At 38.4% G+C, this 71,609-nt stretch overlaps 5 protein-coding genes and 1 non-coding gene across 15 annotated transcripts in view; 3 read left to right on the top strand and 3 right to left on the bottom strand.

The window, feature by feature from the left end:
• LOC104212189 (uncharacterized) overlaps positions 1–305 on the bottom strand; it is a 1,236-nt gene extending 931 nt beyond the window's left edge. Inside the window, exon 1 of the mRNA XM_009761406.1 lies at positions 212–305. Within this exon, the coding sequence (XP_009759708.1) occupies positions 212–305 (94 nt within the window). The remainder of the gene's footprint in view (positions 1–211) is intronic.
• Positions 306–28,794: 28,489 nt separating this feature from the next.
• Positions 28,795–28,901, top strand: LOC138886695 (small nucleolar RNA R71). The gene has a single exon (XR_011405738.1). It is a non-coding gene; the product is annotated as a small nucleolar RNA R71 (small nucleolar RNA).
• A 2,789-nt stretch (positions 28,902–31,690) lies between these two features.
• Positions 31,691–35,307, top strand: LOC104212186 (uncharacterized). The gene is made up of 2 exons (XM_009761403.2): positions 31,691–31,935; positions 34,804–35,307. The coding sequence occupies exons 1-2, from the start codon at positions 31,750–31,752 to the stop codon at positions 34,993–34,995; spliced, it is 378 nt and encodes a 125-aa protein (XP_009759705.1). The 5' UTR covers positions 31,691–31,749; the 3' UTR covers positions 34,996–35,307.
• An 8,775-nt stretch (positions 35,308–44,082) lies between these two features.
• Positions 44,083–45,943, top strand: LOC104212185 (small ribosomal subunit protein eS25). Its single transcript, XM_009761401.2, has 4 exons — positions 44,083–44,201; positions 44,281–44,352; positions 44,452–44,586; positions 45,657–45,943. Exons 1-4 carry the CDS (start codon positions 44,199–44,201, stop codon positions 45,768–45,770), a joined length of 324 nt encoding a protein of 107 aa, XP_009759703.1. The 5' UTR covers positions 44,083–44,198; the 3' UTR covers positions 45,771–45,943.
• Positions 45,944–48,059: 2,116 nt separating this feature from the next.
• On the bottom strand, positions 48,060–55,720 carry LOC104212184 (nuclear transcription factor Y subunit A-7). Of its 7 annotated transcripts, none has more exons than XM_070167900.1 (7): positions 55,598–55,694; positions 55,172–55,267; positions 54,760–54,823; positions 53,842–53,987; positions 51,239–51,346; positions 50,982–51,146; positions 48,060–48,687 (listed from the first exon to the last, which is right to left on the bottom strand). In XM_070167900.1, exons 3-7 carry the CDS (start codon positions 54,785–54,787, stop codon positions 48,505–48,507), a joined length of 630 nt encoding a protein of 209 aa, XP_070024001.1. In that variant the 5' UTR covers positions 54,788–54,823; positions 55,172–55,267; positions 55,598–55,694; the 3' UTR covers positions 48,060–48,504. The 7 variants fall into 7 exon arrangements, with proteins under 7 accessions (XP_070024001.1, XP_070024002.1, XP_070024004.1 ...); XM_070167901.1 differs by having other exon boundaries at positions 55,430–55,642; XM_070167903.1 differs by lacking the exon at positions 55,598–55,694 and adding an exon at positions 55,430–55,537 and having other exon boundaries at positions 51,239–51,340.
• A 425-nt stretch (positions 55,721–56,145) lies between these two features.
• On the bottom strand, positions 56,146–62,517 carry LOC104212183 (E3 ubiquitin-protein ligase DIS1-like). 4 transcript variants are annotated; one of them, XM_070167899.1, is made up of 5 exons: positions 62,189–62,471; positions 60,342–60,573; positions 59,156–59,542; positions 57,350–57,553; positions 56,146–56,501 (listed from the first exon to the last, which is right to left on the bottom strand). In XM_070167899.1, the coding sequence occupies exons 2-5, from the start codon at positions 60,549–60,551 to the stop codon at positions 56,496–56,498; spliced, it is 807 nt and encodes a 268-aa protein (XP_070024000.1). In that variant the 5' UTR covers positions 60,552–60,573; positions 62,189–62,471; the 3' UTR covers positions 56,146–56,495. The 4 variants fall into 4 exon arrangements, with proteins under 4 accessions (XP_070024000.1, XP_009759693.1, XP_009759694.1 ...); XM_009761391.2 differs by lacking the exon at positions 56,146–56,501 and having other exon boundaries at positions 56,974–57,553; positions 62,189–62,517; XM_009761392.2 differs by lacking the exons at positions 56,146–56,501; positions 62,189–62,471 and adding an exon at positions 62,086–62,182 and having other exon boundaries at positions 56,974–57,553.
• Between the last annotated feature and the right edge of the window lie 9,092 nt (positions 62,518–71,609).

Genomic DNA, 71,609 nt, shown 5'->3' with positions numbered 1-71,609 from the left:
CTCCAAGAATTTCTTATACTACTGATCTTTTTTATACTTAGCCAATCTTTGTGGGAATGGTGCTGGAGGTCGTTTCTTCCCTGTAATTTGGTTTTGTCTTGTTCAGGCACTACTTCTACTGTCGGTTCCAGTGCAACTTCAATCTCTTCCAAAACCTCTTCTTCTTTGTTGGTGTTCTCTTACGCATTCTATACTGTCACCTTAGTTAAACCCGTTGAATCATTTATCTCAATGGGTACTGGCACCGGTGTCTCAGTCGTCTGCTTTCGCGAGCCATTTCTCGCTCCAGATCTAAGCCCTACCATTTCGGAGACTCGCTGCCATCAACCACTTCGGGCCCTGCTCTTTCGGATTAATTTGGTGTCTGCAGGTAACATCCCATTAGGACAATTATTTAGGGCCATGGAAATCTGTCCTAACTAGATCTCAATATTCTTAATTACTGACTCATGTGATTCTACTTTGTCAGCTAGTTTTCCAGTGGACCCAATAACTTGTTGCATCATACCCTCAAGTTTAGCAAACCCATCATCATGTCTCACAATCTATTGTTGAGGAGTTTATTGATAATCCTGCTGCTAATTTTGCCGGTTGTACCCTTGTTGCCTTTGGTAAGTGATAACTATGGATTATGATGTATTTTACACTCCTTCTTGCTTAAGTTTTTATTAGAAATATATAAAAAATAGTCCCAAAGACTCACAAGTTGTACTTGATTGCAGGTTTGATCACCAAGGTGACATGGTGTCAAAAACCATCTCAAAAAGGAGTGAAACTTGCACAAGTACCAAGACCAAGACCAAGCTCAGTCAAACAGGGCCAATGCGGCCGCACACCATTTTGTGCGGTCCGCTAAGATGAATATCAGAGAGTATGCCTCTCAGTCAGCCAGGCAATGCGGCCGCAAAGGACTTTGTGCGGTCCATATTAATTCCATTGCGTCCGCACTCGATTTCGTACAGTCCGCAGAGCCAAAGTTCAGATATGTGACATTTTGGGGAACCTGGTCAATGCGGTCCGCGGTCCATTTTGTGTAGACCATAGTAGAAGCCACCGCGGTGCATTTTGTGCGGTCCGTGGTGGCCAAGAACCTTAGTGCCAAGAACCTTAGTGCGGCCGCACTCGATTTTGTGCGGTCCGCACTAGACGCGCAGGGGTATTTTTGTCCAAAATTTTTAGCCTAGTATAAATAGTTTTTTTCCCCATTTTTAGGTCATCAGATAGATTTTGGGACAGAGTTGCGTTCGTGACTTCTTCTCTTTTACCATTTTGAGTAATTTTAGCTTAGTTTAAACATTGAATCTTCAAGTTTTATTTAGTAATTAATTATTATGGGCTTTTCTTCATCTATTTCTTTATTTTCTTCTATAATTATGAGTAGCTAGATCCATTAGCTAGGGTTGTGGCTCAATCCTAGTGTGGGTAATTGATGGGTCTTGTGTTTTGATATTTGGATTAATTTAGGGTTTTAATGTTGAATTAGTGGTTGCAAACACTAGTTTATGCCTAGTAGACTTTGGCTCTTCTTGAGAAAGAGAGCCTAGGTCCATGAAATTAGTCCAACAAGGAATTGGGACATATTCAAGAGATTGATAGCCCCAATTAAAGGGTTAAACCTAGAGATAGTAATACCCGACTTGAACCTCAATTGCTTGTACAAATTTGCATACCCAATTGGTCTTGAGAAAGTCAATTCGGGCAAAATTACTCAAACTACCGAAAGGTATAGAGTGAGTAGAATCATGCAATGGTTATATCATACTCCCAAAATGTGAAAATCTAGCCTTAGACTCAAGAATCCGCCAATTAACCACCTAGGAGAAAGTCACTACCCTAGTGTCTTTTATCTATTTGAACAACTTGCAATAGTTTAATCTTAGCTTTACTTAGCCTAATTTAGCATCTTGGTAGTATAAAATTAGAAGTAAAATCAAAATCAACAATGTTAAGAAGTGCAATTAGGAACAATTACACAACTCCCATTTAAATATAAACTCAACTCCAATATCTAGCTCCTTGTGGAAATCGATCCCGACCTTCCTGGGTAAAAACTTCTTCGACCTCTCTTGTTGCTTCATAGTAGTACAGGGTTGGCCTCGATCACTTTTTGGTGCTGTTGTCGGGGAGCTAACAGTTTTGGCTATCTATCTAAATAGTTTTGTGTATTGCTCTTCTTTCCTTCTGTGTTACTAATTTGTGTGTGTCACACTTCAGGTACAAAATGGCAGCAAACTTAAACAATAGACCTCTTGGAGATCTTCTGTCGGGGGAGGAAGTAGATGACAATGTTGAAGATGAGGTCCCTATTGTGCCTCAAGTACAAAGTAGAGGCCGCCAGGCCAATTATAATATGTCAGATCCTCCCCCGCCACCTCCAAGAGTGGCTCCTCGAGTGCTTCCAAACCAAGGCTATGCAAGTGCAATTGTCCCGTGGGTAATTTTCAAATTACCAATGTGATGCTGACATTGCTGGAGTAGCGTGGGTATTTCACGGGCGCCGCCAATCAAAATGCTTACAAGCATCTCAAGGGGTTCGTGGATACCTGTTAGGAGAGAAAGCAAACAAATGTGTCCGAGGATGCACTTCGGTTGAGACTCTTCCCATTTTCACTTAGAGGGAAGGAATTGGATTGACTTGAGCGACTTCCCAACCATTCCATCACTACTTGGGATGAGTTGGTGGACAAGTTCATTGTAAAAAATTTCTCACCTAGGCATATGGTAGCATTGAGAGATGAGATCTTGGCTTTCAAGTAGGAGCCCATTGAACCTTTGCATGAGATTTGGGAGCGCTATAGAATAATGGTAAAGGAATGCCCCAACAATGATATGACTGAGGCGATGATCCAACAGACTTTCTACCGAGGCATTAACACAACAAACCAATGCATAGTGAACCAACTTGCTGGGGGCAACTTCATGAAGTTGTCTTATGATGCGGCTTGTGACATTCTTGACAAAATGACTAACACTTCTTCTTCTTGGCAAAGTAGAGCCAAAGTGCCCCAGGGTGACCCCATAGTTACTCATTTGCACAAGGAGTTACATGATTGTGGGTAGGCTATAGCTGAGTTGACAACTACAATGAACCAACTAGCAAAGGCACAGTTGCAACAAGTTCAAAATCTTCGCCAAGTGAATGCTATGGAGGGTGTCAACATGCTAGTCAACAAAAGAAAACAAAGCGGTTAACAGAACCAAGAGAATTCGAAGCAATTTGACAATGATTGTGGTGGATTCCAAGATGATAGTTATGATGTGCAAAATGAAGAGGTGCAATACGTGAACAATTATCAAGGCCAAATAGGCAATTCTTCCAACCAACAACAATGCAGACCCCAGGGTAATTGGGGAAATCAACAACAACAAGGCAATGGTAATTGGGGGAACAATAACCAAAACTCCAACTGGGGCAATCAGAACAATAATTAGAGCAATCAAGGTAATTGGAATGGGAACAACAACAACTGGGGTGGTAACAACAATCAAGGTGGGTGGAACACTGAAAATAAGGGAAACCGGGGGCAAGGCTTTCAAAGGCCCCCAATGTACCAACAACTGAACAATCCGCCCCTATTTCCATCCCAAGGCCCTAGTTCTTCCAATAATGACATAGGGAGAATTGAAATGATGTTCGAATAGATGATGAAAAAGACTGCGGATTTCGATGCTCAGTTATCTTCCCACAATACTTCAATTAGAAATTTGGAAGTTCAGTTAGGCCAAATCTCACAATCCTTGAATACTCACCCTAGGGGTGCTCTACCAAGTGATACGGTAGTAAACCCGAAGGGTGGGAACAATCATGTTATGGCGGTAACTACAAGGAGTGGACGAGGCGGTGATGTGAATGCCTCCAAACAAAAGTAAATTTTGAGTGATGAATTTGAGCTGCAAGAAGATGAAGTTCCTTTGGTGGTTGAAAATGTGATTGATGAGAATATGAATGAAAAAGTGAGGATTGATATTCAAGATGCCAAGGTGGAAACTCAAAATGACGTGAACCCATCTAGGGAACACGTAATAGACATGCTGGAGCCGGTTGTGCCGAAAGCCAAGGCTCCTTTGCCAAGTCCACCTACACCTTATCCTAAAAGGCTTGCGAAGTAGAAAAATGAGAATCAATTTTAAAAGTTCATTGGTATAATGAAGAGCTTATCCATTAATGTGCCTTTGGTGAAGGCTATTGAACAAATGTCGGGCTATGCTAAATTCATAAAGGACTTGGTGACAAAAAAACGATCCATGGATTGTGAAACTATAAAGATGACCCAGCAAGTTAGTGCAATAGTGCATTCAATGGCCCCGAAGCTTGAAGATCTCGGTGCTTTCACCATTCCTTGCACCATTGGGAGTGCGGACTTTGCTAAGGCTCTATGTGATTTGGGGGCAAGTATCAACTTGATGCCCTACTCAGTTTTCAAGACTTTGAATATTAGGCAACCGAGGCCGACTTCCATGAGATTGCAAATTACGGATAGAACAATGAAGAGACCATTGGGTATTATTGATGATGTCCTTGTCCGGGTGGACAAATTTATCTTGCCAGCTGACTTTGTGATCTTGGTTTATGAGGTGATTATGAAGTTCCAATAATTTTGGGGAGACCTTTCCTTGCTACTGGGAAGGCCTTAGTTGATGTGGAAGCAGGAGAACTCACCTTCCGGGTGGGTAATAAAAAGTGGTCTTTCATGTGTGCAAGTCAATGAAGCAGCCCAATAGTTTCGAGGTGTGCTCTTTTGTGGACCTTGTCATGGCAGTGATAGTTGATGATACCAGTGCAATGATCAATGTGGAGGACCCTCTAGAGGCCGTATTGTTTAACCTTGATGTCAATGATGATGAGGGCCGAGTGGAGTGTGTGAATGCTTTACATAGGATGGGCTCTTACTCTTATGAGCCTAGAAAACTATTGTTGGACCTTGAGAATCGGAAGACTCCACCAACAAAACCTTCAATTGAGGAGCCTCCAGTGTTGGAGTTGAAGCTGTTTCCTCTACACCTCATGTATGAGTTCTTAGGCCCTAGTTCTACTTTGACAATTATTCTTTTCTCTTGTCTTACTAACATGCATGTTGATGCCACGTTGGCGGTGCTTCAAAAGCGAAAAAAAAAAAGCAATTTGATGGACTTTAGCTGATATTCGGCGGATAAGCCCCACATTCTGTATGCACAAAATTATTCTAGAAAATGATGCAAAGCCCTCCTTGGAACATCAAAAGAGGTTGAATGAGGCAATGCAAGAAGTTGTGAAAAAGGAGGTGATCAAGTGGTTGGATGCCGGGGTTTTGTACCCTATCTCTGATAGCTCGTAGACTTCACCGGTGCAATGTGTACCGAAGAAGGATAGCTTGACCGTGGTTGCAAATTCACAAAATGATTTGATTCCTACCAGAACCGTCACCGGGTGGAGGGTATGCATGGACTACCGCAAGTTGAATAAAGTGACCTGCAAGGATCACTTTCCATTGCCTTTTCTTGATTAGATGTTGGACCGACTTGTTGGGCGTTCCTTCTACTGTTTCTTAGAGGGGTATTCTGGATACAACCAAATCTTGATTGCTCCGGAAGATAAGGAGAAGACCACATTCACATGTCCATATGGCACCTTTGCTTTTTCTCGGATGCCTTTTGGGTTGTGTAATGCACTGGCTATGTTTTAGCGGTGTATGATGGCCATTTTCACCGATATGGTGGAATATTTTGGAGGTGTTCATGGAAGACTATAGTGTTGTGGGTGATTCATTTAATGAGTGCTTGAAAAATCTTGATAGAGTTTTAGCCCATTGTGAAGAAACCAATCTTGTTCTTAATTGGGAGAAATGCCACTTCATGGTGGAAAAAGGGCATAGTTCTTGGCATAAAATTTCAAAGCATGGTATTGAGGTAGACAAAGCAAAAATTGATGTGATTTCAAGGCTCCCTCCCCCGACCTCTATCAAGGGATTTAGAAGTTTTCTTGGGCATACGGGATTCTACCGGAGATTTATCAAAGACTTTTCTAAGGTAGTGAACCCCTTATGCAAGCTATTGGAAAAGGATGCCAAGTTTGTGTTCGATGAGAGATGTATGCAAGACTTTGAACTTCTCAAGCATAAGTTGACCACCACTCTTATCATTACTGCACCTAATTGGATCTTGCCCTTTGAGCTTATGTGTGATGCGAGCGATGTTGCGGTTGGGGCGATTTTGGGTCAAAGAGTGAACAAAATGTTTCATCCGGTATACTATGCGATCAAGACAATGAATGATGCTCAAGTGAACTACATGGTGACCGAGAAAGAACTTTTGCTATTGTGTTAGAAATGGAGAAATTTCGACCATATCTTATGGGTGCCAAGGTCATAGTCCATACTGTTCATGCCGCACTCCAGTACTTGATGAGGAAGAAGGATTCCAAAGCTAGACTGATGTAATGGGTCTTGTTACTTCAAGAGTTTGATTTGGAGATTGTGGACCGAAGGGTAGTGAAAACCAAGTGGCGAACCACTTGTCCCGCTTGGAGGAGGACGGGAGGCCTCGTGATAGCCTAGAGATCAATGATTCATTTCCCGACGAACAACTCCTTTCTATGTCGGTGAATGGAGTGCCATGGTTTGCGGACGTTGCTAATTTCCTTTTGACTGGTATAATCCCGTGTGAGATCTCTTCTAACCAAAGGAAGAAGCTCAAACGAGATAGTTTGGATTTCTATTGGTATGAGCTGTACTTGTTCAAGATTTGCACGGATGGTGTGATCCGAAGGCGTGTCTCGGAGGAAGAGCAATTGAGTATCTTGGAGGCTTGTCATTCCTCTCCCTATGGTGGCCATCATGGAGGGGCGAGGACGGCTTCCAAAGTTCTTAGTTATGGGTTTTATTGGCCAATTTTATACAAAGATGCAAGTGAACTTGTGAATAGGTGTGACGAATGTCAAATAGCAGGTGCAATTTTGAAGAAAGATGAGATGCCTCTCAATACCATTCTTGAATTTGATATTTTTGATGTGTGGGGCATTGATTTTATGGGCCCGTTTGTTAGATCATGTGGGAACACATACATTCTTGTGGCGGTTGACTATGTTTCAAAGTGGGTTGAGGCCATGGCTTTACCCAACAATGAGGCCCGGAGTGTTGTTGCATTTCTCAAGAAGAGCATTCTTACAAGGTTTGGCACTCCTCGTGCAATCATAAGTGAGAGGGGGTCTTATTTTTGCAATAGAGCTTTTGACACTTTGCTTGCAAAGTATGGTGTCAATCACAAAGTTTCTACTCCCTATCATCCTCACAAGTGGCCAAGTTGAAGTCTCAAACCGGAAAATCAAGAGTATATTGTCAAAGACGGTCAATGCAAATAGGACCGATTGGTCAAAGAAGTTGGAAAATGCTCTATGGGCTTATAGAACTGCTTACAAGACTCCGATTGGTATGTCTCCGTATCAGTTGGTGCTTGGGAAAGCTTGCCATCTACCGATTGAGTTAGAGCACAAGGCCATGTGGGCCTTGAGGAAGTTAAATCTTGAATGGGATGTGGCAGCAAATCTTTGTGAACTTGATGAATTCTGATTCCATGCCTACTCCAGTTCATCCTTGTACAAGGACAAGATGAAGTACCTTCATGATAAATATGCTCGTGGCAAGGAGTTCAAAGTTGGTGATTTGGTTCTCTTCTTCAACTCTCGGTTACGTCAAGTCAAAATGGAGTGGACCTTTTGAAATGGTGTATGTGACCCCGTTTGGTGCACTTAACTTGAAGAAAAAAAATGGAGAAGTTTTCAGAGTGAATGGGCACAGGGTCAAGCATTACTTGGGAAAAATTGATGACAGCCACGTGGTGACACTTCTTCATCTCAAATGATATGATGGTAACCTGCGTCGTGCCGCGACGTTAAATTAGGCGATTTTTGGGAGGCAACCCTTGTGTTTTCTTCTTGTTTTTCTTTGGTTTTTATTGTAGTGTAGGATTTATTTTTGGACTGACTGGTTGTGAGATGTTGTAGGATTGTGTTGATGCAGTGCAGGAAAAAGTTGGGAAATGATCACTCTCTGAAGTTCTCAATGCGGACCGCACTCATTTTGTGCGACCGCAAAGACCTTTGTGCGGGGGCAAGAAATCAGTGCGGACCACACTGATGATTTGACAAAAGTGAGGGTTCTTTGAAGTTTACCACCGCGACCGCATTGCATTTTGTGCGGTCCGCAGTGGTCCACTGCGACTGCATTACATTTTGTGCAGTCCGCAGTGGTCAATTGGTCTTTGCCCTATGGTTTTGAACATCGCGGACCCCGGTGCCATTTTGTGCGGTCTGCGGTGGGTAGGTAAGCTGGGCCCCAGGACCTTTCTCTATAAATAGGACCTGAGGCCCTCTTTTTGAACTTTTCGATCCTTTTACTCTCAGAGCATTAAAAAATCACTGTTCATCTCTCTTTATTGCACGTAACTGACTACTAAGGCTTATTCATCATCTCAGCATCTCATTTTTGGTACTTTAATCCTTTTTCATTTGTTTAATTTTGTTATTTTCTTTTAATTTTTGTTTCTTAGTTCTTTTTCTTTCACTATTCGTTTTCTTTCAAATTTGGTAGCTTAGGTTAGTTAATTTTTTGTTTTAAATTAGGATTAGGTAGTTAAAACACTGAACCAACACTTAGGGACTCATAAATAGGTGTAAAATTGGACTAAAATTGATCAAAACATGAACCCTAGGTTGGTATTGCTGTTGGGTGTTCAATGCGGACCGTGGTGGATTTTGTGCGGTCTGCAGTGCCCTTGTGCGATTCGCAATGGTATTTGGTGTGGACCGCAATGACAAAGTCCTACAAGCTAAACATTTGAGGACCGCGGCCGCATTGGATTTTGTGCGGTCCGCGAGACCGCAATGGCATTTTGTGTGGTCCGCGGTGCATAGATTCAAAGAGTGGGTAGTCTGAACCCCACCTCTTTGTGGACCGCAATGGATTTTGTGTGGTCTGCAATGGCCTCTTTGCGGCCGCACTGCATTTTGTGTGGTTCGCACTCTGTAATTTTCATACTGTCTACAACATTTTATCTACAACTATGAACTTCATTGTTTTGCTAGATGCTAACAAAGTCTGAATGAATGGTGTTTGCAGACAATGGTGAGATCAAGAGGAAAAGGTGGTAAATAAACAGGAAAAGGAGAGTCCTCCCGGGGTGGGAAGCAAGCAATGATAAAACTAACTCCACAAGCCTGTCAAAACATAAAAAAACAAGGAAGATTATAAAAGTTGCAGACATGGCCATTGACCAGTCGGGGAGTGAGTATGAGCCCTCCCAGGAGGCATCTTTAGATTCCATTCTAGAGTTTGTTCCTGACTGGCCGGAGAGGAACCGATTGAGAGATACACCTCCAGCATCCCCCATTGCCCAAGCCTCAGTTCATATATCTTCTGAGTCGTCTAAAGGCTCAGCTGAAGGCAGTGGGGATAAGTACTCCACCTCTCCTACAGCTTCATTATCCGGAGAGGGTGTAGTAGCAGAAGAAGGGGAAGCAGACTGGCCAGTTGAAGTAGTGGATTTCCCTTGAAGTGCTTGCCCTTAGGGTTGTCATCACCTTGTAAGCTATACCACGAGAAAGGTGCCTTTGCCTTCATTTTCACGTCAAATTTGTGCTTCTCCACATTTTGGTCCTTCAGGTACATGGTCAGGAAGTTGGGGAATGGGTAAGACCTATCACCCTCATTCACTACTCGTGTAATGACCCGGGATATCAAATTCCCAACATTGATCGGTACCCCACCATGATGGATGCTACTAAGATCGCCCGGTGAATTGGGAGTGAGTTGTCATGGGTGGTAGGATCTAGCCTGCTGTACACAAATGTCTCCCATCCCTTTGCCTCGAAGTTCAATGTCCTCCTCAATATCTTCACCCCCGTAGTCAACCACTCGGGGGTGGTACCTGGGATTTCCAAGTACTCTGCCAACCACAGACGAGCTTCTTCAACCAACTTCATTTTGTCCAAGTACATGGACTCATCTTCCTCCGTGAAACCCAAATAGTCATTGATGGTCTTGCCATCAAACTTCACTTTCAGATTTTGCACTTTGGTAACCGTGGTACCATTTTTGATGTGGGCCACGTTGGTGTAGAATTCTTTCACCAAGTGCTCATTGGTGTCATCCACCTGCCCTATGAAGTAGTCCCATCCAGCTCTTTCTCTGAATTGCCAAATCACATTAGGATTGTGAGGCAAAAGATCCCTGGTGATAATTTTTCTCTTAGGTATCAACCTCTTTTTTGGCCATCACTCTCTGAATTTGTGGTAGGCAATCTCACTGCCGAACCGGTCCTCCCATGCCTCCGGGTTCCTAGACCGCTCTACCCCACCAACTTGGGGATCAGCCTATCCATTGACTGCCCATCATCTGATTTAGGCCCTCACCAACATCAACAACCGGATGCAGATAGCTACTTCTAAGTTGTCTGTATTATCTACTACCGTAGCAGCTCAGTTAGCACCTCCTCCTCCACAGGTCCCACAGTCCATTGAGGACACTCTCAAGGATCTTTTGGACAACTAGAAGAAGATCCTTGAGAAACAAAAATTGCTCACAGATGCTGTTGATTTACACGGAAAGGCTCTCAAGGAGCTTGCTAGGGAGGCTAAGAAGATAAGGAAGACTCGGGCTTCCAAAGAGTCCGTGAAGGAGTTACGGGTCGAGGTTGAGAGATTGAAGGCAGATCACCTGCCTTTAGATTTGCTACTACATGACCCTGTACCAGAAGCCCACCCCCAGCTAGAGCAGTCCGAGAGGCCTCCTAAGAGGAAGAGAGTGATCCCTCAGTCCGATGATGCAGCCATTCAGTTGGAGGACCCGCCGGGAGATTCCTCCAGCCAACCCCAGGAGCTTGTCTAGGCCCAGGTCCCTGTAGCAGAGCCACAGATCACAGGGAGCCAGTCTCAAGTTCCCGAGCATAGAGAGGACCCAGGGACCACAGAGGATCCCATGCAAACGGCCGGCCCATAGGGAGTTTTTTTCCTCTTTCATCTATTTTTGTGCTTATTTTGCTTAGTTGGTATTGAGGACAATGCCAGCTTTCATTTGAGGGGGTAGGCCCTATTTGGATTTGGATGACTGTATATATATGACAGATTTTATGATTTTTTTCTTTCCTTTTTATCTTTGGTATGTATATAATTTCATCATTTCATTATATTTTTCGTACTTCTTACTTTAGGTCTGTATATAAAAGTTATGTTTCATTGTATATATTCATCTCCCCTATTGTATATTCGATTAAATCCCCTCTTGTACATATTCATTCTACTTTCGGTATTTTTTTTTCTTTTCTTAGCTTCTTATTTTATATTCATAGCTTCTTATTTTGAGTTTTTGCAATAAACCTTTGGTTTTCTTAATTCCACGGTTCTTTCCAAAGGTAGAATTTGTGTGAACCGGGTGGCTCTTCCTGATGATGGATGGCATCACAACCTTCTTAAAGGTTTGAGTCTGTTTTTCTTTTCTTTTTTGCTTTTTAGTGGTTAGTGGTAAGGGTGCCTCAAGCAAAGTTTCACTTGGGCCTAACACATTTGCCTTTGATCATATGGTCAAAAGTAAATCGTTGTGTATAGGATGGTGAAAGTTGTGACCTTGAAACTCTTGTGTTGGCCGATAATCATCAAGTGGTTTTTCGGGACCATTGTGTGCCCAAATCTTATCTAAGGTTGTTGTAGGGCCCTGACTTTGTATCTTTAGTGATCCCATAGCTTGTGTGGTAAGAAATTGCATTGCAAGCCCAAGTCCTGAGCCATTGATCTAGAACTTGCCCTGAATGTTTGTCTAGGCAAAATCCTAAGTGTAATTTGACTTGAGACATGATTATAGGCTCTCCTTGATCCAAATGATATCTTGAACACTTCCATAGCCTACCAATGATAAAATCCCTAGTCAACCTTTTTGAGCCTTAGACCTTTTTCCTTCAAGAACAATGATACAAGTCTTTACCCGTTCTAAAGATGCCCTCTCTTGGCACCCGATCATTTCTTAGCACATGACAAAAGTATAAGTTTGGGGGGAGAGACGAGGATTGCAATAAAGTGGTAAAAAGGTACAAAATGAAGAAAAGGAAAGGCAATGAAAAGGAAAGAAAAGCAAAAAGACAAAATGAATGTTCAATGTAGAAATGAATAAATGGATTCAATAAAAGAAAAAAATGAAAGGTGTGGAAAGTTGAGAAAGGAGAAAAGATTTGAAATGAACAAAAAAAAGAGTGACAGTGTGTCTCTCTAACCCCTTAAAAAGAAGTGAAATGACTTAAAAAGTCAAGTGAATGCGTGCCTAATGAAGCAAAAGAAGTGCTGAAGGAAAGATGGAACCTACTTAGACCAAACATTTCCTACCCTGAACCAAAAACCTTCATTATGTCTCCACAAAAGCCCTATATGATCTTGAGTTGGATGAAACTTTCATTAGTGGTGACTTACATAAGGGGAAAGCATATGGTACTTAGAGCCGGACTTGCGACTTTTCCTTGAGAGAGATGAGTGTATTTCCATTAACCTCATTCTGAGTGCCACTATCCTAAAGGTGAGGTTTGCTTAGGGAGAGTTGAGGATGTGTGAGTTTAGGTTCCACAACGACCAAAGTAATAGAAAGAGATTCTTTGATGTGTTGAGTCAAGTCTCGATGCTCTTGTGTCGCATTAAATCCATGGTGTTTAAAAGAGTGAATGTTGTTAATGACTCATTTGAATTGAGGGCAATTGTTAGTCCCAATTGATGCTAGATGAGGTCACTTTAGTTTGGCTGAATTTTCTTGGATTGACTCTTAAAGGGTGGGTCTTATTTTGTTTGCTTGAGGACACGCAAAAGCTTAAGTTTGGGAGAGTTGATAACTAGGGATTATGATGCATTTTACACTCCTTCTTGCTTTAGTTTTGATTAGAATGTGTACAAAATAGTCCCAAAGGCTCACAAGTTGTACTTGATTGCAGGTTTGATCACCAAGGTGACATGGTGTTAAAAACCAGCTCAAAAAGGAGTGAAACTTGCACAAGTACCAAGACCAAGACCAAATTTAGTGTAACAGGGCCAATGCGGCCGCACACCATTTTGTGCGATCCGTTAAGATGAAGATTAGAGAGTATGCCTCTCCGTTAGCCAGGCAATGCGACCGCAAAGGACTTTGTGCGGTCCGCATTGATTCCATTGCAGCCGCACTTGATTTCGTGCGGTCCGCAGACCTAAAGTTCAGAGATGTGACATTTTGGGGAACCTGGTCAATGTGGTCCGCAATCCATTTTGTGCGGACCGCAGTAGAAGCCACCGTGGACATAGTGCATTTTGTGCGGTCCGTGGTGGTGATAACTAGGAATTATAATGCATTATACACTCCTTCATGCTCAGTTTTAATTAGAAATTTGTACAAAATAGTCCCAAAGGCTCACAAGTTGTGCTTGATTACAGGTTTGATCAACAAGGTGACAAGATGTCAAAGATCATCTCAAAAAGTAGTGAAACTTGCACAAGTACCAAGACAAGACAAAGCTCAATCAAAACAAGTCCAATGCGGCCGCACACCATACTATGTGGTCCGTATAAGTGAAGTTTAGAGAGGGTGTTATTCAGGCCAAAAGGTAATGCAGTCGCAAGGGGTTTTGTGCGGTCCGCATTAGGATCATTGCGGCCGCACTCGATTTAGTGCGGTCCGCGGAGCCAAGGTTCAGAGAGGTGGTGTTTCGGAGGTTGAAGCTCAATGCAGTCCGCGATCGTTTTTGTGCGGACCGCAATGGAAGCCACCGCGGCCGCACTCGATTTCGTGCGGTCTGTATTGCTCAAGTTCAGAGAGCTGAGTATTTAAGTTCAGAGCCTTAGTGCAGCCGCACTCGTTTTTGTGTTGTCTGCACTAGCCCCGTAGGGGTATTTTTGTCCAAGATTTTTAGCCATGTATAAATAGATTTTTTTCCCATTTTTAGGTTATCAGATAGTTTTTGTACTGAGCTGTGCTCGTGACTTTGTCTTTTCGACCTATTTTGAGTAATTTTAGCATGATTTCAACATTGAATCTTCAAGTTTAATTTAGCAATTAATTATTATGAGTTTCTCTTCATCTATTTCCTTGTTTTCTTCTCTAATTATGAGTAGCTAGACTCATAAGCTAGGGTTGTGGCTCAACCCTAGTGTGGATAATTGATGGGTCTTTTGTTTTGATGCTTGATTGTCATGGGTGTTTGATATTTGGGCTAATTTAGGGTTTTAATTGTGAATTAGTGGTTGCAAATACTAGTTTATGCCTAGTAGACTTTGGTTCTTCTTGAGAAAGAGAGTCTAAGTCCATGAAATTAGTCCAATAAGGAATTGGGGCGTATTCAAGAGATTAATAGCCCCAATTAAAGGGATAAACCTAGAGATAGTAACATCCGACTTGAATCTTGATTGCTTGTGCAAATTTGCATACCCAATTGGTCTTGAGAAAGTCAATTTGGGCAAAATCACTCGAACTACCGAGAGGTATAGAGTGAGTAAAATCGTACAATGGTTATATCATACTCCCCAAATGTGACAATCTAGCTTTATACTCAAGAATTCGTCAATTGACCACCTAGGCGAAAGTCGCTACCCTAGTGCCTTTTAATTATTTGAACAACTCGCAATAGTTTAACCTTAGCTTATTTTAGTTTAATTAAGCGTTGTAGTTTTATAAAATTGGAATCATAATCAAAACCAAAAATGTGTAGAAGTGAAATTAAGAGCAAATACACAATTCCACTTTAGATAGACACTCTACTCCAATATCTAGCTCCCTGTGAAATTGATCCCGACCTTAATCGGGTAAAAGCTGCTTCGACCTCTATCGCTACTCAATAGTAGTGCAGGGTTGGCCTCGATCAACTTTTTGGCACCGTTTCTGGGGAGCTAACGGTTTTGGCTATATATCTAAATAGTTTTGTGTATTGTTCTTTTTTCCTTCTGAGTTACTAAATTGTTTGTGTCACAACTTCGGGTACAAAATGGTAGCAAACGTAAACAATGCACCTCTTGGAGATCTTCTGCCAGGGGAGGAAGTAGATGAAAATGTTGAAGATAAGGTCCCTATTGTGCCTCAAGGACAAAGGAGAGGCCGCCAGATGAATGATAATATTCCATACCCTCCCCTGCCACCTCCAAGAGTGGCTCCTCGAGTTTATCCAAACCAAGGCTATGCAAGTGCAATTGTCCTGCCCCGGATTCGGGCGGGCAATTTTTAAATTACCAATGTGATGCTGACATTGCTGGAGTAGCGTGGGTATTTTACGGGCACTACCAATCAAAATACTTACAAACATGGATACCTGTTGGGGGAGCAAGCAAACTAATGTGTCCGAAGATGCACTTCGGTTGAGACGCACTTCGGGTGAGACTCTTCCCATTCTCACTTAGAGGGAAGGCATTCGATTAGCTTGAGCGACTTCCCAACCATTCCATCACTACTTGGGATGAGCTGGCGGACAAGTTCATTGCAAAAATTCTCACCAGGGCATATGGCAGCATTGAGAGATGAGATCTTGGCTTTCAAGTAGTAGCCCACCAAACCTTTGCATGAGATTTGGGAGCGTTATAGAACAATGGTGAAGGAATACCACAACAATGATATGACTGAGGCGATGATCCAACAGACATTCTACCGGGGCATTAACACAACAAACCAATACATAGTGAACCAACTTGCTGGGGGTAACTTTATAAAGCTGTCTTATGATGAGGCTTGTGACATTCTTGACGAGATGGCTAACACTTCTTCTGCTTGGCAAAGTAGAGCCAATGTGCCTCAAGGTGACCCCACGGTCACTCATTTGCACAAAGAGTTACATGATCATGGGCACAACTACTATGAACCAACTAGCAAAGGCACAGTTGTAACAAGTTCAAAATCCTCGCCAAGTGAATGCTATGGAGGGTGTCAACATGCTTGTCAACAAAAGAAGACAAAGAGGTCAACAAAATCAAGGGAATTCAAAGCAATTTGATAATGATTGTGGTGGATTTCAAAATGATCGTTATGATGGACAGAGTGAAGAGGTACAATACGTGAACAATTATCAAGGCCAAAGGGGCAATTCTTCCAACCTACAACAATGGATACCCCAAGGCAATTGGGGCAATCAACAACAATAAGGCAATGGTAATTGAGGGAAAAACAACCAAAACAACAATTGGGGTAATCAGAACAACAATCAAAACAATAAAGGAAATTGGAATAGTAACAATAACAATTGGGGTGGTAACAACAATCACGGTGGATGGAATAATAGAAACCAAGGAAATCGAGGGCAAGGCTTTCAATGTCCCCAATATACCAACAACCGAACAATCCACCCCCATTTCCATCCTAAGGTCCTAGTTCTTCTAGCAATGATATGGGTATAATTGAAATGATGTTCGAACAAATGATGAAAAAGAATGGAGATTCTGATGCGCAGTTGGCTTCCCACAATACCTCAATCAGAAACTTGGAGGTGCAGTTAGGTCAAATCTCACAGTCTTTGAAACTCGTCCTAAGGGGGCTCTACCTAGTGATACGGTGGTTAACTCGAAGGGTGGGAACAATCATGTTATGGCGGTAACTACAAGAAGTGGGAGAGGCGGTGATGTGAATGCCTCTAAACAAAATCAAATTTTGAGTGATGAAGTTGAGTTGCAAGAAGATGAAGTTTCTTTGATGGTTGAAAATGTGATTGATGACAATGTGAACGAAAAAGTGAGGATTGATATTCAAGATGCCGAGGTGGAAACTCAAAATGATGTGAACCTGTCTAAGGAACACGTAATAAACATGCCAGAGCCAATTGTGCCTAAAGCCAAGGTACCTTTGCCAAGGCCACCTCCGCCTTATCCTCAAAGGCTCGTGAAGCAGAAAAATGAAAATCAGTTTAAAAAGTTCATTGACACGATGAAGAGCTTATCCATTAACGTGCCTTTGGTGGAGGCTCTTGAACAAATGTTGGGCTATGCTAAATTCATGAAGGACTTGGTGACAAAGAAACGGTCCATGTATTGTGAACCTATAAAGATGACTCACCAAGTTAGTGCAATAGTGCATTCAATGGCCCCGAAGCTTAAAGATCCCGGTGCTTTCAACATTCCTTGCACCATTGGGAGTGCGAACTTTGCTAAGGCTTTATGTGATTTAGGGGCAAGTATCAATTTGATGCCCTACTCAGTTTTCAAAACTTTAGGTATTGGGCAACCTAGGCCGACTTCCATAAGATTACAAATGGCGGATAGAACGATGAAGAGACCATTGGGTATTATTGATGATGTGCTTGTCCGGGTGGACAAATTTATCTTGCCAGCTGACTTTGTGATCTTGGATTGTGAGGTAGATTATGAAGTTCCTATCCTTTTGGGGAGACCTTTCCTTGCTACGGGGAAGGCGTTAATTGATATGGAAGTAGGGGAACTCACCTTCCGGGTGGGTGATGAAAAAGTGGTCTTTCATGTTGTAAGTTAATGAAGTAGCCCAACAGTTCCGAGGTGTGCCCTTTTGTGGACCTTGTCACGACAGTGATAGTTGATGACACCAGTGCAATGATCAATGTGGAGGACCCTCTTGAGGTCGTATTGTTGAATCTTGATGTCAATGATGATGAGGGCCGAGTGGAGTGTGTGAATGCTTTACATGGAATGGGATCTTACTCTTATGAGCCTAGAAACTTTCTTTGAATCTTGAAAATAGGAAGACTCTACCAACAAAGCCTTCAATTAAGTAACCTCTGGTGTTGGAGTTAAAGTCGTTGCCTCCACACCTCAGGTATGAGTTCTTAGGCCCAAGTTTTACTTTGATAGTTATTCTTTCCTCTTGTCTTACTAACATGCAGGTTGATGCCACATTGGTGATGCTTCAAAAGAGGAAAAGGCAATTGGATGGATGCTAGCTGATATTCGGGGGATAATCCCCGCATTCCGTATGCACAAGATTATTCTAGAAGATGATGCAAAGCCCTCCTTGGAACATCAAAGGATGTTGAACGAGGCAATGCAAGAAGTTATGAAAAGGAGGTGATCAAGTGGTTAGGTGCCGGGGTTATGTACCCCATCTCTAATAGCTCTTGGACTTTGCCTGTGCAATGTGTACCGAAGAAGGGTGGCATGACCGTGGTTGCAAATTCCCAAAATGAGTTGATTCCCACCAGAACCGTCACCGGTTGGAGGGTATGCATGGACTACTGCAAGTTGAATAAAGTGAACCACAAGGATCACTTTCCTTAGTCTTTTCTTGATCAGATGTTAGACCGACTTGCTGGGTGTGCCTTCTACTGTTTCTTGGATGGATATTCTAGGTATAACCAAATCTTGATTGCTCCGAAAGATCAGGATAAGACCATATTCACTTGTCCGTATGGCACTTTTGCCTTTTTTAGGATGCCTTTTGGGTTGTGTAATGCACCAGCTACATTCCAACGGTGTATGATGGTCATTTTCATCGATATGGTGGAAGACATTTTGGAGGTGTTCATGGATGACTTTAGTGTTGTGGGTGATTCATTTGATGAGTGCTTGAAGAATCTTGATAGAGTTTTGGCCCATTGTAAAGAAACCAATCTTGTTCTCAATTAGGAAAAATGCCACTTTATGGCGGAAGAAGGCATAGTTCTTGGGCATAAAATTTCAAAGCATGGTATTGAGGTAGACAAAGCAAAAATTTATATGATTTCAAGGCTCCCTCCCCCTACCTCTGTCAAGGGAGTTAGAAGTTTTCTTAGGCAAGCGAGGTTCTACCAGAGATTTATCAAAGACTTTTCGAAGGTAGTGAACCCCTTATGCAAGCTATTAGAAAAGGATGCCAAATTTGTGTTCGATGAGAGATGTATGCAAGCCTTTGAACTTCTCAAGCATAAGTTGACCACCACTTTTATCATTACCGCACCTAATTGGAGCTTTCCCTTTGAGCTCATGTGTGATGCGAGCGATGTTGCGGTTGGGGTGGTTTTGGGTCTAAGAGTGAACGAAATATTTCATCTGGTGTACTATGCGAGCAAGACAATGAATGATGCTCAAGTGAACTACACGGTGACCGAGAAAGAACTTTTGGCTATTGTGTTCGCAATGGAGAAATTTCGGCTGTATCTTATGGATGCCAAGGTCATAGTCCATATTGATCATGTCGCACTCCGATACTTGATGATGAAGAAGGATTCCAAAGCTAGAATGATGCGATGGGTCTTATTACTTTATGAATTTGATTTGGAGATTGTGGACCGGAAGGGTAGTGAAAACCAAGTGGCAGACCACTTGTCCCGCTTGGAGGAGGACGGGAGACCTCATGATAGCCTAGAGATCAATGATTCATTTCCCGACGAATAACTCCTTTCTGTGTCGGTGAATGGAGTGCCATGGTTTGCGGACGTTGCTAATTTCCTTGTGACTGGTATAATCCTGTGTGAGCTCTCTTCTAACCAAAGGAAGAAGCTCAAACGAGATAGTTTGGATTTCTATTAGGATGAGCCGTAATTGTTCAAGATTTGCACGGATGGTGTGATCCGAAGGTTTGTCCCGGAGGAAGAGCAATTTAGTATCTTGGAGGATTGTCATTCCTCTCCCTTTGGTGGCTATCATGGCGGGGCGAGGACGACTTCCAAAGTTCTTAGTTGTGGGTTTTATTGGCCAACTTTGTACAAAGATACAAGTGAACTAGTGAATAGGTGTGATGAATGTCAAAGAGCGGGTGGAATTTCGAAGAAAGATGAGATGCCTCTCAATATCATTCTTGAGGTTGATATTTTTGATGTATGGGGCATTGATTTTATGGGCCTGTTTGTTAGCTCGTGTGGGAACACATACATTCTTGTGGCAGTGGACTATGTTTCAAAGTGGGTTGAAGCTGTGGCTTTGCCCAACAATGAAGCCCGGAGTGTTGTTGCATTTCTCAAGAAGAGCATTTTTACAAGGTTTGCTACTCCTCGTGCAATCATAAGTGATGGGGGGGTCTCATTTTTGCAATAGAGCTTTTGAAACTTTGCTTGCAAAGTATGGTGTCAATCACAAGGTTTCACCTCCCTATCATCCTCAAGCAAGTGGCCAAGTTGAAGTCTCAAACCGGAAAATCAAGAGTATATTGTCAAAGACGGTCAATGCAAATAGGACCAATTGGTCGAAGAAGTTGGATGACGATCTATGGGCTTATAGGACTGCTTACAAGACTCTGATTGGTATGTCTCCGTATCGGTTGGTGTTTGGGAAAGCTTGCCATCTACCGGTTGAGTTAGACCACAAGGCCATGTGGGCTTTGAGGAAGCTAAATCTTGAATGGGATGTTACAGCCAATCTTCGTGTAGAGCAGCTTAATGAACTTGATGAATTTCGATTCCATGCCTGCTCCAGTTCGTCCTTGTACAAGGACAAGATGAAGTACCTTCATGATAAATATGCTCGTAGCAAGGAGTTCAAAGTGGGTGATTTGGTTCTCTTTTCAACTCTCGGTTACGTCTGTTTCCAGGAAAGCTTAAGTCAAAATGGAGTGGACCTTTAAAAGTGATGTTTGTGACCCCGTTTGGTGCACTTGATTTGAATAACAAAAATGGGGAAGTTTTCAGAGTGAATGGGTATAAAGTCAAGCACTACTTGGGAAAAATTGACCACGTGGTGGCACTTCTTCATCTCAAATGAGTTGATGGTAACCTGCGTCATGTCGCGATGTTAAATCAGGCGCTTCTTGGGAGGCAACCAATGTGTTTTTCTTTTTGTTTTCCATTGATTTTCATTGTAGTGTAGGATTTATTTTGGACTGACTGATTGTGAGATGCTACAGGATTGTGTTGATGTAGTGCAAGACAAAGTGAAGAAACAATTGTTCAAGTCTCTGAAGTTTGCAATGCGGACCGCACTACATTTAGTGTTGCCGCAAAGAACTTAGTGCGGGGGCACAAAAATCAGTGCGGACCGCATTGTTGATGGATGAAAAAGCCAAACCTCTGAAGTTTTCCACCGCGGCCACATTACATTTTGTGTGGTCCGCGGTGGACTACCGCGGCCGCAAAGCATTTTGTGCGGACCGTAGTAGTTGCCTTCTCAAACTTGTATAATGTTATGTGGTGCGGACTACACTGCATTTTGTGCGGTCCGTGGTGGGTAGGTAAGATGGGCCCCAGGCCTTTTCTATAAATAGGACATGAGGCCCTCATTTTGAACTTTTCGATCTTTCAACTCTAAGAGCTTTAAAAATCACTATTCATCCCCACTTATTGCACGTAACTGATCACTAAGGCCTAATTATCATCATAATATCTTACTTCTGGTACTTTAATTTTTTTTCAATTGTTAATGTTATTATTTTAATTAAATTTTTGTTTTCTTAGCTCTTCTTCTGTTGTTTCCCGTATTTCTTTCGATTTGGTAAGATTAGGTTAGTTACTTTATTGTTTAAAGTAGGATTAGGTAGTTAAATGACTTAACTAACACTTAGGGACCCTTTAATAGGTGAAAAATTGGACTTAAATTGAACATTTCATAAACCTTAGGTTGGTGCTGTGTTTTGGTGCTCAACGCGGACCGCGGTGGAAATTGTGCGGTCCGTAGTGCCCATGTGTGGTCCGTAATGGCATTTTGTGCGGACCACATTGAAGAATGTTCTGAAACCTGATCATTGAGGATCATGGCTGCATTGCATTTTGTGCGGTCCGCGGTGCCTCAATACGGACCATATTACCATTTTGTGTTGTCCGCGATGCATTTATTCAGAGAGTGGGTAGTCTGAACCCTACCTCTGTGCGGACCGCCGTGCCATTTTGTGCAGTCCGCATTAACCTCTGTGCGGCCGCTCTACATTTTGTGCGGACCACATTCTGCAATGTTTTACTGTCTACAACTATCTTTCCTGCAACTCTAAATTACATTGATTATATTGATACTAACAAAGCATGATTGAACTTGTTTGCAGGCAATGGTGAAACAAAAAGGCAAGGGTGCTAAACAAGTAGGTAGAGGATAATCCTCCCGGGGTGGGAAACAAAAGATGATAAAGTAGATCCCCCAAGCCCGACAAAACATAAAAAACACAAGGAAACTCATCAGAGTTGTTGATACGGCTATTGATCAGTCGGGGAGTGAGTATGAGCCCTCCCGGGAGGCATCATCAGATTCAGTGCCAGAGTACATTGCTGACTGGCCAGAGAGAAACAAACTGAGAGATACTCCTCCACTTTCCCCCACTGCCCAAGCTTCAGTGCATGTATATTTTGAGTCGTCTGAGGGCTCAGCTCCCGGTAGTGGAAATGAACACTCCACCTCTCCCACAGCTTCATTATCTGGAGAGGGTGCAGAAGGAGAAGAAGAGACAGTAGGAGAAGGGGGTGAACCTCAGGTGGGAAGAGTAGCGAGAACTAGAAACCCGGAGGTATGGCAAGACTGTTTTGTGAGTGAGGTGGCCTACCATAAATTCAGAGAATGGTGGCCTATGAGGAAATTGATTTCGAAGCGAAGTTTTGTGGATAGAGACCTTTTGCCTCACAACCCCAATGTGAGAAGACAGTTTAGAGAGAGAGTGGGTTGGGAGTACTTCTTAAGCAACTGTGTGGATGCAAACGAGCACTTGGTCAAGGAATTCTACACCAATGCTGCCCACATCAAGAAGTACACCAAAGTGACCAAGGTGCAAAATTTGAAAGTGTTATTTGATGGGAAAGCAATAAATGACTACTTGGGCTTCAATGAGGAGGATGAATCACTATATCTAGAGAAGATGGCATTAGGTGAGGCGGCCCGTCCTTAGTTGACACAGTACTTGGCAATCCCAGGTACCACCCCCGATTGGTTGAATGCGGGAGTGAAGATCTTAAGGAGAAGTTTGAATTTCGAGGCTAAGGGGTGGGAGACATTCGTGTGCAGCAAACCGGACCCCACTATCCACGACAACTCACTCCCTCTTCACCGGGCGGTACTGGTAGCATCAATTATGGCGGGGTACCCAATTAATGTCGTGAATATGATGTCTCGGGTTATTATGCAGGTAATGAGTGAAGGTGACAGAAACTACCCCTTCCTCAGCTTCTTAACCATGTACTTCGGGGACCTAGAGGTAGAAAAGCGGAAATTTGATGTCGAAGTGAAAGAAAAGGCACTGTTCTCATGGTACAACATGCAGGGTGATGACAACCCTAAAGGAAAGAACTACAAGGGAATAGCCACTGCTTTAACTAGCCAGTCTGAAGAGCCAGTAGTGGTAGTGGCTCCTACTCAGCCTTCTTCCACTACAGCGGACATGCCCCCTAATCCATCCACTTCGGCAGTTCCAGACATACCCTCCACCCCAGCCTACCCAGTAAGTGCCCACCGTCTGAGCCAGGCCCTTCTCAGCGTCAATAACTGGATGCATAAAGCTTCCTCTAAGTCATCTGTCCTTACTACTATAGTGGCAGCTTAGTCGGCACCTCCGCCTCCACAGGTCTTACAGTCTATTGAGGACACCCTCAAGGATATTCTGGACAACCAGAAGAAGATCCTGGACACTCAAAAAGTCCTTACAGAGGATGTGGATTCTCATGGGAAAGCCCTTAAGGAGCTTTCTAGGGAGGCGAAGAAGATGAGAAAGACTCAGGCTTCCAAGGAGTCCGTGAAAGAGTTGTGGGTTGAGGTTGGCAGGTTGAAGGCCGATCACCTATCTTTGGATTTATTGCTAGATGACCAAGTGCCAGCAGCCCATCCCCAGCCAGTGCAGTCGGAGAGGCCTCCCAAGATGAAAAGGGTGATTCCCCGTGCAGATGATGCAGTCATACAGTTAGAGGACCCGCAGGGAAATTTCTCCAGCCAACCCCAGGAGTTAGCCCAGGCCTTGGTCCAAGTCCAGGTCCCAGCAGAGCAGCAGGTCATAGGGAGCCAGTCTCAGGTTCCCGAGCTTACAGAGGACCCAGGGACTACTCAGGATCCCATGCAGACAGATGTGTCATAGGGAGTTTCTGTATCCTCTTCCCTTTATTTTTGGTGCTTATTTTGATTAGTTGGCATTGAGGACAATGCCATCTTTCATTTAAGGGGGTAGACCCTACTTTGATTTATCGGATGATTGTATATATATGACAAATTTTATTATCTCTTTCTTTCCTTTTTCATCTTTGATATGTATATAATTTTAGCACTTCATTACATTTTTCGTACTTTTCACTTTGGGTCTGTATATAAAAGTTATGTTACATTGTATATATTCATCCCCCTTATTGTATATTCGATCAAACACCTCTTGTATATATTCGTTTTACTTTTCGCAATTTTTTCTTTCTTAGCTTATTATTTGTGTTCGTAACTTCTTGTTTTGGATTTTTGCAATAAGCCTTTGGTTTTCTTAATGCCACGGTTCTTTCCAAAGGTGGAATTTGTATGAACTGGGTGGCTCTTCCCGATGATGGAGGGCATGACTACCTTTTTAAGGGTTTGAGTCTATTTTTCCTTTCTTTTTACTTTTTAGTAGGTAGTGGTTAAGAGTGCCTCAAGCAAAGCTTCACTTGGGCCTAGCACATTTGCCTTTGATCTTATGGTCAAAAACAAATTGTTGTGTATAAGATGGTGAAAGTTGTGACCTTGAGACTCTTGTGTTGGCCGATAATCATCAAGTGGTTTTTCGGAACCATTGTGTTCTCAAGTCTTATCTAAGGTTGTTGTGGGCCCCCGACTCTGTGTCTTTAGCGATCACATAGCTTGTGTGGTGAAAAAATTTGCATTGCAAGTCCAAGTCCCGAGCCATTGGCCTAGAACTTGCTCTTAATATTTGTTGAGGCAAAATCCTAAGTGAATTTTGACTTGAAACATGATTATAGGCTCTCGTTGATCCAAATGATAGCTTGAACACTTCCATAGCCTACCAATGATAAAATCTCTAGTAAAACCTTTTGAGCATTAGACCTTTTTTCCTTCAAGAACTAGAATACAAGCCTTTACTCATTCTAAAAGATACCCTCTCTTAGCACCCGATCTTCCCTCACATGACAAAAGTATAAGTTTGGGAGGCGGAGAGATGAGGATTGCAACAAAGTGGTAAAAAGGCACAAAAGTAAGAAAAGGAAAGGCAATGAAAAAGGAAGAAAAGCAAAAAAATCAAAAAGAATGTTCAATATAGAAATGAATAAAGGGATTCAAAAAAAGCAAAGAATGAAAGGTGTGGAAAGTTGACAAAGGAGAAAAGATTTGAAATGAAAAAGAAAGAGTGACAGTATGTCTCTATAACCCTTAGAAAGAAGTGGAATGACTTAAAAAATCAAGTGAATGCGTGCCAAAATGAAACAAAAGAAGTGCTTAAGGGAAGATGGAACCTACTTAGACCAAACATTTCTTACCCTGAACCAAAAGCCTTCACTATGTCTCCACAAAAGCCCTATATGATCTTAAGTTGAATGAAGCTTACATTAGTGGTGACTCACATAAGGGGCAAGAATATGGTACTTAGAGCCAGACTTGTGACTTTTCCTTGAGAGAGATGAGTGAGTTTCCATTAACCTCATTCTGAGTGCCACTATCCTAAAGGTGAGGTTTGCTTAGGGAGAGTTGAGGGTGTGTGAGTTTGGGTTCCACAATGACCAAAGTAATAGAAAGAGTTCTTTGATATGTTGAGTCAACTCTTGATACTCTTGTGTCGCACTTAAACCATGTTGTTTAAAAGAGTAAATGTTTTTGATGATTTATTTGTATTGAGGGCAATTGTTAGTCCTAATTGATGCTAGGTGAGGTCACTTTATGACAGCTGAATTTTCTTGGATTTTCTCTTAAGGGGTGGGTCTTATTTTGTTTACTTGAGGACAAGCAAAAGCTTAAGTTTGGGGGAGTTGATAACTAGGAATTATGATGCATTTTACAGTCCTTCATGCTCAAGTTTTGATTAAAATGTGTACAAAATAGTCCCAAAGGCTTACAAGTTAAGCTTGATTGCAGGTTTTATCAACAAGGTGACAAGATGTCAAAGATCAGCTCAAAAAGGAGTGAAACTTGTACAAGTACCAAGATAAGACAAAGCTCAGTCAAAACAGGGCCAATGCGGCCGCCTCCATTCTGTGCGGTCCGCAAAAGTGAAGTTCAGAGAGGGTGTTATTCAGGCCAAAAGGCAATGCGGCCGCAAGGGGTTTTGTGCGGTCCGTATTGGTATCATTGCGGCCGCACTCAATTTAGTGCGGTCCGCGGAGCCAAGGTTCAGAGAGATGGTGTTTCGGAGGTTGAAGCTCAATGCAGTCGGCGGTCCTTTTTGTGCGAACCGCAATGGAAGCCACCACGGGCGCACTCGATTTCGTGCGGTCCGCATTGCCCAAGTTCAGAGAGCTGAGTATTCAAGTTCAAAGCCTTAGTGCGGTCTGTACTAGCCCTGCAGGGGTATTTTTGTCCAAGATTTTTAGCCTAGTATAAATAGATTCGTTTCCCATTTTTAGGTTATCAGATAGTTTTTGTACTGAGATGCGCTTGTGACTTCGTCTTTTCGGCCTATTTTGAGTAATTTTAGCGTGATTTCAACATTGAATCTTTAAGTTTAATTTAGCAATTAATTATTATGAGTTTCTCTTCATCTATTTCCTTATTTTCTTCTCTAATTATGAGTAGCTAGACCCATAAGCTAGGGTTGTGGCTTAACCCTAGTGTGGGTAATTGATAGGTCTTTTGTTTTGATGCTTGATTGTCTATGGGTGTTTGATATTTGGGCTAATTTAGGGTTTTAATTGTGAATTAGTGGTTGTAAATACTAGTTTATGCCTAGTAGACTTTGGTTCTTCTTGAGAAAGAGAGCCTAAATCCATAAAATTAGTCCAACAAGGAATTGGGGCGTATTCAAGAGATTGATAGCCCCAATTAAACGGTTAGACCTAGAGATAGTAACACCCCACTTGAACCTTGATTGCTTGTGTAAATTTGCATACCCAACTGGTTTTGAGAAAGTCAATTTGGTCAAAATCACTCGAACTACTGAGAGGTATAGAGTGAGTAGAATCGTGCAACGGTTATATCATACTCCCCAAATGTGACAATCTAGCTTTAGACTCAAGAATCCGTCAATTGACCACCTAAGCGAAAGTCGCTACCCTAGTGTCTTTTATTCATTTGAACAACTCGCAATAGTTTAACCTTAGCTTATTTTAGTTTAATTAAGCGTTGTAGTTTTATAAAATTAAAATCATAATCAAAGCCAAAAAATGTGTAGAAGTGAAATTAAGAGCAAATACACAACTCCACTTTAGATAGACACCCCACTCCAATATCTAGCTCCCTGTGGAAATCGATCCCGACCTTAATCGGGTAAAAGTTGCTTCGACCTCTCTCGCTACTCAATAGTAGTGCAGGGTTGGCCTCGATCAGGTGGCCAACTTCAGAGAGCAAAAAAGTCAAGCCAAGAGCCTTAGTGCGGCCGCACTCAATTTTGTGTGGTCCGCACTAGACCCGCCGAGGTATTTTTGTCCAGAATTTTCAGCCTAGTATAAATAGTTTCCTTTCCCATTTTTAGGTAAACATATAGATTTTGGGACAGAGCTACGCTCGTGACTTTATCTTTTTGACCTATTTTGAGTAATTTTAGCATGATTTCAACATTGAATCTTCAAGCTTAATTTAGCAATTAATTATTATGAGTTTCTCTTCATCTATTTTCTTGTTTTCTTCTCTAATTATGAGTAGCTAGACCCATAATATAGGGTTGTGGCTCAACCCTAGTGTGGGTAATTGATGGATCTTTTATTTTGATGCTTGATTGTTTATGGGTGTTTGATATTTGGGCTAATTTAGGGTTTTAATTGTGAATTAGTGGTTGCAAATACTAGTTTATGCCTAGTAGACTTTGGCTCTTCTTGAGAAAGAGAGCATTAAGTCCATGAAATTAGTCGAACAAGGAATTAGGGCTTATTCAAGAGATTGATAGCCCCAATTAAAGGGTTAAACCTAGAGATAATAATACCCGACTTGAACCTCAATTGCTTGTACAAATTTGCATACCCAATTGGTCTTGAGAAAGTCAATTCAGGCAAAATCACTCGAACTACCGAGAGTTATAGAGTGAGTAGAATCCGTGAATTAACCACCTAGGAGAAAGTCACTACTCTAGTGCCTTTTATCTAGTTGAACAACTTGCAATAGTTTAATCTTAGCTTTACTTAGCCTAATTTAGCATCGTGGTAGTATAAAATTAGAAGTAAAATTAAAACCAACAATGTTAAGAAGTGCAATTAGGAACAATTACACCACTCCCATTTAGATAGAAACTCAACTCCAATATCTAGCTCCCTGAGGAAATCGATCCCGACCTTCTCGGGTAAAAGTTGTTTCGACCTCTCTTGTTGCTTCATAGTAGTACAGGGTTGGCCTCGATCAGTAAGGCACCATTTGCCCCTGTGGTCGCATAGCCCTATGATTATTGTTTATATTGTATTGTTGTTGGGCTGGTCTGTATTGTTGATTTTGCTGACCCCAATTCTGACCACCTGGTCTCGGTCCTCCGTAGTTGGCCACATATTTCATGTTCTCCTGATATTGTTGATTATCACCTTCAGCACTCTATGAGCAGACATATGGTTGATAATACATGATGTAGAGAGACCCCCATTAGTTACATCAACTATGTGTACCTGCTGCTTCTGGCCTGATTCTTCAACCTTTTTGGTGAGGATGCTCATTTGTGTCATCAGAGTGGCCATATTTTCAGCTATGGATTTAGCCGGGTCTAGAGACATTGAGTGAACTACATGAGTGATTGGAGCGTTCCTTGTTGTTCATGCAGAGTTTTGTATCATCTTGTCAAGCAGGATCTTGCTCTCTCTAAATGTCTTGCTCAAAATGCTCCACCTGCTGAAGCATCAACATTAGCTTTCAAAGTATCTGCTAAACCCATGTAAAATCTCTGCCCCAACATCTGCTCCGGAATACCATGATGTGGACACTTAACCAGGAGATCCTTGAACCTCTCCCACGTTTCATGTAGTGTCTCAGTTGGTCTCTGTTTGAAGCTCAATATCTCATTAATTTGTTGAGCAGTCTGGTTGAGTGGATGAAATTTGCTCAAATATTGCTTGACTAATTCCTCCCAAGTAGTGATGGAGTTGATCGGCAGTGAATTAAGCCAAGTTTGGGATGCTCCTGTCACTGAGAATGGAAACAACAACAAACGTATTGCTTCTGGTGTGACATTGTGTTGTCTCTGCGTGGCACAGATTGAGAGGAGGTTCTTTAAATACTGCTGAGGATCTTCAACGTATGACCTAGAGAATAGTCCCTTGTTCTGCAACAGATGTAGCATGTTATTTGTGATCTGGAATGAGTCTGCTTGTATCTGAGGGACTACAATAGCAGTTGCTAAGTTGTTAGCTGTGGGTTGTGCCTAGTCATATAGTGTTGCTTCTGGCACAAGAGGTGTCACACCCTGATCATTTGGGTCATTTGCGGTGTTCTTGTTGTTTGGGTCATTCATGTTGTCCCTATTGTTTAGATTATCATTTTTCATGTGTGGTTCAATTCTTTCGGTTGAGTTTTGTTGTTGTTTGCCTTTCCTGTTTGCACGGTTCAATGCCTTGAACATCTTCTCAAGATCTGATAATGCTCCGGTTCTTGATGAGTTTCTAGGCATGCACCTATAACAACCACAACTACAAACATTAGAATTTCAATGATCAGTTTAAATTGAAGAAAATTGACTACACTAAAAATTTCTGCACTTCTTTTTAACTGCAATCAATAACACCGTTAATTTCCTGACAACGGTGTCAAAATTTGATCACGGCCAACTATGCCTTATAAAAAGAACAAAGTGGTCGCTGTAAATATATTTCGGTTAACAAGTCTGGAGTCGAATCCCACAGAGAATTAACCTATTAATCACAGCTATTGGACTCACAGAAATTCACGTATTCAATCTTCAAAGATACTTAAGTAACAATTTGGGGTGTTTATTAACTAAATATTATGTAATAACAATGCCGTAAACTAAGACTAGCTAAAAACTGGTTGTAAGCAAGAATGAAAATGGTCTAAGGTTATGATTTCCCCTCTTGTCGGAATCCTTTCCATTATGTTTGCTATAAATTTGTCTAAGTCTTCTCTATCGATCATGAGCACTCTGACTGTCGTAACTCTCTCCCGAGTAATTACAACAATATACTAGACATATTCTCCCGAATTACGCTAGCTGGCCTTAGTTACAGCTCACTTAGATCGCACTCAAGGTTTTGTTATCCCTAATCCCACCTTTAAACCCTTCGTATTAATCCGGCATATACGGTAGGAGTAGTTTTGTTCAACAACTACCTAAATCTATACTCTCTCCCGAGTAATGCATACTAAATAGGCACAACAGATTGAGGGCCCGTCAATCAACAGCAATAACAATATAGTTGAACAAACAGAGAAATTATTAAGGCAAATTTATATTAACATATTAGAAATTCATCCTCCACGAGCTTCCATCAAAACCCTAGATTAAATGTTTAGCTACGCATAATCATTTTCACAATCATAATAGTAGAATTCATCATTAATGATCAAAACAAGAGGAAGAAAGGTAAAACTCTATGTTGAATCTTCCGTCTTGCCTCTTGCCTCTTCTTGCCTTCAATAATCCTTCAAAAACTTTGATACCTTCTCTTTGGGCGACCTGGGCTTCTTATATGTTGAGGAGAGTTGCCCTCGAACTTACGAAATTACCCCTGAAAATAATGTTTCTCGAAGTGACGAGCGCGACCGCGCTTGGGCCGCGCATATCGCATTCTATTCTGCCTGACGAGCATGGCCGCGCTTGGCCCGCGCTCATGAAGTTCAGCTGTTTTCTATTTTTTTTTTCCTTCTTCTTTCACGCGCATTCACCTCCAATTGGCTTTCCTTGCTCCAAATTAGCTCCAAACACTGTTCAATGTCCTCATAATCAAGACTTGCTCCTGCAAAGCATAAAATTCATAATTATAGCCATTTGTTATCATTTAACCTTCATGTAGCAATAAAGCATAGCTAAGGTGGGGCGTAAATGGTCGCTAAACTACATGAATATAGCCTATTATCAGTCAGATTATGTGAAAATCCCTTTTATTAGTAGGATATGGGTCAAATTTGTTTATGAACTATGGTCTATATATATATATATATATATATATATATATATATATATATATATATATATATCTTTCGTTAATGGTTGAGGTCAATTATGCCCTTGTCATTACATAAATGATCTCTATATACCTTTATTGACCAATGAAACTCATTAAATCGATATATTGTCACGTTTTTAAATTTTAATAATGGATAACTGTCAAATTTGTCTTGCGAAATAAAAATTTATTAAAAAAAAGTTTATTATAAAATTATGACACATAGCAGCAAACCATGTTAATTGATTTTTTATTCAATAAATGTAAATATAGTCCACTTTTCTGATAGTAAAGGCATGATTGAGCTCAATTATTAACGGAAACTATATTTAGACTTCTTCGTACATAGTTTAAAGGTAACTTATGACCTTTTTTCCCTTGTATTTGTCAATATTGCCAAATTTTACATCGATTATTTGATAAAATATATTTTGAGTTAAGTTGGTGAAGTATATTCGAAATATTGTGAGATCCATTAAGCACTCAAAACGTTTTGATTATATGTCTAAGATAGGATATAGCTTCGGGAAGAAACTTGAAAAACTCGAGCTGATGTTTGTTTTGCCTCGTAAGGCACAAAGTACCAACAACTGAAGTTAGGGGGTGCAATAGTGACAAATACGTTAAATATGAGGGTGAAAACTAAAAATTGCATTTATATAACTAGAACATTTTCAGAAACCCCAAAAGGCCAACCAACAGCTTTGAGAAAGGAGTCTATAGCAATTCGCAGCGGTAAAGATGAACAAGAAGGAGGTATTGAAGCTAGCTAAAGGGTTTAGAGGAAGAGCTAAGAACTGCATACGAATAGCAAGGGAAAGAGTTGAAAAGGCGCTTCAGTATTCCTACAGAGACCGTCGCAATAAGAAGAGGGACATGCGTTCCCTTTGGATTCAACGCATCAATGCCGGAACTCGCCAACACGGAGTATGCACCATTTTCTCTTCCCCTTTTTTCTAATTATTGCAATTTCATAAATTTTGTGGCTTTTTCCTTTTATTTTTTGGAAGCTAGATCTTTGTGATGAATTGAAGAAACATTTTTGAAATGGGTAACTAATCCGGTCCTTGTATAAGTTCTTTTTATGTATCATTGAGTGGCCCAATTAGTAGCAGGTGGAAATAAAGAAAGAGTGGCTGCATTTTCTGAACTGTTGAATAATGTCAGATAGGAAACGAAAAGTGAATTATTAGACTATGGTCTTTTGCAAGAATGACATAAATTGACTATATTCTTGGCAAATATATGTGATATAGGAAAAGTTACCAGCTATGCTTTGCAAACATCCAATCTAGCTTTCCATAGAACGGATATGCAACCTAAACGAGAATATCAAAAAACTATATTAAGTCATTCCCCGACTATTTATGTTTAAGCTAATAAACAGTTTATGTTTTTTCAGCTTGTAGAGAATGTCAAAATGTCATTCTGTTCCTTACTGTCTTACACTTTTTCTGATTAAATAAGGATGCCCCGTTGATACCTAATATGTAGATCACTTTGTTCGCGGGATAGGAATGTGTTTGCAATTTGCTACCCAAGTTAAAACAGACTCTGGTAGGCGTCTTTAGGTCACATTTTAATATACTAAGAAACCCTACCTATGTAGTATTTTCTTTTTCTTAAGTTAATGGGGATCTGAAAGGTTTAAAGAATATATTACTAAGAGAAGATTACTGGCATCACATTTCTCTTATATTTTAGTTGGATATAAACTGGAAAGATACTTAAAAATTGTAAAATATGAGGATTAGCTGCAAGGATTTTGGTTAGATGGCAAAGTAGCACAACACCGGATGTGTGGTAAGAGCACATCAAGATTTTGAGTCCTAGTTGGTGAACCAGGTTTGATATTTAAAAAGAGTAGAAGGAAGGTTTTATTATCCACAAGTTTTGAAACTGGTGCAACAGATTTCTCGGTTGTTAATAGACCCAAGAAAAGCATGTAGATAATAATACATATGTGTTGATAAAAATACCTTGTATTGTATCCACAATTTCCCACTTACAGAGAGATGGATATATCAAGACAGAGAGAGAGTGCATGCGTGCGCACATGCAAGCCAGGTTTCAGTGAAGTGAATATTGGAAATCATGATGTGACAGAAGTGGGAGGGAACGGGGAGTGAGAAGAGAAGGTTAGAGGACTTAAGTCCCATAACCTAATTAAACTTGGGAGGCCTGGCATGGCAGTCAAAGAGCAAACTTGCAGGACCCTCGGTTTTCGGCTGTGAAAACAACATATGTATTAATAGGAGTTTAATAAGATATTTCTTATGGGAATACGGACATTAATATGAAATGACCGGATATGAACCATGAAATGCATTTGAAATTCAGGTGTCTTTTTTATTTTTATTTTTTTTATAAAGGAAATTCAGGAATATTTTACCAGCTGTAGGGAGGATGCACTACTTGACTTTTTGTTAGGAAAACAAAGTTTCAGTTCTCAATGCTAAAATGACTACAGAATCACAAAGTGAAGTGTGTCATGGTAGACGGATTCTCTAATAGTTTCTTATCTTAGATATTCTGCTATTTTTCATAAGCAACATGATATTTTTTGAATGGTCGATTTTCCCTGATTGCTTATATATGAGTAAGGTGACACTCTTATGCTTCATGATCCTGTTAAGCTTTCCGCTATTTGCTTTTAGAGATTTGGATGTGGAGGATTTGGAAAAACATACATTTTCTAAGCTCTACTCTACCGTTATGATATTTTGCAAATCAAGCTCTTTACCCTACAAGTTGCTTTCCAAGGTCACATCCTAGTATTTGGAATAGTACATCTGTGTAGAGCTACACTGAAATTCTCAAGTGTTTCAATATCCTTCTACTCTATATCTTTTTTTCCTTATAAAGGTGGTGTCTATGTCAACTTGAGCGCTCTTAAACTCTTTTACCGGATACCTGTTACCTTCCACTAGTCTTCCACCAGTACAAGAACCTGGTAACTCTGCTGCCGAGTCGGCTTAGGCAGATGAGAATAATCTTCTACTCTCTATCTTTTTTAGCATTGTGGAAACTCTGGAAACCTTGTTTGACTATCCAAATGCAAATGAGGCAATGAAATAAATAGCTCATAGTTGGAAGATATTGCTGTGTTTCATTGATATGATGAAAAAGAAGAGAATAAATTTTGTAGGTGCCGCTAGGTATCAATAAGTAACATGAAAAGTCCCCGAAGTGACTTCCAAACTAGCACATATATCCTTTCGTTGTTTTTGCATGCGCCACACTTGCGGCCGTCATGCTGCCATCAAGATATTAATTGTGAAATTCATTACTTTTCGGAATCATGTTGTCGGCTGCATTGGGAATTAATCTGTCTGTTCTTTTACTTTTTTAAGGTAGAAGTTAGAACAACATTGCAAATAGAGTGATGTATTAAGCCCCTTGATTAGATAACTAGGCTTTGTGATCATTTGAATCTTCTTTTCTTTGTTCTTCTGATTTTTGATGTACTCCTTTTTACTCCCTAAACTTACCAGCACCAAAAGTATATGAAACTCTCTTTTGGTTAAGCTGCTTAATTGGGAGATGATTGAGCAGGGTACTTTTTTAACTGAGTGAGCTGCTTTAATATGTTTGTGGGAAGTTTTGACAAGCATTTGGCCTTTGTTATCACTCTTTCTGTCATCTAGTCATATCTGATGTTCCTAAATGATACTACTATTTATTAGCACTTCTCACTACAAGTAAACAAGATACACTTTTTTGTTATCTACTAAATAATATTTTGATTTGAGTTCTGAATTAATTCCCTTTGTTTAACCTTCACTCAAATTCCAGGTAAATTATGGCAATTTCATGCACGGGTTGATGAAAGAGAACGTACAGCTGAACAGGAAAGTCTTGTCAGAATTGTCGATGCACGAACCATACAGCTTCAAGGCCCTTGTGGATATCTCTAGCAGTGCTTTCCCCGGAAATAAGAAGGCGATAGTACCTCCAAAGAAGGAAGGCCTAGCTATTGTTCTTTGAATTAATTTCCTATGTTCGGTTGTGTGTGCTCTTTTCTTCTAAGCATGTTGGTGGGTTATTTATCGAAGTCACAGGAAGTAGAGTATGGGCATAAATTGTGATATCATTTCTGTTAGCAAATTCCTGACAATGGTCTTGAAGTCTCCTGTTTCATGTAAGTGCTTAAATGGAAATTTTTGTAGCAACCATTCAATCAGTCAAATGTGCTTTAATCCCAAACTAGTTGGGTTGGTTATATGAACCCTAAAATTTGCGCAGTTGATGTACTGGGTTTTATCCTAAAAATAGTGCATCTCGTTCCTTTTTAAGTCACACTTTTTCAGTTTTTGATTTGGATAATGTAGGAAACTTTATTTGCTTTGTGGTCTGTGGAATCCATCAACCAGACAACACAAAACTCTTGTGTGTCCATATATAAATAACTCCATGCATCCTAATGCTCGTGGGTTATGTTATGATTCTACCACCAATGATTACAAGGTTATATTGATCTTTGGATTGTTTTATGTTGTCTGTTGTGCGAATAAGAATTTTTGGACGTTGAAAACAACTCTCCCTATATTAGAACAAAGTTTAGAAGATCATTGGTTTGAGCGTGTTAGTGAGGGTAGTAGCACCAAAGATTGTGTATATTGGTCTCTAGATCATAACAGTCATGCATACGAGGAAACAGCTCATCTGAATGGACGTCAAAAGACCAATGGCAATTTTATCAAATTCATCACCTATAGGTGAGTAATCTTGATTTTGTCTTTTTCACTTTCATAATCTATGCAATAGGCTTTTCCGGATTCATACAAGTGTAAGTTGGACTTTAGGTCGTTTGACTGGGTGTATAAGAATAATGTTGAATATGGTGTATTAGTAATGCATGGATTAGTAATACATGTGTTAGTAATGTAAACATTAGTTATGCAGAGATTATTTTTTATACATTGTTTGGTGTGATGTATTAAAAACTAAAATGCATTGCATAATTTTTTAAAAAATTAGTTGTTTACAAAAATGCCCTCTATATTTTTTAGTTTTAAGGGACTTTAAGGACAATTTGGTCTTTAGACATACTAATGCATGCATTGATAGCCTTGGTATTATTAATACCATGGTTTTGCTATGCATTAGCTATACACAGGATAATACCAAATAAGATGTATAACTAATGCTTGTATTAGTTATACATATGTTGAAAAAGTGTACCAAACAAGGTATTAGTAATACACAAAATTAATGCAAGCATTATTTTGTGTTATGCACTCTACCAAACGACTTAGACAACTTTCAAACTAATGGTGAAAAAGTGTTCTGTTATGAATTTTCGAATGCAATTTTGCCAATCCGAAAAGGGCTTGAAAAAGGAGAAGAATTAACACAAATGGCCGCCCCACTTAATCTCTTAAGTTAAAAATAACCGGTGAATATATATAATTCTGTATAATCTATGTATATCGGCTAGAAAAAGTAAACATTGAAGCTGACCGGCTATTTGTGTAACAATGAAAAGGTAATTTCAATTGTAACTTTCATGCCAGATAGATAAAGGATATTTTACCTCCTATAGCAAAGGTATACACCCTATTTATTATAAACCAAAATTATTTTAAAATATTATTTTCTATAGCTATATTTTATATTTTATAGCAAAATAGGTATTTATGGTATATACTACCATTGAGACATGAAATACGCTATTTATGTTTTTCCTTTCTCTTTCTTTCAATTAACACACGATTCTCTCTCGGAATTTTCTTCCTTCTCTCTCTTTTCGAGCAAAATAGCTGCTTCTAATCGTGAATTCTCTGGCCGAATCCTCTAGGATTACTGCAATTGAAAACACGTCTAAACTGTTGGGAGAAATAGGGGAAAGACAGACCTTTTCTTCAAAATCAAATTCCTCCATAACAAGGAGGGGCTCATCGCTCCGAGGCTAGGGCTGATGCGCGGGGAGCAAAAACGATGTTGGAATAATCCGAGTAGAGCATGGATACTGCAACATGAACGACAGATACTATATTCTATACGAATCCGACGAACTTTCTTCTCTTGTTGGCCGGAAAACGCCATCTTCGAAGAACTTTCTTCTCTTTTTTGCTATTTAGTCAGATACAATGATACAAATACCTTGTATTCTTTACAAATTCACTCAAACATTATTTTTGTATAAAATATATTTTTTTGCCTGTATTTATGTATTTCGAAGGTTTGTATTTTTTTAATACAACTAAATACACTTGTATTCATGCATACTGTACATACAGTATGCATGAATACAGGATATAAACATTGAAATACACTGAATACAAATATTGAAATGGAACAAAATATAAACAGTGAATACATTTAATTTTAAAATACACTGAATACAAATAAAATTTCCGTGAATACAACCAATAAATTATATTGAATACAACAATAATAAAATGTATTAGGAATAACTAAAATATTGTTAATACAAATACATTTGAATACACTGAATACAAAATAGCGAATACAGTAAATACAAACATTGAATCTAATTAACGCAACAGTAAAAAAATAAATATTGAAACACCCTAAATACAACAGTTCCCCAGACCCCACAATGTGGGATATTACTGAGTATATTGTTGTACTAAATACAACAGTTATATACAACTGAAAAGTCATTTATATTATATTAAAAGGAGAGTAGTAAAGCATGTGGTTAAGCCAAGTGGCAAGCTAAAATGAAGCCACTTGGCAATTTTAAGACAACATAAAAAATTTGAATTATAAATGGAAACATATTTAATGGAAGTAGTAGTCCAAGATTTTCTGTAAGTTGAATTTCATTCTCTAATTAATCAAAACCAATTATTTTAAGATTTAAACTAAAAATAAAAATATTCTCTTTTTAATGACCAAAGACGTACACAAAAAAAAAGGATGCAATTTTCATTAAGCAAACCAATATACTATAACTATATATAACTTTTAATTAAATTTGTGTATAATTCAATTATGGTATGTATCCTTTTTGAGAAAGAATCATTATATATTACACATTAATTTTAAGTTAAAATAATAATTTTTTATTTAGTACAAGCTTTGTATTTGACCTTATTTGTGAACAATATACATTACTATAGGTATCTTTAATTAAATTTTGTGTATAATTCAGTTATGTTAAGTATCTTTTTTTGAGAAAGAATTAATTAAAATTTCGTTAATTTCGTTTTGTATCTTACACATTTATTTTAAGTTGAAATAATAATTCTTTATTTAGTACAAGCTTTGTATCTGACCTTATTTTTGAACAATATACATTAATATAGGTATCACATACATTACTATATGTATCTTTAATGAAATTTTGTGTATAATTCGGTAAATATTCTTTTTTAAGAAAGAATTAATTAAATTTTGTTAATTTCGTTTTGTATCTTACACATTAATTTTAAGTTGAAATAATAATTTTTATTTAGTACAAACTTTGTATTTGACCTTATTTGTGAACAATATACATTATTATAGGTATCTTTAATTAAATTTTGTGTATAATTCAGTTATGGTAGGTATTCTTTTTTAAGAAAGAATTAATTAAATAAATATTTTGTATCTTACATCTATATTATATTAAAGGAAATGATATTATTAACAAGAGGACAAAGGAAAAATACAAGAAAAATTAAAATTTGGTGGTTAACAAAAAAAATAAACGAAGGTTGAAAATTCAAAAAACTCAAAGCTAAAAAATGAAGATCTGTATCATTTCTTGAGCACATTCACTCTTACACATTGATTTAAACATACTTTTTTTAAAAAATTAGGATTTCAGATGCCTTAAAAATTGATTTACTTCGATAGTTTTTCCTCAGAAATTTTATTTAAGCAACTTTTATTTAGGTTTGACTTCTCTACATTGCTTAGGGTTTAGCTTACGCACAAACTACTGCAAAGTATAGCTCCAAACTATAACTATATCAGTGAAATATCAACGTCCAAAATGAGTTGGAATTTGAAGGTTCGTGTTGTTAGATTATGGCACGTTCCAGACCGCGAGAAACCAGAAAATCCTAATTCAATTGAGTTAATTATTCAAGATGAAAGGTGCATACTCTTTTAGCTGTTGTTATTTTTCGAGTTGTGATGTATTTTCTTCAAGTTATGCGCCTTTACTAACTTAACTTTCTTTTTAATTCTTTTTTAGGGAGATCGAATTCATGCAACTATGGGAAGAGCTATTATTAAATGATTTATCATTTAATTATTGAGTATTGTTATTGTCTTATGATTCTTTGGTCTTATGTATCATTTTCTTTAGTTAATATTTTTAATTTGGTATAACTATGTTATGTGGCAGTTCATCAGATATGACATTTTATCTTTTTTTCCAGCGCCTCACTCCTAGAATCTTGAAGTCAATTAAGTATTTCTCTGTTTTCTTTATATATGATTTACTCTCTGTCATTATTGGTTACTGTTTGTGTATTTTATTGTCATGTTGTTGTGATTAATCTGCCACAAATTTTTATCATATTTGAGAGATACTGTCGTGTTAGAGCTTGCAGATTAGTGTGAAATGGAGAATATTAATGGATTATACTAGCAATCCTCATCTGCTGCTGGGTGGACAACAACAAGGACCAAAGAACCAGAAACTGGGAAATTCTATATTGTGGTAGTATGCAACTTTTTACTTTAATGTAAAGTTGAATAATTTATTGCAGAGAGCATAATATAAGCTAGATGAATTGAGAAAGTCTAAAAAGATGTCACATGTAGTGACATAGAACAGTGGCCTGTGACTATGTTATCTGCAGTCCAAGTGTATGAAGCTCATCTAGATTCTGATGTTGACGTGATGAGATCTATTGGCTTCCTAGAATCCAAGCTATTGATGTATTTGAATATATTTTATTCTACACTTAATCAAAATATCTGATAGTGTGCATTAATTTTAGATGACAACTAAGTTTCCTTCTAAAGATCATTCTGGCATGTCTTCTTCATTATCTCATCAATAATACAATATATGTTGTTTCTCATTTCCGTCAAAAATTGTCGCCCAAAGACCAAAAATTATTGAATTTTTACCCATGCCTTTTTGTAGTGATAAACCTCAATACAGAGGACAACTTCTGGAAAATTATGTCCACGAGCATTTGCTACAATAATGTTCCCTTAGGCACATGCTTCATATCAAGCAAATTGTATAACATTATTATTTTTCGTGGAACATTCATATCAAGCAAATTGTATGGTATCGTTATTTATTATGGAACATTTATTAGGAGATGGGATGAAAGTTTTACCAGAGCCTTAATATATTTTTAATGTTTGGTTGTAAAGATGGTATTAACACTAACATATTAAACTTTATGGTGTACATCGTTCTTTTTAATTATCCGCGCATCGCGCGGGTACTAATACTAGTTCTAATTAATTGGGTTAATAACGAGGCATGTTAGAATTGATTTTGTTGAATTATATTATGAGTGTATCACGCTAATTGATCCTATTTCCGTTATTAAACAGCTGGACATAGTTATTTTTAAGGTGATTGTCATTACTGTATTCATGAATACATGGCGCGATACATGTGAATACAATTACGTACAACTATAACCCCCTATTTTTAGGTGACTTTGCTACTATATTTATGAATACAGTAGCGTGAATACAGCGAATACACTACAGTAACTACTGAATAATAGCTATAGAAAGTAATTATGTATATGATAACTATAAAAAGTTAATAGCCACTAAACAATAGTAGTTTCTGAAAATTTCTCATAGATAAATGAACACAAAATGGCAATGATTTAAAAGATAACACTTTCAGTACGTATAAGCTGCTATCTGAACCATTCACTTAAACTAATATGATTCATAATTGGGTCTTGAATATAGAAGAGTACAATGTTATATATTATCTTCGGACCATATTCATTGTTAGAAATAAAATCAAATTAAATAAATAAAGTTGAAATAAATGACAAATAGCAGACATGTCGAGCACTTTTTATGACTCTTCTACATATTTTAACATTTTTTAATCTATATATTTATTTATTTATGTGTAAAAAACAGATGAGCATTTGAAAAGTGAGTTTAGAAGCATTAGAAGGAAATCGTGATGGCTAAAGCTATGTTTAAAAGATAGCCTAAATTAATACCATGTCCATGTTGAATCAGAGGTATTAAATTTACTTTAATACGTAAAAGGGCAAAAAAGACTGACCATGCTGGTTGGGAAAGAATTGGTTTTGCAGTCCTTTAAAAAGTTATTTTAAATTTTATGTTTTTTGTGCTGACGGTATTTAATTTTACACAAAAGATCTGAAAATAACACACACGAAATATGAAAAGGACTATTTTATTCTATTCAAAGTGTAAGCGGCCACAAGGGATCATTTCCTCCATCGGAATGTTGTGATGGCTGCCAATTGATGAATTTCATATTTGATTTGAGTAGATTTGATCAATGTGCTATGAATACATATATCAATCCGTGGTGTATGATGAAAAAGCTTGGACAATCAAATTTCAAATTATAGCACAATTTTCATATGCAAAAAGTTTCAAACTCCAACATAATGTTCCGAAGTTCAAAAGCGCTTTTGTATTTATGCATGATGTTACGGTCACAATTGAAACTATGCCCACTTTGCAAAAAAAAATATGCAAAATTATTTATTTTACGATCAACTTCATACTTATCGGATCTGAAATTAAAAAAATTAGTACGAAGTACAATGCACTTAAGGTCAATTAAGTCTAAAGTGTCATTTTCAATTTTCACACTTAAGATACACTTAGGGCCAAATAGGTCTGAAGTAGGGTTGTTCATTTGGATCAGATATCCGAGATTCGAACCGATCCATTCAATTTCGGATTTTGAATTTCGAATTGGATCGGATTTCAGATTGTATTTATTAAAATTTCGGATTTCAGATCGAATTCGGATTGGTATATTTTAATCCGATCTGATCCGAAATCCGAAATTATTAGGCAATGTATAAATACTACACTTTAATTTCGGATAATCAGTAATTTCTTTACATCTTTCTCCAAGTTATTTCCTTTACAATTGCTAGATTTAGCTATATTGGCATCATAGTACTCTCATAATTGCATAAACATGAATTTTTCTTAATGTATTGCCTCTTTTATAAAGAAAATATACATATTAGTTTGCAACTTTGAGGCATAATAATACGATCCAAAATTCGATCCGATCCACACTTTAAAATCCGATCTGATCCGATATAATTCGGATTGCATTTTTCAGAATTCGAAATTCGAAATTTGAATCCGAAATGTGCTAAATCCGATCTGATCTGATCCGTGCACAGCCCTAGTCTGAAGTGTAATAAATATTTTCATGCACTTAAGGTCAGAGAGGTCTGAAATGAAAAATTATCTTCACTTAAGGCCAAATAGGTCTAAAGTGCAACCAATGACTTGTACTTAAGGCCAAACAGTCTAAAGTGAAAAAATTGCACTTCAAATGCATTTGCGGCCAAATATGTTTGAAGTGCAACCAATTGTTTTATACACTTAAGGCCAATAAGTCTTAGGTGAAAATTTTGCACTTAAGGCCAAATAGGCATGAAGTGCAACCAATGTTTTCATGTACTTAAGGCCAAAATATGTCTGAAGTGCAAATTGCCCAAAAACATAAAGTTGCTCTTCAAATTTTAACAATTTAATATACAATTTAATATCTAAATCAACTCCAAATAAGCTCAAGTTTGAAACATAACCTCCCAATATCATTAAGAACAAAACCACAATAATAAATTTGTTAAAACAACAATAAATCCAACGAACTCATTTTGCAAAGGAAGAAGAAGAAACCCTAAACAATGGTAAAAAATAAATCGCTACAACAACTCACTACTGTAAAACATCATAAACTACCTTAAAATATATTCTCAAACACCATATAAAATCGCTGTCATCCGAAGAGGAGGAAGAAGAAGAAGAAGAAGAAGAAGAAGAAGAAGAAGAAGAAGAAGAAGAAGAAAGAGGAGAAAAAGACATGAAGTTATTTACTTTGGGTACTAGTTAAAAATATTTTAAAAAGTGAGTACAAATTAAATGGAGGTGATCAAATAAGGTGTTCCGTGTAATTTTTATAGTTTAAATAATCAAAAAAATGTGGAACAGATTTGTGTTGTGCTTATTTTTCAAATGCATTAGAAGATGCTAGACGTTTTAATAAACAAACTTAAAACTGGGTCACAAATAAGGCTGGGCATAATTTGGTAAATACCGAATTACCGTACCGAAATCGAAAATTTTAGTATTTGGTATTTGGTATAAGTTTTTTAAAAAAATTGGTATTAGGTATGGTATTTGGTATTTTAAAATAAAATACCGAAATACCGATACCATAACGAAATATATATTATATTACACAAAACACATATTATCAATTATAACATAAATATAAAAAATCTAAAATTTTACTTTCCTTTATTCTCAAAGCTCATCAATTAACTCTAAACAAGTAACAAGACATTTCTAATGATCAAATATTCTTTAATGTACAATTTTCTCTATTTGGGTCGATATTTCCTAGTTTTGGACAAACTTTTTGTCAACAAATAATTTTCAATTTTGTATTTTTGAGTACTTTAATTAAGAATATTAGAGTGTATGGCTCTATGCACTAGTTAGTATTCACACCGAATAAATCGAAATTACCAAACCGAATAAACCGAAACCGAAAGGAGAAAAACCGAACCATACCGAATATAATTAGGTACGGTATTGATATAGGATTTTAAGAAACCGAATACCGAAAATACCGAACCGAAATGTCTAAATACCGTACCGTACCGACCGACAAACACCCCTAGTCACAAATAGCCTTCAAAACGGATAGTCCAGAATATTCGTGCAAAACTTCAAGTTTAATAAGTGTTGATCTCTATTATAACATGAGTAACACTTTTAATTTTGACCTTAAAGTTGTGCCCATGAACAAACGGGATCAAAAACTAAAACTACCCAAAAAGTGTTATATTTCTACAAATATTTGTAATGTATTTAAGGCTTGGCCCAAAATAAGTTAAGCCCATCTGAGATGATCCAATAAAAAAACCCTAGAAACCCCCAGGTATACATACAGGTCTAGAAATAGCGCCTTTGCTCTTCGCACTCCACTTCTCCTCCTCTCTTACCCTAGCCTCCGCTACTTCCCCTACCCCCTACCCCCTTACGCAGTTCCGCCATCAATGGTAAGCTTCTCTACCGCTCTATTGATATTACATATATATGTTTGAGCATTGAATGCTGATATGTTGGCCATTTTTGCAGGCTCCAAAGAAGGCAGCTCCTCCTCCATCGTCCAAACCCGCCAAGTCTGGAGGTGGAAAGCAGAAGAAGAAGGTCATAGCTTTTTTTCCTTTTTGATATGACTTTATTTGTTTGTTTTTGTTGGAGTATTTGAGGGTTTTAATGTTGTTGGGGGTTTTTGTGAATTGGCAGAAGTGGAGCAAGGGAAAGCAAAAGGAGAAGGTGAACAACATGGTTTTGTTCGATAAGGCCACTTACGACAAGCTCCTCTCTGAAGCTCCCAAGTATAAGCTCATCACCCCTTCCGTCCTCTCCGATCGTTTAAGGGTATGGATCTAATTTTATAGTATGTTGATTTTAAAGTTTTGTGAAGTGTTTCGTATGCTTGCTTACAATGATGGGTTTTGTCGAAATAAGCGGTAATTGCGCTATTGTTGCCTTAGGTTTACTGATATATTCTGATTTTGTCTGTGTGATATTTCACTATACATTTTTAAATTAATTGAATTATTGGTCCCTTTACATAGGAAATGTGTAATGTTTAAGTTGTTTCTAGAACTGGATTTTACCTCTAATGTAGAGTAACAATACAAATTTAACATGATATGTAAATTTTGTGTCTTGGTATATGCCCTTTTATCTTTATGCTTTGCTAAGTGAAATATTGATTACCAAGAGTTATAACATGAAGACTTGATCTTCAAGTTGTGTTTGGAATAGAAATTTCTTTTGCTAGTTTATCTTTACTTTCGGATTGTCGTGATTGGAAGAATGGGCTTTGGCTTAATTTTGGGAGAAATTGAGTGTGCTTTTAAGGACTTTGTTTAAAAACCCAATTCATCTTTCAGGCAAGGTGAGATTAAAAGATAAGACATCATTGGATAATATTAAGACTTTCTCATGTGTGTTATAGATTTTTGAAGTACTTGGTGGCAATTGTATTAGTGGAAGGGGTTTAGTTTTTGGTTGAATTGTCGGAGGAATAAGTTCATTTTTGTTTTTCCTCAAAAGGGAAAATGGGAGTTTTGGATTTGGATGTGGCAGCCGTGGTAAATGAAGGAATTTTGCTAGGGTGCTCAAGATTTAAATAAATGTTCTGGATGTGGCAGCTGTGGCAAATGAAGGAATTTTGCTAGGGTGCTCAAGATTTAAATATATGTTCAAAAAGTAATATCTGAGCAAGGTATTGTAGAAATTTCAGGTGAAGGTGTTTAACTATGTGGATCTGCTTGGGAGAATTGGTTTTGATTTGTTGCACATACATTCTTGATGAAAGAATTTCTAGTCTTAATGACGTTTCAGCTTTTAATGGGTTTGACAGTAAGTTGTTGGTAAAGCATCTTATTTTATATCCTGATAATTTTGTGCTAATATTGTTCATTTGTTTGAATTTGCAGATTAGTGGATCCCTCGCTAGGAAGGCAATTAGGGATTTGATGGCTAGAGGGTCCATCAGGATGGTGTCTGCCCATGCTAGCCAGCAGATTTACACCAGGGCTACCAACACCTAAGGCTTTAAGAGCGTTAGACTTGTTTGTTTAATTAGCTTTCATTTTGTTTGAAACATCATGTCAAGACATAAATTTTGTGCGATGAGTTGAAGATTTTTGACTCTTTCTTCTTGTTCGGTTACTCACTGAATTCTTTGGCTTCTGAATTATGATTCTTGTTTTTGTTCCAGAAAGGGTTATGCGTGACTTAGATTTCCGACCTGTTACATAGTCTTTTTACCCCTTCCAGGCCTCTTGCTGTAGTACAAGGTATATGAATTCTGCATTGGTCTATGGGTGGAGTTAATTTCTGTATGCAGTAATTGTGTACCTAATTTGAGAGAGAACTTGGTCATTGAATAACGGGTGTATTAGATGTGTTCTGTTGTTGCTGTAACTTGGATTTCCAAAAGGTGATGCTCGATCTTTAGGTTAAACATAAGTCGAACCGGTCTGCCCAAAATTTGTTTATTTGGTCACTATAGACTAGCATTGATTACATAGCTAAGTGTAAGCACATAAGTACTCTTTCAACTTATCCTTTTGTTGTCAATTACACTTGGAGCATGTTTGGAAAGCCACAAAGGAATTAGATTTGGGTGTAATTATACAGTTTGACATGTTTGTTTGACCAAGTAATTATTTGGTCAGCATGATATTGGGTGTAATTGGAGGAGTGTAATTATACTCTCAAGTCCAATTATACTGAGTTATTACAAGGTTACTTTTTAGTTTCTTTCCTTTTGGTTTTTATTTTAATTTCTTTTCTTTAAAACTTTTGATTTCTATTATTTTACCTTTTTAATTTTATTTTTACTTTTTAATATCTTTGTACATTAATTATCTTTTATTTTTCTACCTTTACTTGTGATTCCATGCAATTGATTATATTTTATTATTTATTTATTTTATTATTCTATTTTTGGAAACTACACCTCCTAATAGTAGAAATAACGAGTCATTAACAAACTTGGCATATAATGAGTGATGCAATTAAAATGAAATTTCGTTGTTGAATGTGGTTACAAACTTATTATGTTCTAATCTTAAGTTATAGTCGAACTTACTATTATTATGTAGGAATTTGATATATGTAAAAGTAATTTTTTTTTTTTTGGGATTTTGAAATTGTGTTATTTTCGTGATTCCAATTTACTTGTTTTAGTAGTATTGACTCACATTGTACGTTGTTCGTTTTTTAGTTAGAATTGATAGATTAGTTTTGTCAAACATATGAATAATATTATGACATATTTATAAATATTAATTTATTTTATCAAACATGAAACTAATCACGAAAATGTTTTTAGTTTTTGTAAGTATCTAAACTAAATATTATTAATTTGAAATATATATATTATTTTAACAATATTAGTTATAAATATATGATTACTAATTAATGTATATTCACGAAAAAATATGTATCTTAAATACCAAATATAGTATCATTTTTACTTATAAAAATTTATAGAGCATATATTTATTATATTAACTTTTAAGTTTTGATAATTACTTCATTTAAAATTTAATTGAACTGTGTAATTACACTTGTGCAACCAAACAGTAAACTTGTAATTACACTGTAATTACATTATGATAAACAAACAAATCGTCGTAATTACACAACTGCGTAATTACTAGGCTGTGTAATTACATTAATTCCAATTACCTGGTGGCTTTCCAAACAGATCCTTAAAGTGCACGAGAGGGATTTTAGGCACTTTTTTCAAACGTTGGCGTGAAGAATGACCGTGTTAACAAGGATTTTGTTTTGGGAAAAGGTCCAAAATTTGCTATCTATTATGTTATGTTGTTTACTTCCGCCACCCGTTATATTTTTTGTCCAAATCTATCCCTACCGTTAACAAAGTTTGCATAATTGCCTGCCTTAAGTGGAGGGACGTTAGGGTTAGGGGCAATTATGCAAACTTTGTTAACGGTAGGGATAGATTTGGACGAAAAATATAACGAATGACAGAAGTAAACAATATACCATAATAGAGGGGCAACTTTGGACCTTTTCCCTTTTGTCTTCAACTAAAGGTGGCATTTATGTATTAAACCTTTTTTTCCCCTAGCGATTCACTTCTCAAATGGGATATGTAATCGTTGCTGCAACTGGAAATAGCAAGTTGCCTCTATTACCCTAAACTAACAGAACCTAATTTTAAATGTTACTGTACAAGGAACTCTACTTCCTCATTCAATATTTCCAAAATTTACCAGAGCCACCGTGAAAGGGAACGTAAACACAAGAGGATATGAATATAAGACCTGTTGCTTTGCAAGACAAAAGTCAAGCACCAGTAATCACAGTGGAAACTTTCCTTATTACCGAGATATTGACACAAAAATGCATGACCTTCGAAATGCGAGTCCATCAACCAGCAGCACTAAAAGCTTATCTTCCTAACCTAAAAGAACATATTGTCAAATGTTGTAACTCTACTTTCTGACTCGATATTTTGTAAAGCTACCAGAGCTACAGTTTGAACAAATCTCGAAGTAATTACAAATCAACAGGATAAGAAAAATGTCTGCGAACAAGCTCAGAAAGATAGTATTTTGAGAATATACGCCCAGTGACCACTTTGTGACTCTCAACAAGTAGCCTATTCTGATCTTTCTACACTGAGCTAAACATACAGAACACCATAATCACACTGATTTTGTCCAGCTACCACAGTTTCACTTTGATGAAAGCATGCTGTTTTCATGGTCCACAAAGACTCTTGATATTGCATTTCTGCATAAATCAAGAGGCATTCTCTGCAGAAGCAACCTCGTTTTTTCCAGGGTCAAGATTAATGTTGACCTGTGAGTTATCACCTGATTCGTCCTGTTTCGGCTGGTTATCAGTTTTCTTCGCTGTAAAACGACCCCCACATCCTCTAGCTCTTTTCAGTGCATGCAAATGGCGTGACTCATGCAAGTAGGGCTGCAAGATTATTTTGCACTGTGAGCTTCCCAAGGTATTGGTGCTGGAATAACATAGCCTCAGAAACAGATATTAGAACTTTTATCATGGGGTAAGGCACCTCATTACCAACTGTATGATATTGGGTCTGGCAGAGATGGTCCAGCACAGTTGATATTCATCTTTGAGCTATTTATTAGGGAGTAAAACACATTATTGATCAGAACCCATAACTTTCTGGATACACAAATTAAATCATAGATAATTTTTTTTTTTTTTTAGGAGATGATCCTCAAATTACGAACCCGAAATGGAATCACGTTGTTTCAGTTATATAAGACTGAATAAGATTTGAAAAGCCGTCAAAATCATCACATAAATTTCAGTAGCAGGAAGGTAGTCCAGGGGAATGGTCTGAGATTGAAAGAGCCTTGGAGAGCCCAGGTCAAAGAACATGAGCATTGGAGGTTTCTGTTTGTTCAGTTTTATTTGATGTTAATGGGAATGTCTACAATCAAAAACGAAGTTTCAGTAAAAGAAAAAAGCAAGAATACTTCCGAAAGCATTTTCCTGGAAGAAAAGAGACGCACAAAGCAAAAAGGAAAGGATATTGAAAGTACAAAAAGGATAGCTAAAATTTCATGTGATCCCCCCCCCCCCTAAATTACCGTGAACAACACATAGAAACCTTTAGAAAATTAAATCCAGATTTCCTAGGAGCAAAGGGATCCTGTTTTATCCCAGTTTGAGGTGTTAGTTCTTCATGATGACTTCTAACACAAAAGTCAAACCCAGATTCTGTTGGATCCAAAGCAGACTTGGAGCAGAACCAATGTAGATAAATTAGCCACAAAATATGCATTATATATTGCAGTATTATGTTTATTTTACAAATGAAATATTTAATTGACATTTTTGTTGCTTTCTCATTGCTGCATGTGCAAATATACTTCCGCTATTTCCATTTAAATTAGAATAATTTTTAAGTCGTGGTAAACAGATTAAGCACTAAGAGTAAACGGAACCGTGAGTAGCTCTCAAAATTTCACAAACGAGGATTATCCATTTAGATCACTAAACCCGAGAATTCCAAAGACAGGCTTTAAAACTTTTTTAATAGGCTACATCAGGTTCAGCATGTAATGCATAAGAAGGTTTAAAAAGCAATTAGCCAAAACTGCTTTCTTTCTTGTACTTGAACTTTCAAAACAGGGAGTGAATTTGAAACTACAGCACATGTAACCTGCAACTGTATGATGCTCCCTCTAAAGGTAATTAATGAAAGGATGTCAAACAGCAAGAGGATTTTTCCCCAGCTCCAAATTTAGGGTCTTTTCTTATTACATCCAAATGTTTGCCCAAAGATTAGAGCAACTTTGATGGACAACTGATCAACAATATAGATGTTCTAAAATTAAGAGCTTTTGTTGCATCAAAAACCTTTGTACAATGTAATGTGAAAATAATATGGCAGACTAGCAAACTAAGATCTTTATGTGTAGCAATAGAAAAAAGAGGGGTCTAAAGTTACAGTCCAGCAAAAACATCCATTTGAGAACTTGCTCTGCTATGCATACCGCAGTATATACATTAGTAAAAGAAATTTAAGATTGTGGCGTTGTATGGTTGGCCTCATAAGGAAAAATAATCATGGAATAAATTCTGCATAACTAATACAATGTTAGGTTCAACTCTACAGTAATAACTTAGGGGTCGTTTAGTTACCGGGATTTTAATCCTAGAATAGCCTTGTTCCAAACGAAACGACCCCTTAGTATATTATTTCTGGTATTAGACTCTGCACTATTAATATCGACCTAACTTATGCTGAAATCTATGTATTATTTTAAGTGGGACAAAATGCAGATATTAGTATACCAAGAAGTATCTACCAAAGATGCCCTCAAAGTAGCAATCCCTGCATAACAATCCCTACATATTACTTGATATATAACAACCCATACATAATTGTTCATCTCATAATAATCCCTATATATTATCCACAGTATAACAAACAATTCATGTATTATAATCCTAACATAACAAATCCATGTATGTGTTATTTTAATAGGACTAGAAATGCATAGACCCTTAAAAGTATGTGCATAACTTGCAATTTTAACATCTAGAAGGCTGTTAAACTAGGAAATGATAAATCAGCGGATGAAACAAGATCAAGCTGCCAGGTCGCCTGTAAATAACCTGTAAATAGAATACTGGACTACTGAAGCAACATTTTTGGTGACAATCTAATTTCTTGGGGCTCTAAAAAGTTTAACAAATAACAAGACAAAAATGCATTTCCGAGAAAATACCTTCCTAGCTTTCAGAAGTTTCTTTTCTGACTCAGCTTTCGCGCGAGATTGTCGACGCCTCAAGATGCCATGATACTGTTTTGCATTAACAAAAACAGGTTCGTCTATTGCGTCTGATGGCAAAGGAACACCAGCTTGTTGAATTCCCATAAGCTGAACGTGAACCTGAGAGAAAATGGCATAAATACAACTCTTAACTTTTTAGGGACATTTCTGAGATGAATTCCAAATGAAAAATGTTAAGAAAAATCTAATACCATTGGTTGTGCTGGATAAGGTTGTGTAGGATAAGGCTGTGCATCGTATGGTGCAAAGATGCTCCTATAGTATGGGTCCGGATAAGGATAAGCTGTTTGAGCCTGCAACTAAAAATTGATGCAGATTTATTATCATAAAAATAGAAGCAAGACAACCAATCACCAAAGTGTATATCCCAGAATTAGTAGACACAAAAATGGGCTTCAAATAATTCCTAAACTGGTACCTTAAAGATCTATAGTCTCATTAGATTCTTTAAAAGCTGTCCAATAAAAAATGGATGTCCTACTAAGAATACTTAGCATAGCTGGTGTTATGCATGTCAAATGTAAGAGAGGGAGGGAGATAAAACATCCAGTTCCAGGTTAATCTTTAGGCAGCAGTCGATCTGAATAAGAACCACAAATTTTCAACAACAGTTGGAAACAGTTATAGCACTAAATTTCATTCAAAGCTGGCAAAACTTAAAAGGCATTTGCATTTAGACAAGCATTTACAGTATAACTAACTGTATGCTTCAAGCTGCTGCATCAAGAGTCTACTTGATTCCGATCATCCCTCCCATGGTGATCAAAGAATTCTGCTAGTGTATCCCTCCTATAGGACAAAGACTTACCTTAAACGAAACTCTAGGCCAACAGACCTACACGAAAGTTTTAGCCAAATTGTGGCAAGTGCAGTTCCTAGAGAAAGAGTGACAAACAGATCTCGCAATCTGAAAACGAAGCAATGCCTAGAGAATTAGTTCCAAATAACACCAAGCTTGTAAAACAGGATTTTACTTAAAACCAAATAGGGAGATCAAAATAAAAGTGTGTGTATCTAACCTAGTCATTCCAATTTTCAAGACCAATGAAAATACCAGAAGACAAGCCCAAAATGGAAATTTAAACTATTCCAAGGTCTTCAGTTATTGAAAAATCCACCATGACAGGTCGTAAATATCGAAAAGTCATGAAATACGTATTGTCAATGTTAACGTCACCATTCAAAAAGTTTATGCAACTTACATAAGCACACACTAGACAGGGTATTTTTTTCTCACAACTGAACGTTTTTATCAGTAGTGATCAAAAGCAATATCTAACTCCTTCGAGAAATATGCAAATTTTCTAATTCTCAGTCAGAGGCTATCAGCCCTTATTAGATCAGCCAGGGAGACAACATGACAATCTATAAGCAGATATATCTCCCATCCTACTCCAAGTACATCTGGAATACTACTATGACTTGATGCATTAATCTGCATCTTCTTAGGTTCATATTCACCTATTACTTTCTCAAATTGTCCGAACGACACCAGCTATTCTGCTATGCTATCTAATAAGCAACTTTTGTCAATTTATAGGTTGACGTAAAAATCAGACAATTCATTCATATATCTGAAATTACTGTCACAAAATAATAGCCTAGGCATCCTTTGCATCATATGGATTCATCCCTAGATACAAGAATCCTAAGCGCAATCATAGTTCCATTATGCCCCACCTTAACCTATTTATTATCAACTTGGGCTTTCATGATTTTAAACATTCAATTATTTGGTCAAGTTTTATACACGGTTCCCTATTTCAAGTATCAAAGTGGTCAAGGAAGATAAGAACCACATAACTTTTTCTTGTTATGACCAAATATGAACAACTGCACTTCATCTCATAAAACAAAGAAGCCTATTAACAAGTGCAGCAATGATAATACTCACAGAACCATCGTCAGTATAATTTCATGCCTTAACTCTTTTGTTTTCAATCAGTTGATTCTTGAGATATCTATAGCCTATTTGACGAGACCCCTAGTTCATTCAAAGTTAACACTTCTAGGATCAGATCTGGTCGAATGAACAGGAGGGTGGTTGCATCTGTCAGCAAGAAAAAACAACAACAACAACAACCCAGTGTGGTCCCACAAGTGGGGTCTAGGGAGGGTAGGATGTACGCAGCCTTACCCTACCCTGGAAGGGCAAAGAGACTGTTTTCGATAGACCCTCGGCTAAAGAAGGTGAGAGAAGTATACTGCTAACAAACTACGAAATTACCAATGGCAAGTAACAACGAAACGAGACATGCGAATATAACAAACTAAGGAAAAAAGGGAACCTTACTAGCGCTAATACTATCGAGCTACAGAAGACAAAGGGAGACACACAATTACCTACTAAGCTTCTACCCTAATCTTCAACCTCCACACCCTTCTATCTAGGGTCATGTCCTCGGTTAGCTCAAATTGCGCCATTTCCCGCTTGATCACCTCTCCCCAAGACTTCTTTGGCCTACCTCTACCCCTCCTCTCACCTCCTAAGGCCAACCTCTCACATCTCCTGACAGGGGCACCTGCGCTTCTCCTCTTAGCATGCCCAAACCATCTCAACCTTGCCTCACGCATCTTTGCCTCCACAGGGGTCACTCCCACCTTGTCTCGAATAACTTCATTCCTAATTCTATCCAACCTAGTATGCCCACACATCCATCTCAACATCCTCATTTCCGCGACCTTCATGTCGGTCAGCAAGAATAATGAACACATAGAAGAAGATATCAAATTCGGACTTAATAGCGACATTCACAAATCTGGCAGTAGAAGTTAATATGAGCTTCAAATATACCATAGCATTTTCATTGCCAAGTTGAGCGGGCATCACATAGTGCATATTTGGTGTTACAGTTCCAGGGACAGACATTCCAATAGCAGGGGATGAAGACTCGCTGTGAGCCTCTGATTGCTTCTCTGGCTGTTCATTCTCACTACCATCTGACATTTATTGCAGTAACACAGGAATTAAAAGTTTTTCATTATGTAACCAAAAGCACATACCCAACTTACTTTAGCCTCCTTCTGCTTTTGTCTGAGGTGACTCTGTTTCTTTACAAATTGAATGTGAAACAAAAGCATACATTGGCAGAAATTTCTTTTTTTTCTTCTTTTTTTTGATAAGTCCAAAATCTTTTGATAAGACAACTTTTCATTGATAACACACCATGAATGCATCAAAAGAGCGCATTAAAAGATAATCGGCTCAACCAGTGTCATCTAACAAGTACTCCTGAATCTTGACTATCTATACATACTGGGATTTTTGCTTTACAACATTATCTTTATATTTTTTACATCCTTTTAGCTATTTTAGAACCTATATCTTTCATTCCAAATTAGCCAAGGGATGCATAGAGGCATTCTTCCAACTGCCTTCATTTTCTTAACAATCTTCCACAATACTTATTAAAAAAAAAAACAATCTGCCACAATAGTATGGAAAATTTCTCAAGCTGCACATTTGATGTCATGAATATGCTTCAACTCAGAAAATTGGAGGAATCGCACAAAAAATGTGCCAGATTTTCCTACCACGGGAGTAAGGGTTCATATCCAACTATATGTGCAGAAGGGCAAGGGTACTGACATCATTCAGTAATGAAAGACATGTGAATCAAGCTAATTTCATGCTCAACATAACACAGTTAAGGACTCGAGAAACAAATCTATACCACCGACAAAATAGTGTACTAGAAATACAGAAACTAACCTGAATGATAATGAAGCGAGGACGTCATGACGCTGCTAGTCACAGAATCCCCAAATTAACAAGCCTATGCAGTTAAATGAAAAGGATGGATCAGCAAAAAAAATAGCACATACTATACCACAAATATACCTGCACGAGCATAAGTAATTCCATACACAACTTAAATTCAACCTTCAGATATAATGACAAGACTTCTTCATTTCTCATATCCCAACATTTCTACACATAAGCCCATTTCCCTCGAATATCCATGCAACAAATCCAAATTACTTATGCAATTAAAACAGACACATTTTACTCTTTTTTTTTTTTTTTAATCTTTCAAACTACAAATCAACCTTAAAATTACATGAATTTTCACATAGTCCAGTTAAGTTTCTGAGGTAAACAACAAATAACAGAAGTTCCTTACCAGAAAAGAAACAAATAACGGAAGATGCTAAGCTCAAATCCAATTTTCCGTTCCTTTTGAGATTTCTTCAATTTTTAATGCAAAAACATGCTAACTCTAAATTCAACATTCAAAAATGAAATACAATTAGATAATAACACGAAAGATTTCAGAGTTCAGGCATTATAATATTTCAACATTTTCGGCACATAAACTCAATTACGATACAAATAAAGATAGATTTCAAATCAAAATATGCAAACCATAAGAAAAATTCACCTCATAAGCAATTGAAAACTTAAACAGCTCAAACGAACACCTCATACATGAATTTTCATACATGCAAGCACACAAAGTACGAAGCTCAATTTCGAAATCCAGCCTTTTATTAATCCTGAAAACAAATTTAGGTTTTTGAACAGAAAAAATAGGGAGAGCTTCACTTACAGAATAGAAAATAAATAGTAAGCGGTTTTATTTCTGGCGTTTCCTGTGTTCTTTTCTTTCTTCAGAGCTTTTATTCAGTGTTGGTAGCAGCAGCGAACTGTTGTTTCTCTGTCGTGAGACTGCTATTTACCAAAACTGTAAAACATTTTACTGCGAGAATCACGTTCGCTTTCACTATTCTTAGCTTCTTTTTACTTTTTCTCTTACTTAAATTTAGAAAAAAAACACTACTACTATATTCTAGTTACAAGATTTAAAGTAAATTCGATCCTTCCTCAATAAAGTATATTAGCATTAATTTAATTAACTTTTAAATGAAGTCTATGAAAATAATTATTAGTTTATATATAATCATGTAAATGCACGTTTTATAATTTCAAAAACAACGAAAGTTAGTAAGTTTTTCTGAATTATAATATTACGCAAAAAATAATACTTCAAAAGAAATGAAGAAAAATCGACTAAGCATGTAAAGTATTTCAAACGACATAAAAAAGTCCATTTTAACTAAGATATTTTTTATTTTACTAAATATAATATCAGTCAACGGTAATATAAAATACGTTGGTAAATTAATAGTAGGTGTAGTATGTAATTTACCCCCAATAAAAGGAAAATAAGAAAAGAAAAATGGAAACAGAATATATGTGGCTTAGAGGGGAAAAACGAAGGGGTCCAAATTTTTGGCAGACAGAAAGAGAAAAGCAGTTGCAATCTTAGCCAGAAATTTATGTGGACCCTAAATTGGGGTTGTCAGTAAAATAAAATCATTTAAATAAGGAATTCTCTTTTTTTTCGTCAAATAAAAATATTCTATTATATGAACATGTGGCAGACTGGCAGTAGGTTGAAGGCTTCAAGCTGCGTCATACTTGTCCCTGATTTTGACCCAATCTTCCTACAACTGAGGTAAAAGGACATCAAGTTTAATTTAATTATGCAGCAAGTTTAGAATTATTCTGTAAAACTTGTAAACGCAGAAAATATAAGAATGTAAAAAAATTTAAATCTTGCAGTCTACATTAAAGATATATATAAAATAGCAAATATATACTTTAAATTCTATATCTTAAACAAGTTATATAATTTGTGAAACTTACTAAATAAAGTCTTTAAGTCGAATTACGTATAACATGGTTTCACTTTGAACATGCTCTCAAACATGTTACCTTTTGACTGGTTACAGTAAACGATTATTACAATGCAAACACACTTTTCCTAAATTTGTAGTAGCTTCTCACATTTGTTCATATATTATATTTCATTCACAATTCTGTCACTGGATATTACAAATTAACATGTTAGAACCTACATTATTTACCTGATTTTTGAACCAATTCAACTTTTGATGAACTAGCTTATTATGGAAGGGAATGTAGGGGAATTCTGCAAAGGATATTTCAATAAAAAGAACAACATGGATTGACATCTTTTGCTGCAGCACATATTAGTCAGCAATACCACCTAGAGCAAGATGCATTCCTCAAAATTACTAGGCCTTCTCGCTAATGTATTTTTATCAAGGAAAAGCAAAGAGATGTTGCTCCTTGTTCAAGAAAAATACATTGATCAGAAGACTTCAATGGATTGACCTAATCCTAGCATTGAAAGAGTACTAAGAAGTCTCCTGCGACATCATTGTTCTTTCCATATCCTACCAGTAACTCTAAGCTTCAATTCTTTCCGGTCTCCACCAGAAAAGAAGAGCGCCATATTACGTTGAATAATGAGGCCATCAAAACTGTCTCTAACCTTACGGTGACTGTCCCTAACGCTTCTTGGTACCCCTTGCCAAATCATCTTCCTTCCATTGCCTCCAACTTCAAGACTGTAGCTAAAGTTCTTTGCCGTTTCATCATCACCCAAGAACCGTAAAAATGCAATATAAACTGGTGCCATTCCAAGTTGAAATGCTTCAAAGTGTAAACAGAAGTACTGACCAAAGCAACTGAAAACCTGGAGGAAAATTAAAATGAGACCACATTATTCCAGATATGAACTCAACGTACAGGATCAAAAGTTAAGCAACAATATCAGCTCTAAGAACCGCTGGTTAGATTCGACATAGTGAAAAAGACAGCACACAGAAAAGGGTACAGCATAACATATACCCAGGTAGGTACAGAACAATCTGCCAAGCTAGCCAACTTTGTTGGAGACGAGAAGATCCTAGTACATACATGGGATTTGCCATGGAAAGAAAGATCTTTGCCATCTTCATTGGCTAAATTTTCCTGGCTCAAGGTTTTCCTTAAAAGAGCAAATTTCGCAAAAGGTTTTTTTTTTTGCAGAAAAGGTCCCTCAATGTTCAAATATGATGCCAAATAATTGATCCTCCAAATTCAAAAGGCCCCCAAAACAACAGCCACTTTGCAATGGGCAGCCAAATTACATCAAAGATATGCCAGTGCTCATGTCCAAAGATTAAGGATACTCCAGGTCATACAGCCAAATGATCTACCACTGAGATTGAGGGTATCGGTCAAAACATTAATGGCTTTCCAGCTTACGTAATCAAGCAAAATCCTAAACAAAAAACAAACCATAAAAATTGAACAAGAAGACCACCTATGTTGCACGGACTCTCCAAAATGTTGCCGCACCCGTGTCGGATCCTCAAACAATAAACTACTTTTTGAGGATCTGACACGCACCCGGTGACATTTTCGGAGAGTCCGAGCAAAATAGAAGACCACCAAGCCACTCCCCTCATCTCCTCCATCTATTTTCTTCAAGGTTATAGGCAAGTAGTATGCTAATAAAAGAAGTGAAGAATTTAATTGTTATTCCTGTTTGCAACAAATTTATCCCGAGAAAATAAAACTGCAATCACAAACAACTATAAAGAAAAAAGGATATTATTGATAAACATTGTAGGTTACAACTCTGTCTGTCCCTTTCTTCCTCCTCCGATTGATTCTACGTGATTCGAAGGCCTTAGCAGCGTATTTCTCGAACATAGGACTTTAAGCAAGACATATTTGACATGTCTTTGATCTCTTAATGAATATTCCAAAAGTTTCATGGAATTTCAGAGATCTCATATTTGATGTCTTTGTGCATATTCCGAGAGTTTATGGAATTGCTGAGATCGTCTTTGAAGGACATATGTAGCCTTATTTATAGGCATAAATTAGGGTTTGGGTGGAGTAGCCACCAAGTAACCCTAATAGACTCCTAATATTTCAAAAGTCGTCTTGAATTTAGGATTTATCTTGATCTACTGAAATTTCAGTGTCTACAATTCCTATTGTGAACAAACTGAATTTATTATTTAAAAAGCATTATTTCGTCCCCCGATCAAAAGAAGCGAAAAGTAGGGATGTCAAATAGAACCTTATAGCATCTCGACTGAAAATACTAAAAAAAAGAGACTTGAGTCTTGAACTCACAACATAATATTCATGCGCCCATACTTCACAGCAAAGAAGTCACACTAATAACATTCCCCTATACACAAATCTAGCACACTTTCAGAATTTGTTTGCTAGAGTTGCCTACTTTGAATTAGACCAAAAGCTAATCTGCAGTGAATGGAAGAAGAGCAACAGTACTTACAGTAAGCATCCATGTAGCATTTTCCACTTCATGGGGATTTGCTTTTACATAACGATGATTGAAAGTACTGCCGACATGCATATCAACTTTGTGATCATCTTTCAAATGGGCAACTAAATATGGGATGTCGCCAATGACGGTGCACTCTGAGCCCGCATAGGGGCAATTATAGGGTCTGAAAGAGCATTCAGATTCGTGCTTCAGCTTGCTGTAGTAAGGAATGATTCCTATACATCCAAAGCTCTGATATTTACATGGGAGCTCAAGAGATGCAGCAACCTTCTCTAATGCAAGGCATCGAATATTACCAAGCTCATGCCGACATGTTGGACAGCGATTATGCACCCTAGGTTTGCAACCAGAACACAGTGTGTGACCGTTGGAACACTGCAATAAGGGCAAAAGAGATAGAGAAGAATTAAATACCGCACAGACAAGAAACAGAGACAACAATAACGGTCGGAGCGTCTTGTAAAAGAAGAATAACTGTATAAAAGATATCACTCCAGTAATAGTTTGTGAGCACAGATCACTATGCCCTCTGTTCCATTTTACATGGTACTATTGGGAATCAAACATTTTTTCTCGTTTGGAGACGGAAGAATATTTGTTTCACTAATTAACTTTAAAAAAAATAAAATAGACAAAGAAAAACATGTAAGTTTTATCCTACACTATTCTAAAAGAAAAACCTGACCTAAACTGCAATAAGGGCAAAATAGATAGAGAAGAATTAAATACCGCACAGACAAGAAACAGACACAATAATAACGATCGGAGCGTCTTGTAAAAGAAGAATAACTGTATAAAAGATATCACTCCAGTAATATTTGTGAGCATATATCACTATGCCCTCTGTTCCATTTTACATGGTACTATTGGGAATCAAACATTTTTTCTCGTTTGGAGACGGAAGAATATTTGTTTCACTAATTAATTTTAAAAAAAAAATAGACAAAGAAAAACATGTAAGTTTTATCCTACACTATTCTAAAAAAAAAACCTGACCTCCCCCCCCCCCTTCATTTTCTCTTTTTCCTCTTTTCTATTTGTTTACGTAAAGATTGAAAATCCCATCTCTAAAGAGGTGAATGAGAAAACATTGTATTTTTAGAACATAACCCTAAGCAAAGGCAGGTAAAGGGATCCATCAGCATTTAGCAGCAAGAAATTCAGATAATCATACCTGATGAATGGGTGGATACATAGCATTTAAGCACACTGGGCATTCCAATAATTCACGAACACTACTAGAAACAGTCGCATTAGGTTTTGTTGTATGCTGAGCAAGCCCATTCATATGTTCACCAATGTCTGTGCAGTCTTCATTTCGTGGAGGATTAATGACCTCAGATTGACATCGCAAGTCATCAAAATAAGGACTTCCAGTTGCCATTGCTCTTATAAGCGGTTAATCACTGCATAAGCCAAGTATTCCATCAAATAAGGTTAAACACCTCAATAGTTGGTGATAAAATAAGCATGTAATAGATGATAATGGGATACATCCAAAAATGTCAGTAAGACCAGACCATCTGTAAGATGCCATAACATTTAACTAATCAAAAGGCAAAATGACAACCCACTGAAAGATAACTTCTCCAAGATCTCATGATGCATGACATATTAACACTATTCTCCTTGTTTACTTTAAGCAAATAGTTGCAATCCAAAAGGTTTTATTGACATGATAGCGAGAAAACTGGTGGAGAAGATATATCTCAAACACTAGTTGAGTTTCAGCGATTTACGAACATAAGATATAGGACATGAGCACCATTGTCACAGAAACCTGCAGAAAACAAAACCTCTTGCAAGTGCTTTTCCAGGCAATTGTTTAAATATACTTGCAGGTCTTGCGATCACTTTTGCTTTCCATGTTTACATTGTCTATATCCATATCGGAATCAGAATATCAGGCATATGTTGAGAGAAGATGGAGCTGTATGTAATTCTCCAAACAACTTTCCTGGACAATCTAAAACCCAAAACCATCTCCAAGTCCCAGGCACAACATTAAGCATCTAACTCTAAGCATTTTAAGATTTTCCAAGCCTTTCTATAGTAAACGTAATACTATTTGAATCTACAATTACGGTCATGCACGTATTGTGTGGCACGCATTGCACCCACGAATTCCTTATTTAATTTACCGAAAAATGAGCCATTGAAGAAGGCAAAATCAATCTAAAGATCAAGACACTCTTCTATGATATCTGCAATCTGAAGAATCAAATAATTTTTAGACAAAGGCGGCGTACATGTCAACTTGCCACACCTCGACTAGCCCACTGAGTACTTGCTACCTTTCACCAGCACATATATCGAGTATCTCTGGCTGCCAAGAGTTAGAACGACGGAAGGAAATCACCTACGTTTTTCTTTTTTGCCTATGCTAGAACTAGAACCATGATCTCCTATGGTCCATTATAGGTTGCCATTAGGCCACACCCCGGGTAGCCCAAGGAATCAGATATTAAATTTCTTTTTATCTAGCAAGCTCCGAATGTTGTTATTTAGTGGTGTGATTGTCGCTTATAGCTCATGGCTCCAACTAAAAGGACAAGACAGAGGTAGAAATCTACAGTTATAAATCAAATATTTCTGGCAGCATTGGTATACGCCATAAAAACAGAAGATAATATTAAATTATCTAGGTCTATTAATCTTCATCTGCTGGACTTGAAAAAATTCATTTTGCAAAACACAGATTTCCACTTTAATAAACAATCCAAAAGGACATATTTGATACAGTAACATGAGCATCTTTAAACATCACAAGTTCAAAATTTCAATTAAACCTTCTACTTCTCAGCGAAAAACACCAAAAATAAAATGCAACCCAGAAAGAATCACACCCTTAATTCGACATATAACTTACTAGAAAGAGCATTTTCAAAAGGGAAACAAATGAAATCGAAAATGAATACCTAGGTTTTAAGCCGACACGGATCTATAATCACAAAACCCCATTAAGAATAGGTTAAACCCTAAAGAAGGCTAAGACAAAATGGCAAAACATGAAGTAAGTACCAGGAATAGCTGACGACTAATGCGGGATTTTTGACTTCCAGAGAGAATATGTATTTCTTGAGAAAAGGTGAAATTCAATTTTCAAATTAAAGCTGAAGGAGGAGAAGATGTGGGTTTGGGGGGGGGGGGGGGGGAGCGTGTGCAAGAGTTCTCGAGAGATATATACAATTAACAAACGAGAAGAAAGAGAACTTTGGAAACTGCAAAATTTTGGGGCCCCCGTTTTGGAAATTGGACGGAAACAAAGGCAAACAGGGATCGAGGGGAATAGGCAAGGGGCGCCAAAATGTTTTTTTTTTGTTAAGAAGAAAGAGACAGTGTCCCTAAAACGACGTCGACTGGCTGCAGTATTAGAGTTTAAATAAAACCCATCGATCGGTTTAAAGTTTAAACAGCATTATTTGAACGGCAGATTATAGAGTTATTTAGGTGGTATTTTCTTCGTAGAAATCTTTTAGAGATGTTGAAAATATTTTTGCGATAAATGCGTCTTTTCAATTTTATAATTTTTTTTTAAATAATATTTTTTGAAGAAAGGTTTTGAGGGTTGTTCTCAAAGATTTCGGTTGAATTTTTTAAAAAAATACTTCCACAACCGCCGCTTGCCTCCACGTTTCATATCCGCCACTAGTCACAACACCGCTAACCTTCACCGAATCACCTCTACTGTGCATCCATCACCTTCTGGATGCCACCACTAATTATTATTGCTCAATTACCATTCCCATTTTCTTTGCCAACCGCGATTAATATCACTAGCCAAAGTTGTACAATCATCATTGCCTATCACTATTGCTGTTAGCTGTCACGAGCTTTTAAATGTGATTCATAAATAAATAAATAATTTATAAAATACCACATAATTAATATTTTCATTAAATTTTGTGGATATAATAACAATTATTATTATTAAGTTATTATGTACATATAGATAATCACAAAACAATCAAGTTTTGTTATTGAGTGTACATATTCAGTGGTGGAGCCCCATTTGACCAACGGGTTTCGCTAGAAAATTATATTGTATTGTTAGACTCTCCTTGATTTTTATGTATTTAGTTTCTTATATTTTGACATTCCTTAGTGATAATTTTGACTCCGACATTGTACATATCTCACCTTCCTTTCCACCTAGGCCAAAATACCAAATAAAAGTAGATAAAAAAAATTCATTCATGAAGAGGTGCATATCTTGCTCGGATATCCTTCCATAATAGTACGGAACAATAGTATCGTTAGGGTAGATACACAAATCACCTTAAATCTAAGAAGCGGTGAGTTGGTCCAGGTGGAGAGAAAAAAAATGAATTGAACTTAAAATCCTTTCCGGAGATATCTATTTTCTTGGAGAGACATATAAGATATCCCGAAATACTGGCATTTTGGGACCAATAATTTTTTATTATATTTTCCCTTCTAATTTTTTTCTCTATTTACTTTCAATTTCCCCGGGCCTACTTCCCAAATAAAGGCATTATTGTTTGATCAAAAAATATAAATCTTGGGCTAAACTAATTATTTTTATGTAATGAAGGGTTAAACCTAGTTAATGATAATATCCCTAGACTTATAATCAGTTAACACAAATAATGTAGAACAGTGTTGGTGGGGATTAAATGCAGTGTGCATTTAATATTCCAAACGGTTTGAATAATGAGAGATAAATATCAAGTTGTAAATAACAATAAATGGCATTAACGTAAATAAAGAGAATAATTCACCCAATATTGAATGAGGTGGATGATTCTTCTTTCTCACAGTGATGAATGACAGACAAATCCTAGAATATTGGATATATTCTCGGATCTGGTGGAAACATATTGAATAATGGATGAAAGAATCTTAATGAAAAGGTAATGTTTGTATCGTTTCTAGAGAAAAAGTCTTCTTCTCAAAAAGTGTTCTTATTAAAATGAATATTACATGTGTTTCCCCTTATTTCTTTTTCTATTTATACGGGACATACCCTCAATCAACCCTAAAAGTACAAGTACATAGAATATTCAATGGAATATTCTCCCAAATATCATTTTATAAAAACTAGCCGTTGATATTGCCCTTGATATTTGACCTCGGCCGTTATTGACTACCCGGCCATGAGCCCCACTATTTACTAGTCGACCTCGGCCGCATCACTTTTTGTAATACCATTTCATGCTTAATCTCCTTGAGGCGAATTTTGACTTATACAGTTAGTCCCTCTCCTTATTGAGGTCGACCCTGGACGACCTCGATGAGCGGACTCTATTATGGTTGAGAAGTTTATGCAAGCAGGTTGAGTAGTAAATAGTGGGGCTCATGGCCGGGTAGTCAATAACGACCGAGGTCAAGTATCTAGGGCGGTATCACCGGCTAGTTTTTGTAATAGGATATTTGGGAGAATATTCAGTTGAATATTCTTTGTGCTTGTACTTTTAGGGTTGACCGCGGGTATGTCCCATATAAATAGAAAAAGAGATGAGGAGAAAGGCATGTAATATTCATTTTGATAAGAACATTTTTTTAGAAGAAAAATCTCTCTCTAGAAAAGATACAAACATTACCTTTTCATTAAGATTCTATCATCCATTATTCAATACTTTTCCACCAGATCCGAGAATATATCCAACATTCTAGGATTTGTATGTCATTCATCACTATCAGAAAGAAGAATCATCCACCTCATTCAATATTGGGTGAATCATTTATTTACGTTAACGCCATTTATTGTTAACTCCATTTATTGTTATTTACTACTTGATATTTGTCTCTTATTACTCAAACCGTTTGGAATATTGAATGCACATTGCATTTAATCCCCACCAAAATTGTTCTACGTTATTTTTGTTAATAGATTATAAGTCTAGGGATATTATTATTAATTAGGTTTAACCCTTATATAAAAATAATTAGTTTAGCCCATGATTTACGTTTTTGGTCAAACAATTTGGCGCCATCTCCGGGGTTTCCCAGTTAAATTTTTAGTTTCTTCTAGATCTATAAATAGAACAGTTCACAAAAAGGGGCAAAACCCCGATTTCCTTGTACACATAGATCTGACATGGCAAGTAATAGAGAGAAAGAATCAAGGCAGTGGTCGATGTCACTATCAATCTCTTGAACACCATCAATGAGGTTTCTGAAGCAGAAGGCGAAGATATAATGCCTAACGCCTCTCCAAGGCGAGGTGGGTCGCCCCTCCTCACGGCAGTATCACCACGTCCCGCAGTAAAAGAGCTTCCATGTCCATGACGGAAGAGGCGCCACCAGCAGTGAAAAAACTACTTGAGGCTTGGCTGACAAACACGCTAACCAGCATCCTCGACAAGCCCGCCTATGAGGCAGCTAGAGAAAATGCAAGGATTTGTATTGCACCGACAGTGGCCGAGCAGAATGACCCTCTCCCTCCAGAAACAAGTATCACTCACAATGTTAATATTGCAGGTGACGACACCCTCACAGCCATTATGAGGAAGATGGAAGAAATAAAAATAAAAACAAAATGCTTAGGGACCAAATGAGAGAGCACCAAGAAAGAGTCGATAAAATACCGGGTGCCCAAAAATTCTTGCTAAAAAGAGATTCTGGTCGGGTTGAGCAACCATACAGTGATGAAGCCGTCCCGTATGTCATACCAAAGACCTTCAAAATGCCGCCCTATTTGAAAATATATGACAACACAACCGATCCCGAAGATAACGTGACTCACCATGGCACCGTTGTAAAAGGTAATGACCTCGCTAAAGAACAAGTGTCCTTCATCTTGCTGAAAAAGTTTGACAAGACCCTCACTGGAGGAGCATTAACTTGGTATTCACAACTACCCGCGTGATCCATTGAAATATTTGAAGAGATGGACGACAAGTTTGTGATGGCCCATGCTGGGGCCAAAAAGGCAGAGGCAAACGTCAACGACATATTCACCATCAAACAGTCAACCGGAGAGGGATTGAGGGAGTTCCTCGTTGTATTCAACCGAGTAAGAATTATTCTACCAAATGTATCAAAAGGAATGGCCGTAGAAGCTTTCCAAAACGGATTGAATAGGAACGACTTGATGATGACAAAAAACTATTAAGTCGGCTTATGAAATATCCTCCAACTAGTTGGGATGAAAAACACAATGCCTACTATGTCGAGGTACGTGCTGATGAAGACGACTTGAATGGGCCTACCCATCGATTGACCTCGGTATAGGTTGAATCTAGGAAGGATAGAAGAAATGATGCCAGGAGAGATCTTCCAACTCCACAACCCAACTGAGAAAGGCATCAGCCGTATATCAGAAACGCCATCGTGACTCCCTTCCGCCACGAAGAGGGCCCATCTAGACCAAGCGCAGGGACTTACCAGAACGAGAGAGATATTCCACCTTTATTATCTGCTCACAATTCTTGTGTGTCGCCTTCAGAAATAGTCTACGCGTTGGAGAAGCTCGAACCAAAAGTGAAGTGGCCACAAAAGATGAGGTCAGACCCAAGCACCAGAGAGTCAAATGCCTTTTGCGAGTTCCACCAAGAGCAAGGTCACAAAACTGAGGATTGCATCGCTCTAATGCAGGAGGTCGTAAACATGCTTCACCAAAGACACCTCAAAGAATTGCTGAGCGACCGAGGGGGGACCAACTTTGCCCCAGGACCTGAACAACACAAGGGACTGTCGAAACCACCCTCACGGACTCGCACCATTCAAATGATCATGGGCGGCAGCGGTGACACCTTAAAATTTACCACAACCCACAAGCTCAAACGGTCGATCATTCATGAATGGTATGACGAACTGGAAGAAAGTACCATCTTCAATAATTCAGATACCCACGGTTTGGTTTTACCTCACTATGATGCCCTTGTTATCAATTTGCGAATATTAGATACAAATGTAAGACTCATTATGATGGACGATGGGAGCAGCACGTGCATTATCCACCCTCGAGTACTTGCACAAATGAAACTCGAGGATAAGATAGTGTCGCACTGCATCACGCTAACAGGTTTTAACAATGCAATTGAATGAACGTCTGGAGAAATCACACTCCTCGTCCTGGTCGGAGGCGTCACTTTAGAAACCACATTCCATATCATGGACCAGGATACGGTGTACAACGCCATAATAGGTCGACCCTGGATACACGCCATGGGGGCCATCCCCACCATGTTGTACCAAGTTATCAAATATCCAACCCCGTGGGGAATATTCAACATACAAAGAGAACAATGCCCATCTCGAGAATGCTACCTCATCGCCCTGGATTGTACAACCACCCAACAAATAAAGGGCAAAGCAAAAGGGGCATAGTAATTAACAGGGTCGAGGTCGAGTTGTGGTGAAAGAGAGGATGTCATTAGAGATAACAAAACAGTAGAGGCCACGGGATCAAACATAGAAGACCTCGACCCCATCCAACTGGATGATAACGACCACAGCAAGAAAGCCTACATCGGCTACAAACTTTAAGAACCAGGTAAGTTCCGTCAATTCTTAACTGCTAACGTAGACTTGTTTGTTTTTTCCCATGCAGACATGCCAGGTATCCCGAAGAAGATCGCCACACACAAGTTGAACGTTGACCCGTTCCACCACCGGTAAGGCAGGTTAGGCAGAAGTTCAATTCCATAATAAATGATGCAGTCCGTGAGGAGGTCAAAAAATTACTGGAAAATGGTTCCATCAGGGAATCAAAATACCCCCAATGGGTCGCTAATGTGATCATGGCAAAAAAGAAGAATGGAAAATGGCATATATCCGTGGACTTTACAGATTTAAATAAAGTATGCCCCAAGGATTCATTCCCACTACCTCATATTGACCAGCTCATTGATGCAATAGTCGAGCATGAATTGTTGAGCTTCTTATATGCCTACTTGGGCTACAATCAGATCCTCATGGAAAAGAAGGACCATAAGAAGACTACCTTCATTACCAACCAAGGAACGTACTGTTACAGAGTTATGTCTTTCGAATGAAAAATGCAGGGGCGACATACCAAAGGTTGGTGACTAAAATGTTCAAAGATCAATTCGGCTAGACCATGGAAGTCTATATAGACGATATGTTAGTCAAGTCCAAAAGGAAAGAAGATCACATCGACCACCTGAAAGAAGCCTTCGATATACTCAGGCGGTACAGAATGAAACAAAATCCTGAAAAGTGTGCATTCGGCATAACCTCAGGGAATTTTTTGGGCTTCGTAGTATCACAACAAGGTATCGAGGTTAACACCGACCAAATAAAAGCCATAGAAGGAATAGCAAAGCACATAACTAGCAAAAACAAGTTCAGAGGCTGACTGGCCGTATAGCCGCCCTGTCGAGATTCATCTCACGATCATCCGATAGATGCCACAAGTTCTTCGGTGTAATCAAGAAGGGCAACGCCTACAATGGACTTCCGAGTGCGTACAAGCCCTGAAGAAGTTAAAAGCTTACTTGTCATCACCATCATTGCTCTCCAAAGCAAAACTTGGGGAACGTCTCCTCATCTACCTCGCCAAATCTGAAGTGGCAGTGAGTGCGGTCTTGGTCTGAGAAGACAGGTACACAATCTCCCATCTATTACATTAGAAAAACCTTAATCAATGCCGAGACGAGGTACCTTCACCTCGAAAATTGGCTCTGGCCTTGCTCGTGGCTTCACGAAAGCTTAGACCCTACTATCAGTGCAACCCCATCTCGGTAGTCACAACTTTCCCCTTGAGAAGCATTTTGCATAAGCCCGATCTATAGAATTAAGCGAGCATGATATCACATATCAACCATGAACGACGATAAAATCACAAGTCCTTGGCAACTTCGTCACCGACTTCGGCACAAACATAATGCCCGAAGTAAAAAAAAAAGCCGCCCACGCTTCTCCACAAACACAAGATCTATAGATTTTGTACATCAACGATGCTTCTAATACGTCAGAGTTCAGACTGGGATTTTTGCTCGAAGTCCCGACAGACGAAGTGATTCGCCAATCCATAAGGTGCTCGGATATGACTAACAATGAGGCCGAGTATGAGGCCGTGATTGCAGGATTAAGGCTAGCACTCATATACGGGTCGAGACTGGTCATCCTATGCTGCGACTCTCAACTCATCGTCAACCAAGTCATAAGGACTTTCCAGATCAAAAAGCAAAGGTTGCAAATATACCAGGTTGAGATATCCAAACTACTGCCCGAGTTTGACGAATGCCAACTCGACCAGATCCCTCGAGCAAAAAATATTGAAGCAGACGGCCTCGCCAAATTAATGGCAACCACTAGAAGCATAACCGGAGAAGGAAACGTGGTCACCCTCATCCACTCATTGATAGATCAAATCGAGGTAAGGACTATAAATCTAACTTGGGACTGGCGCAACCGTATTGTTACATACTTACAAGATAGCATACTCCAGATGATAAAAAAGAAGCCAAGAAGATTCGGATGCAAACGGTCAGTTACAACATCATTCACAACGACCGATATAAGAGGATGTATGGTGGTGCCCTAGCAAAATGCTTAGGCCCGAATCAAATGATGCACGTCCTCGAAGAAGTCCACGAAGGCCACTGCGGAGCTCATTTCGGCAATCGAGGGTTGGTCAGATGTTTTATACGGGCAGGTTACTACTGGCCTACTATGAAAAAAGATGCCGCATACTTCATTAAAAAATGTGAGCAATGCCAAAAATACGCCCCAATGATCCATCAAGCGGGCGAGCACCTCCACTCGGTCACTTCCCCTTGGATTTCATCAAGTGGGGAATAAACATTGTCGGCCCCCTCCCTGCGGGGCGAGGTAATGTACTAAAGAATGAAGGCAGTGGTCGATATCACTATCAACCTCTTGACCACTATCAATGAGGTTTCTGAAGCAGAAGGCGAAGATATAACGCCTAATACCTCTCCCAGGCGAGGTGGGTCACCCTTCCTCACGGTAGTATCATAACGTCTCGCAGTAAAAGAGCTTCCATGTCCATGACGGAAGAGGCACCACCAGCAGTGAAAAAACTACTTGAGGCTTGGCTGACAAACACGCTTACCAGCATCCTCGACAAGCCCATTCATGAGGCGGTTAGAGAAAATGCAAGGATTTGTATTGCACCGACAATGACCGAGCAGCATGACCCTCTCCCTCCAGTAACAGGTATCACTCACAATGTTAATATTGTAGGTGACGACACCCTCACAGCCATTCCGAGAAAGATGGAAGAAATGAAAAATGAAAACAAAATGCTTAGGGACCAAATGAGATAGCACCAAGAAAGAGTCGACAAAATACCGGGTGTCCCAAAACTCTTGCCAAAAAGAGATACTAGTCAGGTTGAGCAACCATACAGTGACGAAGCCTCCCCGCATGTCATACCATAGACTTTCAAAATGCCGCCCTATCTAAAAATATATGACGGCATGACCGATACCGAAGATCATGTGACTCACTATGTCACCGCTGTAAAAGGTAATGACCTCGCCAAAGAACAAGTGTCCTTCATTTTGCTGAAAAAGTTTGGCGAGACCCTCACCGGAGGAGCATTAACTTGGTATTCACAACTGCCCGCGTGCTCCATTGAAACATTTGAAGAGATGGCTGACAAGTTTGTGATGGCGCATGTTGGGTCCAAAAAGGTAGAGGCAAGAATGAACGACATATTCGCCATTAAACAGTTACCCGAAGAGGGATTGAGGGACTTACTGTATTCAATCGAGTAAGAATGACTCTACCAAATGTATCAAAAGGAATGGCCGTAGAAGCTTTCCAAAACGGATTGAATAGGAACGGCTCGAGGGCGACAAGAAAATTATTAAGTCAACTTATAAAATATCCTCCAACCAGTTGGGATGAAATACCCAGCGCCTACTGTGCCGAGGTCCGTGCTGATGAAGATGACTTGAATGGGCCTACCTATCGGTTGACCTCGGTATAGGCTGAATCAAAGAAGGATCAAAGAAATAATGCCAGGAGGGATCTTCCAGCTCTACGACCCAACCGAGAAAGGCATCAGCCGTATATTAGAAATGCCATCATGCCTCCCTCCCGCCATGAAGAGGGCCCATCTAGACCAAGGACAGGGACTTATCTGAACTATAGAGGTATGCCACCTTTATTAACTGCTCACAATTCTTGTGTGTCGCCTTCAGAAATAGTCTACGCGTTGGAGAAGCTCGGACCAAAATTGAAGTGGCTACAAAAGATGAGGTCAGACCCAAGAACCAGAAATTCAAACACGCCCTACGAGTTCCACCAAGAGCGAGGTCACAAAATTGAGGATTGCATCGCTCTAATGCAGGAGGTCGTAAACATGCTTCACCAAGGACACCTCAAAGAATTACTAAGCGACCGAGGGAGGACCAACTTTTCCCGAGGATGTGAGCAACACCAGGGACCGTCAAAACCACCCTCACCAAAATCGCACCAGTCAAATGATCATGGCGGCGGTGACGATGCCTTAAAATTCACCACAACCCACAAGCTCAAA

This window comes from Nicotiana sylvestris, chromosome 2, assembly GCF_000393655.2.
Source record: "Nicotiana sylvestris chromosome 2, ASM39365v2, whole genome shotgun sequence".
Taxonomy (NCBI): domain Eukaryota; kingdom Viridiplantae; phylum Streptophyta; class Magnoliopsida; order Solanales; family Solanaceae; genus Nicotiana; species Nicotiana sylvestris.
Note: the sequence above shows the minus strand (reverse complement) of the source record. Positions and strands in the feature narration are given on the sequence as shown.

Coding starts and splice junctions, on each gene's coding strand:
- LOC104212186 (XM_009761403.2), top strand. CDS start 31,750: ATGAACAAGAAGGAGGTATTGAAGCTAGCTAAAGGGTTTAGAGGAAGA. Junction 31,936..34,803: donor CCGGAACTCGCCAACACGGA/GTATGCACCATT, acceptor CTCAAATTCCAG/GTAAATTATGGCAATTTCAT.
- LOC104212183 (XM_009761391.2), bottom strand. CDS start 60,551: ATGGCAACTGGAAGTCCTTATTTTGATGACTTGCGATGTCAATCTGAG. Junction 59,543..60,341: donor TGTATCCACCCATTCATCAG/GTATGATTATCT, acceptor CCCTTATTGCAG/TGTTCCAACGGTCACACACT. Junction 57,554..59,155: donor ATGCTACATGGATGCTTACT/GTAAGTACTGTT, acceptor ATTTTCCTCCAG/GTTTTCAGTTGCTTTGGTCA.
- LOC104212185 (XM_009761401.2), top strand. Junction 44,353..44,451: donor GTGGAAAGCAGAAGAAGAAG/GTCATAGCTTTT, acceptor GTGAATTGGCAG/AAGTGGAGCAAGGGAAAGCA. Junction 44,587..45,656: donor TCCTCTCCGATCGTTTAAGG/GTATGGATCTAA, acceptor TTGAATTTGCAG/ATTAGTGGATCCCTCGCTAG.
- LOC104212184 (XM_009761399.2), bottom strand. CDS start 54,787: ATGACGTCCTCGCTTCATTATCATTCAG. Junction 51,147..51,238: donor CTTATCCAGCACAACCAATG/GTATTAGATTTT, acceptor ATTTTCTCTCAG/GTTCACGTTCAGCTTATGGG. Junction 48,688..50,981: donor AACTTCTGAAAGCTAGGAAG/GTATTTTCTCGG, acceptor ATAATCTTGCAG/CCCTACTTGCATGAGTCACG.